Below are 72,089 nucleotides of genomic sequence, written 5' to 3'. Positions count from 1 at the left end.
CTGCTTGAGGCTGGACATGGCCTCTGAAGCATGTCTTAAATGTTGCTGGTGGTAGCTTTTCTTTTCAAACTCCTTTTTTTCAAACTGGCAAATACACAAGAGAGTCAAAGTTAAGGAGTTTATACAAGTTACACCTGAAAACTTGACATGACCCCATCCAAATTGAAACGTTATCCTGCTGACTGGACATGAAAATGCAGTCTAAGGTTTATTTAAAAGAAGTTGTATTCAAAGAAAGTGTCATTAGCTCAGGTGTAGAGCAATGCTGAGCATCTTTACTGACAAAATAGTGACTTGTGGAGCAAAATTCTTTATTTGTAGTTATTGGTATGCCCAAAGCTAATGCAGTAAAATTCTGGGTAACTGATGGTTTTTATGGGTTGTAGCAAGTCTAAAATATTTTCTTTCCCAGAGCAGGACATTGAGACATTTCTTCTTGCAATTATCTTGCCCTAGGAACATAAATCTCTTAATTATTTCTATTTTACCAGTTAGGATAGTGCATATTGTATTTTAAGTTTTGAAGAACAGGTCACCTAAAGAACAGAAAGTCCTCTAAATTTTGTCACTGGTTCATGACCAGGTAGCTCATGATTGCACTATTATGATGCTGTCTGGACCACTCAAGTTCTCTAGAGAGGTTCTTCACCTTTTATCCTAAAAACACACTCAGGTTCTCCCTTCTTCATATCATCTTTCAGGCAATATTTTGTTAATTTATATAGATACTTATTTTTATTTTAAGCTTCTTTATTTCCCTGGATATTTTCTAGCTCTTGCCATAGAGTACAGACAAGGAATTATTTCTTTTTCTTTATTAAATAGCACAGAGCCAAAAATCTGCTTATCCTATTTATTATATGATTTATAAAATATTTAAAGATACTTTTTCCCCCTGAAATATTTCAGTCTATACATAGACTCAGTGATGTGTAAATTCTGATACTGAGGAGACAGAGACGTGCTTAACTTTACAGATAAATGCAAGGGAACACCTGTGCATATGTTTTTAAGACTGAAAACTTAATGTGCCATAAAATCACAGCTGCCATAACCACTTTTCAAGGAACAAGACGTGGAAGTGTGTTTTCCCAACAGGTCTATTTTCCTTAATACCTAGTGCCATTTGCTTCGAGGAGTAGAAAATGACTCCTTGACAATGCGTTCTCAGATTGAGGATTCAATGGCCAGGATGTGCTGCGTGTGAGCTTCCATCATATGGGAAAACAGCAGGAAGACACCGTTTTGTGCACAGATATCTGGCAAACATCTGCTGGGTTTCGTTGCAGCTAATTCATCCGCCATCTCCTTCATCCTGAGCTTTTCTGTCCAGTTTCCACTACTTAAGCAAACAGGGAATTTGTGGTTGAATATCAACACATGACAATCCATGTTATCTTTCCAGCAGTATTTTTTCCCTCAGTTCCTCTTGCTCTTTTTCCATATGAAGATTGCAGTAGGTTTTTTTTACCTGCAACCCAAGGAGTTAATTCAGACTATTCACCTGCAGAGTCCACTTTTTCATGTCTCATTCTTTTTCAAATGACAGAGTTTGGCTTTCAGCTTTGGATTCAGTGATTCTTGCAAATTTACAGTATGGAAAGGGGATTATATTTTTCTATCAAATAATCCAACAACAGCATTTTCTAGACATGGGTTGCAACAACCTGGAATAGGAACTGGGAAAGAGAGTATATGGGTTTTCAGTACTTCTAGTAATTTCTGCCTTTGCTTCCCACACTTACAATATATGGCTTAGGAAAAGAAAATGTATTTTCTTGAAGAGTATATTTATACTTACAAAAAAGGCTTGAGGGCTACTGCCTTTCAATAAAAACTATGTGTACATAAAACATATTTCTACTTCTTAATTAGGATCCTTGAAAATTCAGGCTAAATATGTGAATGAACACTGCTTCTACCTCAAAGGTTAAAGGGCATCTTACAAGAAATATAAATTTACAACTGCAGAAAGTCTTGAAATTGGAAAGCAAAATTGAAAACATGATTGTGCAAATATTAGCACAACTCAGAATGATCACATTAATCCAATTCATCTGGTCATGATTTTCAAGGGTTTAAAGTTGACTGGACCAGAAAGATTAAATAAAATTATGTTGCTGCTTTATATCTGCTTAAAATAATCCAGGATATCAGGCTTAATGAAAGTTAGGATTTTAGGTGATGGGTTTGTGTATGTATGAGGCAAAAGAAGATCCTGAAACAACAGCACTAAAGCTGTTTTGAGGGTCCTCCCCTACTTTTCTACTATGTACCTCCGGATGCACTGTAAATACAAATTAATTTCCATCTCTGCTTCCATGGGCGGGCGGTTATCCAACTTCTTCTCCCTTCTTGTTTTCAACTGGATATCATTCCTAATATTTTGGGTTAACAGATTTACATAGAGGGCTCTTCTTTCAAAAGGACAAGCAAGCTTTTGAGTACTGAATTTTTCATGTGACCATGAGAGATATAACCTGTAATTCAGTGGGTCTGGATTTCCACTGTCCTGGGAGCTCCTGCTGGATTTGAAGGATCTCCTTCTCTCAGCAAGCAATTAACCAAAAACCACTTGTCAACGTCCATCTCCACAGTCCTGGAGCAGGAGCTGTGCTTCAAACTGCTCAAAAGCCTCATGAAACTATCACGAGATCTCACTTGGACACATCTGCATGAAAAGATCCCATGATTTTCCTCTTGTCTTCTGTATTGTTCTTGACTAATATCTATCTTCCTGAAATCGCTACAGCTACTGTTTTCCTGGCTCCTGTTGCTGTTACAATAGATGTTCTAATTCTCCTCTGAATTTGTCTCTAGTTCACTCTGTCCAGATTTTCTCTGGTTAGTCAAAAAGTATATTATTCCCTTGTATTATATCCCAGTGCAGGAACTTCCATACTTTAAAAAGAAAGTCTCCATCTTCTCCTCTGATAAACTCTGATCTTTATCCCCCTCTCACTGTGAGACCTTTAAAATAATTGTTGTGTCTCTTTTCTGAATCATCTGCCTTTTTTTTTTCCCCCAAAACTTTCTGATGCAGAAGAGCCACATGTCACAGAACTCTCAAAGGCAGTAGCAGTAAGAAAGTCAATCCAGTATTCGGAGCCAAATTAAGAAAGTTCTAAATAGTTTTTTTTATTGCAGGAGAATCTGCAAGGCAGATTGCTGTCAACACAATACTGAAGTCCTTGTAGTGAAAACAGATTCAATGTTGGGAAAGGCTGTGGGTTTTGCTGACAGTGATGAGATTCCAGATGAAAAAAGAACAAAAAAAATTGTTAGTAGTAGTAGTGGTAGTAATAGTAATAAAAAATCCCCAGTTGTGCTGTCCCTAATCTGCAAGATAGGTTGACTTTTAAAATAAAAACAGATATCCAAGTTAGATATGTGAAGAAATAAAAAAACTACAGAAGATCTACCCGATAGTTAATGGAATCAAAATCCAAAGTGAAAAGATAAAGCAAAAATAAAGGACCTTATGGTTGCAAGTTGGCTTCAAACTGAAGCTTGAACTGCAGTTCAAAGTGGAAAATGTGGATTTATCTCAAGAGGCCACAGATTAAGATCTGCCACCTGCCCTGAAGACTTTACACTCAGAGTAAATCAAAATTAGAGTCTCTTTGGGGTTTGCTGAGTGCCTCTGGAAGGAGCCTTATGATTATAGAAAATGCCTTGGGGCATTTTGAATAAACTTTTAGTTTAGAAATAAATGACCCAAACTTTGTTTTCTGTTATCCTGCAATAAATCCATTGTAACTCTCCTGATAAAAACTTGGCTTGTGTGTCATCACCGTATCTAAAACATTAACAAACTCTGATGTTTCCAAATTGTTACAAAAATTGTAGTAAAAAACCTCTTCTGACACAGTAGATCTGGGAATATTAACTAGAGACTCCTTACATTTTTGGCCTAACAGTTTCAATTTCTGGACAGAAATAAAACAACACAGAAATACAGAAACTAGGGTAAAATTTCCAGCTGAACACGTGATTTGTGTGAACCCTCTTCTCTACCCAGTTGATGAGAAATAGCAGCATTTCGTCCCCTAATCCAGGTCATAGAGAAAGGTATTAACGTCCCCATCCCAGTGCTATGGAAACCTTTCCCCATTTTCCCAGAGTCTTACTGCAATGGATAATGGAAGCAAGGGACAGATGCTCAACATCAAAACTATCTTTACACTACTGAAGCCTCACAGCAAAATGCAACCACTGAAAGGAAAAACAGAAGGCACATAAAATCATAATGTAAAGGGAAAAGGAGGGGAATAATCCCAATAATTATCAGAAAAACCATCAGCAAGTAATAAGTTGTTGCCATAAGCCATGCTGTGGCCATCTGAGCCAGGGACTGCAAAACTGAGCGATGGGGAGGCTGCAGGGAAAGTTTGTAATGATTTAAAGAACCCAATGTCCCTCAGAGGGACTGGACTTCACGCCATCTTTGCAAAAAAATTGATTTTCTTCCAGATCCAAATATGTGGTTTTGGGAGGTGAGGAGTGATAATCAATAATGTGAGAAAGATGCAAACACCTAATGCCAACAGGTGGCTTGGTCACACACACTGATCTCTGAGACATTGAAGCTGAAAGGTAGAAAACCTATTTCCTGGAGATATATTTTGTGCACAGGATTATTCTCACTAGGGCCCTGTTTGTTTCTTGGCAGGGTGACACAAGAGGCAGTGTCCCATGTGCACACTTGGCTCTTCCTGGCCATCCAAGCACTAAAGTGGAGAGTTCTTAAATTAAAATATTAATGCACTTCAAAAAAAAAAAAAAAAGGAAAACCTTAGGTTTCAACAGGTGCTTATTGCTTCATTTTCATATCTTATCTTGGACACGGAGAGTCTGGGGGGCACCTGCGTTGCTAGAGGATACCATTACTCAGTTCATATGCAGAATAAATACTCAGATATATATAAAGTATATATATATGAGTATAAATACTCATATATATATATATGAGTATAAATACTCATACTCAGATAAACAGCACAAGAGAATTTCATGGAATCACAGAACGGTTTGGGTTGGAAGGGACCTTAAAGACCATCCAGTTCTACCATGGCAGGGATGTCACTCACTAGACCAGTTTCTCAAAGCCTCATCCAACCTGAACACTTCCAGAACACCCTCCAGTTTAAACCCATCAGCAAAATCTCTTACCTATGTGTTTGTTGCAAAGTTAACATTTGGGCTGAAAATTGCCTCTCTTTAGTATAATTTTTCAAAGCCTTTGATGAATGTGGTAAATGATAGGGAAAGATCACAGCACAGGTGGGCAGGGATGTATGAAGGAGGTTTGGGATGAGGAACAAGACGTGGGAGATGCCACTCGTTCACAGTTGGGAATGTTTGAGGAGTTGATCCAAATGGAGAATAAGTATTCAAAATGGAAATTAGAATTTTGCACATCAGTGACTTGTGAGAAAAAATGGGTGTCAGTTTGTGGCTGTTTAAATAGAGCTCCAGATTACAAACCCAAAAGCCTTAAATACGTCTAAGCTAGAGTTTAATCACATTACACAGAGGTAATAAGATGAGGTTCCCTGGGATGGAAAGTCTTTGCTGTACCTGCATGACAAAATTCCCATAAGTGGCCGCGTGCCCAAAGAGCCACTCCTGATGAAGCACAGGAAAAAAAGGACACTGCAAATTTAAACTGAAAATCAAAAAAAGTTGGTTGTGCCACTTTAAAATAACACATCATTGGGCCTCTGACTGACATGGATTTCAAGTGTTTTGCAGCAGTGGATGTCTGCTAAACAAAGCACTATTATTGCTGAATAATTCAGATAAGTAAATGAAACCAGTATTATGACTCTGGTACCCAGAGTGTTTTCTTGCTCTAGGATTTCATCCAGAAGGGCTGCAAACAAAGCACTGAGAAATAGCTGCGGCCAGATGAGAGCAAAACATCAACAAATGAAGGCCAGGGAGATGGGAAGATGAAAGCTTCATGGCAGTACAACTGTCCTACTGCTCTGAGCCAGCTCATCTTCAAAGCAAACTGAAAGCAGATGAACCTGGGAGCAGAATCTGCTCAGCACCCTGGGCTCTGCTGCTCCTCCCCAGGGAGATGGGAGGGAGAGGGTCCATCAGCCTCCTTGTCCTGGCAAGGACTGTCTGTTCTCACCTGGGGGTTTTGGAAGGATTTCAGCCCACTGGACCTCTCCCTGCTCCCACAAGACCAGTTTCTATTTTGTTCTGTGGCTGAGAAACCAAAGCATGGGGAGGTCAATTGACTCCTGGCAGCAAAGCTCCTCATTCCTGCAGAACGTAATCCCTCTTCCAGTACTCTCTGTCCTGGAAAGTTAGCCAGGAAGATATAAATTTAAATATTTAATAGAACTAAATATTTAATCCATTTTAACACCCACCTCTTCTCTGCTCTATTCCATTTCTTCTCTTCTTCTCTATTTCAATGTGCTCATTTTACCTCTTCCTACACGCCCTCAGGTTGTTTCTCTCCCTGAAGCCCCTGGTTTGTACTATTTTTACCCTCTCAGTCATTCTGCTGCTGCTTCCTTGTCTCTTTTATCCATCACCCAGGAGTGTGCAATGTTTTCCATCACACACTCACTTGATGAACAGAAATTCATGGAAACAAAGTCTCTCATCTGCTCTAGGTATTCCTCCCCTCATCCTGGTTTCCAATTTGGGAACTTATTTGATCCCTACATGGCTCAGTTCTGTGTAAGGGGCACAAGAAACGATCACATCTCATGCATTGGGATGAGTGTGCCCAGAGAAGCTGTGGCTGCCCCATCACTGGAAGAGTCCAAGGCCAGGTTGGATGGGGCTTGGAGCAACCTGGGACAGTGGAAGGTGTCCCTGCCCATGGCAGGGGGTTGGAACAGGATGATCTTTGTGGTCCCTTCCAACCCAAACCATTCCCTGTCTCCATGAGCTGTGTGTCCCCAACACCACCATAGCACTTCCAGGTGGACCAGCTCCAGGTCCTGTGCCAGTGGAGACGTGAGCTCACTTTTGAGAGGGACTGGAGAGCTGCTGCTACTTGAGATCCTCTTCTGAAGACCATCAACTCCATCTCTGCTGGTGCCCAGTGATGTTAAAAGGCTGCTCTGGAACTCACCACTCTCCCTCTACCCTGTGGGGCTAATCAGGTGAGCAAAGGATGAGGGGGAATGGAAAAGCTCATCCAAATTCCAGAGCAGGCAGGAGAGGGCAGCAATTTAGAATCACAGAGTAGTTGGGGTTGGAAGGGACCTTAAAGGTCCTTAAACCCACTCCCCACCCCAATGTGACTGTATGCAGATGACAGGTCACACAAGTGTTACTGCAAGAAGGAAGATGTCAATGTCCTCAGGAAAGCAAGGAAAGAAACCCTGACACAAAGATGATCAGAATGTCAAAACTTGCTGATTTTTGCAACACTTTGGAGACAGTTAAAATCTCACCATTTCATGCTTACTGCAGTTTTTACAGACTTTCAGTTGAGTTCTGAAAACATCTTACAGAAAAGGGCTGGTTGGTTGTCACTAACATGAGTGTCTGTACTGACTCCTCTTTTACTCCTCTGAGAGTTATCCTATAGTTTTTGTAGTTGTAGATTGGTGTCAGTTTATTTGTTCAGGGACTTTCTACTTTCCAAGCTCCTCCTATGTTGTCACCCACTCAGAGGCAAACAAAGGCAGAAGTGTCCAATTCCATAAATTGTTCAGCTACAGCATTCCACGCACCTGTTCTGGATAACTGGATATTAGTCACCTAAAGCTATGTTTCAATTCCCTGGACTTCTACGTGGAAACACAGTGAACAGCAATGGACAAAGACTTTCCTTGTTTCCAGCAAAATCCGTCCATCCACAGCTGAACAGGAGTGTTTGTGTGAAGAACTATTGTTCCTTAACCCCCTGACTTAACAAAACAATCATCTACTCAAAGAAGTGAAACAGCAGAATGCCAAAATCAAGCAAGTTTGACCTGAGCAGCTGTTAAGAAAAATTGTTCATTTTGGATATTTGCAACCAAGGTATGCAAAACTCTTATTTGTCCCAGGTTTTGTGTCAAAGAGAAACACAAGCAGGCTTTACTGGGAGCTTCAAAGACATTTCCAGTGACACAGGGGTTGCATTTATGGCCCAAGGATTTTCTTAGCTTTTCCACAGAAGCAGGCAGCGCTAAAAGCAATCCAAAACTAACCCTGGAGCTCCAAGACACAGGACAAAATAACTTTTTCCTGAGCCAGGGCATTGTGCAGGGTAAAGCACTGGGCACATGCTGCCCACTGGCACCAACATTAAGGGATCTCTTAAGCCCACTAAACTCTGTAAATGTGTTTTTATTTCAGAACTTGATATGAGTGTGTAGTCAAACATTACTTCTCTTGGACTCTGGGAAACTTCGCTTCAACTTCATGTATAAAATACAAGTTTCTTCCAGCAGGGTTGGTGGTTTTGATCCTGGTTTTCACAGTGCTGGGCACCCCTGGTTTCTGAGTAGGCTGCTCTAATCCTACAGCACTAGGGAAGGTTGTTCCCACTACTCCCATTCCTGATTCAAAGGGGCTTTCACAGAGTTCTTCTTTCATCTCAGTGCAATCAGTTGGGAGCAATTGTGGTGGAAGGAATTTTAAAAGCCAGGTTGGAATCAACATGTGTGTGAGAAATCAAGAAAGGTGACAGGCAATGGCCAAAAAATAAAGAAACTGAACTTTATTTTGCTCTAAATAGTAGGACACTAGAGGGAGTGTCTGTCCTTTTTCTTCCCAAGATTTCTTGGAAGACTAAAGGGAAATAACTTCCTGCAAGCAGTGAGTTAAATGCAATTCATATTTAATCACACAGAATCACTGGAGGTGTATAAACACAGCCCTGAGTCACCACACTGACTTAGCACCGTGACCTCTGCCCTGCTGGCTTCTCCCACAGTCAGGGAGTGCTTCTCTTCTTCCCTCTGTTTTCCACCCCCAGGCAGGATTGTAACCTGCTCTGTTCTCACTTTCCTGTGCTCTGCTGAAATCCTCTTTCCCCCTTAAATAATTTTAACAAGAAACTGAGGTTCTACTGAATTCATCGGGTTAGTTGATAATGCAAAATAAGCCTTTAAATCAAGAGATCATAAACAGATGCAAAGTTTTTAACTTTATAGTTACAGTTGGCCAGTAATAGTTTTGCAAATATGAAGGAAAGATGATTATATATATTCATTTAGCTATATTATATACACATTTCTAAGTCTAATATATCTAAGTCTGATTTTATATATATTATACATTCACATGCAAAGTATCCAAATAGGATCCAAAGGAAAATAAACCTGTTAAGACTGAGGATGTGTTTCAGGGCCTGTTACCTGCATTAACCCCATTCATGGCTAAAAGTGAGGGTGAAGCAGATATTTATCTCCAAGTCATTAGGTGCCAAATAGGTCTTTGAGGTCCTCTTTGTTCTGTAAACAACATTCAGAGACGAGCCCATTAACAGAAAGGGCGAGAAGGGAATTTCAAGCTCCCTCTGTTATCGCAGGGGCCATAGACTACAGCAAAGGAACTCAGAGATAAGAGGAAACTTCTTAACAAGCACATGCCAGTAATTTGAGAGGCTAATTGGTGTAGAAAGCAACATCCCGAAAGTTCCTAGAGAGATTAGATGGAAATTAATTAAATTGATTTAAAACACTTTGGAAAATCAGCTATCAGGAGTGACAGTCTTGGATAGGACCATAAAATAACTGATTAAGTGGAAATAAATGCAATTGGATTTGGATAACTGAACCATAGAGAGCCAAAAGGGGATGGATTAGAAAGTGATTAGGCTAATCTTGAAGGGCAAATGAAATGAGAGGAACTTTCCAATCCTTAAATGCTGTCGTTATATTTGTTAATGTGGACAATATTTGATTTTGAAGAAGTGGGGCATAAAAAAGAGATGCACAAACTAATAAATTATTTGGCAAATGAAGTCAAAACACTCCTGTATGCCCCCTTCCTTACACCAAGGAGAAGGAAGGAAAGATAACCACTCAAAAGACAACAGATAAGTGGAAATATTTCCTTAGAGCAACTCTCAGTATGTTGAGCTCCCACGTTTTTGCAGAATTCCAAGAAGGATTAGAAATTCGTACAGACACTGCAAGCAGGAAAACTACAGCAACATGAGGGGGAGAAAGGTGTAAGAGGGGCCCTTAAAGGTTAGGTAAATCACTCTTCAGAGTTAGGAACAGCTACATCTGTCTCATCCTCCGAAATTGCCTTGTCTCATGAGCTTCTGTGCAACAAAGATCAGCCTGTTCTTCTGTACAGCTCCATGTTGCAGCCTTCACCATCCTTTGCCGAAAGAAACCTGGGTAAGGCAACACGTTGTTCCTTGTCCTGTCCTGCCTGGTGGTCTCTAGGTATAAAAACTTAGAGACACCTTTTACACGTGCACAGAATTGCCCTAATTACCCTTTGGATATGTGAGCTGTCAGTTCACAAGGTCGTTTCAGCCAGAAGTTGTGACATTTAAATTAAAAAGGTATCATGATGTCCATTAAGAGGTTTACAGCCCTTTCAAATAGAGCATAAAGAAGTAATAGGGAGCACGGAGAGCTGATTGCGTTAATTCAGTGTGAGACACCGCCCACAGCAACTTTTGGAAAGCTTTGGAAATACACCAGTTTTCACCATCATGTTGTATCTCCTCTGCTTCCCTCGAGGTTTGTGAGTTCACAAAGCCACTGCCAGAGAAAATGCCACAACTCTTGAGTGTCAACTGAGAGCTGTCTGTCACAGCACTGAAGAGTCAAACCTAGGAGAGCACTACAGACTTCAAAAGCCAGGAATACAGAGAGGGGGAAAATAAATAAGAGGAGCTGAAACACAGTGCTCTTGAAAACTCAGGGTAAGATGTGACTTATGGCCACACTGAGGCTTCAGTCAGTGCCAGGATCTTCCTGTGCTCAAGTGAAGTACAAACAGGCACAGAGACACAGAATCCTCCCAAAAAAAGCTGGAAAAAGCCCCAGATGAGGAGTCAAATAGGCAGCATGTGGTGGCACTCAGGAGGAAGCCTACAAGGACCAGCACAGCTTACAAACAACAGTTACTCATTTATTGTAAATCTGTGACCAGAAATCCCCAACCCCACCTCTGGAGCCGCTCTTAAATCCTCACAGATGACTGATGTAGAGAGATACAATGAAAGGAGTGGCCAGTGCTTTGCCGCCCATGGGGGAAGATGAGCAATCCTTGAGGTCCAGATCTGAGCACACTTGTTCAATGAACCGTTTGCTGCTGCTCTTTGGACTCTGATTTTGGTGTTTTACCTCAGAGGAGCAAGTCTAGGCTGGGGTACCAGCCCTTGCATCATTCCTCCACCTGAAAAGCCAGAAGAGCTCTGTGGGGCTGCAGCTCTGGTTAAAAGGTTGAATGAGCATATTCCCACCCCTTTGGCTGATGGAGGATCCAACCTTGAGCAGAAAACACTTTTGGAAGCACCATTGCCTTTACCAACACAAAGAGCAGAGTTTTAAAGAAAGCAAACATGGATAATTCCACCCCTCCTCCCCTTCCCCCCATAATTCATCTTTACTGTAGAAAATAAACCAATCCTCACTCAAGTTCCTAAGTCTGAGTTGTACAACTTGATGTGAAACCCAAACAAGGGGAGGATGACGCAGTGCAGAGTTTTCACTAAAGCCTCAGGCTCCTTTTTAACCATAATTCTGCTTGCAAACACATGAAAATCTGCCCTCTAAACAGAAATCTCACTGGCATTCATGGTTTCTTGTTAAAAATGCTGAACATCTGAGTGAAGAGAAGGCTGTTTTCATAATCAGCAATGCTGAAGGCAGCTGGGTTTAGTCACAACAGGTGATTTAACTATGGAAAGAGGGGAAGAGAGCTATGGAAATAGCTTGAATAATCAAAGTGGGAATATCTGGATAAATAAAAAGGAAAGTTTTTGGTGTGTGAACAAAATCAAAGGCGTTAGGGAAGGGAAGGGGAAGAAAACATTTGGATACAAATGCAAAGTAGGAATGAATTGATATATGCTACCTTCATTGTTCAGTCTGTTTTGACCTCATTTTATGTGTTCAGGGGCACAAAAGTACACATGATTCTGAAGGAATGAGCTACACACCTTTTCAAAAAACAGGAAAAAAATGGAGTGAGATATTAAAAAATGATCTTAAATTCTGGTACCATTTTAATTAGAGAAACAGTAGAAAACAGTGCTGGCAGAGACTCCAGAGATCATCCCAACCACTGCCTTAAAACTGCCAAGCTGGTATTTAGACAAACCTGAGAGAAATACTCTCACAGTGTTTCTCAGACTGCTTTTTGTGGGCAGTGGTGCAATTTTGCACCACACAGCCTTTTCTAGGGCTCGGCTCTCCTTCCTCCAAGAAAAGCCTCCTGGGTAGATAGAACAAATCCCTCTTGATGCACTTTAAACCATTTCTCCTTCCCCATATGTAGTGAACAGCAAAAGCATGTTTCTATCTCTGGTACCTTTAACTCAGTGGAAGATGCTTGTCACACCTTCTCTCCATGTCCTGTAATAACCAGAGTTTTAGGGTGACTTTGTAGACGCTTGCATTGATTTTTAAAGTGCTTGAGACATGTACAGCCCAAATGTAGCTCATCTTATTCAGTCACACAATAACATCTGCATTTCAGCTCATTCCTCTGTTCCCTGTTGGTAGTCAAGGGAGACAGACACACATTTCTGGAGCTCTCAGGGAGATGCACGTCTCTGGAGTTCTCAGACAGACACAGCTCTGGAGGTCTCAGCGAGATGCACATCTCTGGAGCTCTCAGGGAGATGCACGTCTCTGGAGCTCTCAGACAGGCACAAACAGCTCTGGAGCTCTCAGACAGGCACACACAGCTCTGGAGCTCTCAGACACACACACATCTCTGGAGCTCTCAGACACACACACACAGCTCTGGAGCTCTCAGACACACACACACAGCTCTGGAACTCTCAGACACACACACACAGCTCTGGAGCTCTCAGACACACACACATCTCTGGAGCTCTCAGACACACACACACAGCTCTGGAGCTCTCAGACACACACACAGCTCTGGAGCTCTCAGACAGACACACACAGCTCTGGAGCTCTCAGACAGGCACACACAGCTCTGGAGCTCTCAGACACACACACACAGCTCTGGAGCTCTCAGACACACACACATCTCTGGAGCTCTCAGACAGACACACACAGCTCTGGAGCTCTCAGACAGACACACAGCTCTGGAGCTCTCAGACAAACACACACAGCTCTGGAGCTCTCAGACACACACACACAGCTCTGGAGCTCTCAGACAGACACACACAGCTCTGGAGCTCTCAGACAGACACACAGCTCTGGAGCTCTCAGACACACACACACAGCTCTGGAGCTCTCAGACACGCACACACAGCTCTGGAGCTCTCAGACAGGCACACACACAGCTCTGGAGCTCTCAGACAGACACACACAGCTCTGGAGCTCTCAGACACACACACACAGCTCTGGAGCTCTCAGACAGACACACAGCTCTGGAGCTCTCAGACACACACACACATCTCTGGAGCTCTCAGACACGCACACACAGCTCTGGAGCTCTCAGACACACACACACAGCTCTGGAGCTCTCAGACAAACACAGCTCTGGAGCTCTCAGACAGACACACAGCTCTGGAGCTCTCAGACAGACACACACAGCTCTGGAGCTCTCAGACAGGCACACACATCTCTGGAGCTCTCAGACAGACACACACAGCTCTGGAGCTCTCAGACACACACACAGCTCTGGAGCTCTCTGTTGATGACACACAGAGCCACGAGGTGTTTGCTCCCATGAGGGTGTCTGCCTTGGAGAAGAGGGATTCAGCTGTCTACAGGGGTTTGGTATCACTCAAGATGTTTTAGAACATATTAGATATCTGCATGCAGCAGGCAGATGTGCACAGCCTGTGGGATTCCTGTGCCATCCTGCACTGTTCACAAAATTCCTGAAAATATTTTTGCCCTCTTGTTCATGGTTTTCCAATAAATTCTAACCCTTTCCACTTTATGAACCTGTACTAAAGCACAAGGTTTATATCATCCTGTTAGAGAGAGTTTGTTTCAGAACCCCAGAAGTTTGGGAGCAATGAGCCTTCTAATTTCTTCCCAACTTTACCTAAGGTCAAGGAAAGTGCCATAGCCTTTTGCACTAGTGCCAACATGTTCTTTAGTACCAATAGCTCCTTTTACCTTCCCTGCTGTTGTTTTCCTGAAAAGCGTAAAGAGAGAAATTGTATCCTTGACCTTGTTGGCAAGTAAATAAGATATTTTGCTTTCCTCTCAAGAAACTTTCTATGTTCATGGTACTTTACAAAGTCTTGCGTATTCCCACAGTGATTTCACCCATTCCCATTTTACCAGTTCTTCAATCTTTGTCCCACGTTTAATGTCCCTGCCTTTTCTGTCTCAGTCCTGCTTCCCTCTTCTGCTGCCTGTGCTGCTGAGGATGGGTCCCAGGACATGGGAAGTTTCCTGAGCTGTGAGTGCACATTGCTGGGTCATGGCAAGCTTCTTGCCAACCAACACCCCCAAATCCTTCTCCTCAAGTCTGCTCTCAGTCCATTCTCCCCAGAATGTGTATTTGTGTCTGGGATTGCCCTGAGCCAGGTGCTGGACCCTGCTCTTGCAATAAATTACGGCTCATGAAGTTCTGAAGGCAGAGTGGGGATGATCCTTCCAACCCAGGCAAGTTATTATGCAGCATCAGGTGCTTACAACACTTCACTCCTACTTATTATCCTTTTCCTTGCTTGAAACAGAAACAAGCCCTGTGGCAGGCTGGCAGGGGATCTGCACAAAAACTTCCCTACTTTCTTCTACAGAGAAAAAAATAATATGAAAAATATCAAAGTGGCAGCCTGAGGGGACAAACCACCTACTGCCTCTTCTCACTTGCCTTGCTCATCTGAACACAGCAGGTTCTGACATAGTCCAGAGGAACGTTGTTTTCCCAGCAGAAGAACAAATAGGGAGAGATGGGGGATAAAGTGAATAATCAGAAAAACAGAACTTAATAGGGTTAGTATCTACCTGCTGGTTACTTCACAGCTTCACCAGGATGTGCATCTGAAAAGCAACTTATCTCCCAGCCAGGAACAAAATCACGGAGTTTCGTCAGTGCTCATTTGCAAACTCTCTGCCCCAACACAGAGACTTTTCTGGAATTATTTATGACCTCTAAAGTTAAACAGCAGACTCCAGAACAGTGATCTCAGCTGATTTTTTTCAACTACCTTTGATCAGAAATGCTCGTGGCATTGATTCATTCATCCTCGGTTAACACAATCTTCCTCAAAAACTGAACATCTTTTGTTTCCTTCTCAATGACTTTGGACTCACAGATATTTGAGTACACGTTCTTTGCTTGTTGGTAAGTTTTTGTTTAACAGACCTGTGGATGTGGCACTTGGGGACATGGGGTGGTGGTGGCCTTGGCAGTGCTGGGGGAATGGTTGGACTCGATGGTTTTAGAGGTCATAAATAAAACCCCATCATGTAATTCACAGTGGATGTTGTCTTATGATTAAAAGTGTTTGGGTTTATAAGGAGAAGGAAAGCAATAAAAGCAATAAAAAACTGCACAGGCAAAGGAAGTTTCATAATCATCTATGCTGATGCCTCCAGAATGATGTTTTCACCAAATAACTTATGCATGAAACCTCGCCACATTGACAGGAACCAGAACACCTTTAGAAGGAAGCATTAAGTCCTTCAGATTTTTTAGGTAAACAATTCAATTCAAACAGCACTTTGTGGACAAAAAACCTTTCTGATTCATGGATTATACAAAGGGGTAAGGCCTTGAAATTAAAACAGAGATTTCTACTATTTGAGCTAAAAAAATTATTCATTTTTTTCATGTCAGAAATGTTAAGTTCTTAATCTGCATGTATAACAATTGCCAGACCGTGTTCACTTTATTGTTTCAGTAATATTTGTCATGTAAACATGGTCAGCTTTATTAGTTTTTGTGAAAATTCTTAATCTCTCCATCCCCTCTAAACCATAGTTAGTTCATTTCAGTAGACAAGTACAAGCACTGTTGTACTATAAACTTGTGTGTCCATCAGAAATCAAAGTTGATGTGCTGAAATTATTTTGTTTTCGCTTCCTAATCTGAGCATTGCCAGGAAATGAAAAGACAAAGCAGATTTTTATGTAAGTATATAATACAGTCACAGAATTGTCTCAGATCAATTTGTTGAAATGCTACTTCTTCTACTTAATCTCTTGAAGAATTTAGAAAAAACACTTCCCACGCTAAATTCTGAATTTCCTGAGAGAAAGTTACCAAATGTAAATACATTCCAGTGAAGTTTTAAGTTGCTTGACACTTACCATATCTAATTATTTTGCCTGAATTATCTTTCTTCAGCTTAAAATTTTATTAGTGAGATATAAATCAGTCATTTATACTGAATATATTAATTAAAAAGAATAAAAGAAAACCTCTTTTCTTGAACTGATTGAAATTTTTAAGATAAACATACAAGCACTTTATTGTAATGAGATAAATATTTTTTAATTTTTTTTTACAGCAATGGTTTGTGTTCATTAATCACATTTTTTTCTGCATTTTTAACAGAACTTTACAGCCTTCCTAGAAATCAAGACTTACTGTAGAAGAAAAAATCAAGCAATGAACTGAAGGAAAAAGTGAATGCTCTTACAAGCTGAACACTTTGCAGAAAAGAAAGTGGATGTTTTCCTTCACCTGTGGTAGAACTCAGGTTTCTAAGATAACCTGTGATTTAATAGGAATGGGATAGCACAGGAATATTCTCTCTGGGATGTTTTTGAACAGCATGATATAAGAAAAATTACTTGTCTTCCTTGGCCACCAAATCATCTTGTCTGCAAGGCAGTAAATGTGAAACACAAAACAAAACAATTTTAGTAGGCATTGTCTGAAAAGATACAACTCTGAAAATTTTCAGCTCACAAGTTCAGGTTCTCTGCACTGACTGAAAACAAGGCAGCTAATTCAGAAATACAGACATTGGCTTTGTTCCTTCTCTTCATGCACCTGCCCTGAAAAATGTAATTCTGAGACTTGGTGTCTGTGCATTTCTTCTTTTGGCTTCCTAAGGCACTCCCAGAAATAGCAGGGATGAAGCAGTTGTCCATCCCATTATTTACTGCTATTCCTGACATTCTGTCAGCCTCTTTTCACCACCAGAAACTCATGGGGTGTGTGTAGGTTGAGGAGTGAGACAAAGCTAGGACTGGGGACACCGGGATTGACTGTGAGTGGTGTCAGGGTTGGTCTTGGATAAATTAATTGTTGAAGTTCTCAAGTAACCTTAAGCTGGAATAGTTTTTCTGTGTCCTTGGAGACAAATGTTGCCTTAAATTAGTGTCACGAAGATAGTGACAGAAAAATCAAGCTGCTTTTTGAGGCTGAAAGAAAATAGAAAATGTCAGGAGGCAGTGCCTGAAAAATCTCCTGAATGTTCTTTTACTGGCAGCCATCAGGGGACTGTTTATCTTAGAACTTATTGTTGTTAAGAACTTTTTAATTTTCTTTATCTGGGAATTTATTATTGAGATGGGGGTCTGAATCAACTAAAATGCATCTGCCTTCAAGTGTCACAACAGACATATTTGTTTATATTTAATTGCTCCTACAAGCACACACAGCAATGTTTTAAAGCAGGGTTGAGATCACAAAGCTCTTGGTTTCAAAATTTCATCTTGTCATCAGCAGCTCATGACACTGAAGAAGAAAAATGCCCAGAGAGCACATGCAGGATGCTGTTGCTCAATATCCAGAGACACAGGGGCAAACCATCCCTCCAAGAAAACTGGCTGAGATGGATGGATGAATTAGTCTGCAATTCTGCCTCTCTCTCTATTGAAACTGAGGGAAGTTCATAAGAATAACTTGTACCAGACAACCAAATTTCAAGCCAGGAGAACTCTACTCAGCTACCATTAAGAGCCATGAGTAAGTGAATTGCAGCACTGATACCTGAAAAAGATATAAAGCCTAATATTTGAGAAGGTGCTTTTCAAAATGCATGAGAACACCTCTATTACCACAATATGAACCAGGATCTGTTAAATGAAGAAAGAGGATGTTCTGTCCGTGGTAGAACAGAAACACACCACCAGCATGACTTCTCTGAACTTTACAAAAAGTGAGAAGAAGCTGCCTGGTAAATCAAAGCAACGTTTTGTTGTGAGGAAATGAAGAATTCAAGGTCACAGTGTGGAACTCAGGGCTGTTCAGGTTTCGAGTCACCCAAAATGTTGCATCCAATGTACAAAGGTGATGTGAGCAGCAAGACACTGGGCCATTGAACTGGGCCATTACTGAACATTTCAAACTCCCTCACTCCCATCTCTCTCTGGGCACTTCTTGTGCCATCCTTGATATTATACTCAATGCCAGGGTGAAAGTGCCAAAGATATATTTGTAAAGGACATGAAAACACCAGTCACACTGCTCTGGATGCAGTCAGAGTATTAAATTTTAAAGTATTTTACTTTGTGTTGGATTTTAATGTTCCTATTTTGATGTTCAGATCCTCTGGACTGTGCTGGCTGTGTACAGCTGAGCACCAGGCCCATTTTTTGACAGCAAGGATGTGCATGACAGGGGAGTGGTACAGCAGCAGATAATCAGGTATAAAAAGGGTACATGGGTGGCTGAGTTCTGCCATTGTTGAGTTGCCAATCAAAACCCACATTATTATTCAAAAATAGGCTGTTACATCCACGGAGATGGAACTTGCCTGTCAATCTGAAGTGTTATGTGTAGACACAGCCTCAGACCAAGGTCTAAAAATGGTTTGACTGACAACTGTACCCTGCAGAGAGAGCAGAATCCTCTCCTCCCACTTTTAATGACATGTCTCTTGTAAATAAATGTAGATAAAAAATATTAACTAAGATGCAGCTGTGTTTAACTATGATTTTTCTTCCTGATCTTCCAAAGCGTTCCTCAGTATTTGTGCAAGGCTTTGAAGCACTGCATGACATAGTAAGTATTGCTAAGCTGTCTGCCTCTCATGGAAATTACAGCCCAGCTAAAAGAAGCAAGAGAATTTCCAGTGTAACCCAGGACTGTTAGATGCTGAAAGCTTCCAGAAAACAAAAGGGTTTTTAGAGTGAAACTTTTCCTGTCGCTCTCTGAGCAGAGTGATTTGAAAGGAAAATAAAATCCACTATTTCTCACTTGGCATTTCCATTCCAGCTCGTTCTCTGACTTCCATTCCTCTCATGTTGACTCAAACTGACTTTCACAGTCCCCAGTGCAGCTGCAGTGTCCTGTCTCTGAAAGCCTTGTACTTGATAATTCAAGGACAATTTGGAGAGATCAATTGAATATAAACCAACCTGGATAAGTTTGGGCTGGAAAAGAGAATTTCTGCTAATTCTACGTAGTGTGTGTTGTTCTGTAGTAACCAGTGTTGTTCTGTACTAACCAATGAGATATAATTCAAGGTTATTTTAATCAGGATGGGTTATAAGGTTAAGGGACTTTTCTACCTTACCCTAAGCAGGAAACTAAATTTTCATTACAGTTTGTCTCAAGGCGACCAAGTACATTTTTTAAGAACTTTTTCCAAAAAAACTCTAAATATTTTCTGTAGTTTTTTCCTGAGTTGTCTGCCTTGAACTCTTTACATTTCTGTTTTTACAATTGCCATATGTGCTTCAGTTATGATAATTTGTGTAGGATGCTTAGGTATTTTTATACCTCATTTTTGTGCCTTTTAAAGCAGCCAGATGGAGTTTAGCTGAAGTTTGTAGAGCTGTAAACAAGTGGGTATAAACCAGGAGGGCTGTGAAAGGCTGTGCTAAAGTTGCTCCATGTTATTTGTTTAATAGCAAGAAAAAATCAAATCTTTTAAAATTATATTGTTATTAAAATTATATTGGAATTGCTGAGTAGTGCAAGAAGGAACACAACCTGCTGAGCTGCCTTGTACTAAACAACCCTCCCAGACACAGAAGGACCCCCTGCTCTCCAAAAGCTGCCTTGCAGAGGTGATAAACACAACGGAGTGTATGAAAAATTAGACAGGAAAGGGCAAGGAGAGCAAGGACCCTTCAAGAAATTTGTCAGATTAGCCAAAGTAACAGATTCTGTTAACATTTTCGATGTGCTCACTGGGAAGATATTGAATGTGACCGATTTACTTTGCTTTGTTCCATCAGGAGAGCAAGAAGTAGGTGCCAGCTGGAGATGCTGAAAAAAAAGGTTGTCAAAAAGCACCTTTCTCACATCAGACATGGGCAGAGGACACTGAGACTCCTCACCAGAGCCTCAGGCTGTGTCTTGGTTTCTCTCCACTATTATCCAGTGGGGAGGAGCTGGCAGAGAGCTGTTTGCATTCAGAAAGGGAGATAATGACTGGCTGATGTTTAATACCTGTATTTAATATGTTAAATAGGGCAAATCTGGGTAACTGACCTCTGTGGTTACTCTGGGCACTTAACCCCCCTCCAGAAAAAGAAGCAAAACACAGGAAACACCCAAATCTGCAGGTGCAAGGGAAATCGATGTTATATCACAACTGTGGCTTGATTTCTTTTGTTATTAGTCCTTAGATTATGATAGGATAAGGTATTATTAACATCTCATCTTGGAATTGGGAGAGGAGAGGAGAGGAGAGGAGAGGAGAGGAGAGGAGAGGAGAGGAGAGGAGAGGAGAGGAGAGGAGAGGAGAGGAGAGGAGAGGAGAGGAGAGGAGAGGAATGTATAAATAAATGGTTATTTCAAGTACCTGAAGCTGTTGGTGTGATTTATATCATTACCCTTTATCAAGTGCCTAGTAAATGCCATAGCCTTTTAATACCATTTCTTGTGCTCTTGTGTCAATTTTTGGAGTGGTTTAGGTCACTGAAATTCAGTATAGATATGACTACAGTGACATTTGGTTTAATTAATTTCTCTATTATGTCACAGCTTGAATGAGCAGCAATCAGATATTATTAAAATACGAGAGCACTCTGCTTATTTCATCATTTGGAAGAATCTTCTATTTGCTTATGGAACTACCTTGGAAAAAAAAAAAAAGCAAAAAATAAAACCAAAAGAATTCTCTACTCCTTAAGGGTCATTGGGATTGGTTTTTTAAAATGATGATGGTTTTGATAAAGTCCTGGTGTTGCTGGTGGCAGGGCCTCCTTGTTCTTGTTCTTGTTTTGACCAGGTACAGTGGGATTCCTGTCTTACAGTGGGGCTTCCTTGGAATTGTTACTAAAAAATTTGGATTCTAATTCCCAAGGAGGAATATTAGGTTCAGCTTCTCAGATGACTTATCCATGTCCAAAAAATCAGGGATAAAGATTAAAGCAATTTCATCTAATCCTAGCAGGAGTTAAATCCCAACTCTTCAGTGGAATTCCATCTGCAGAATCCCCTGGTTCAATGATCCACTCAAGCTTAGGTGGTGGTCATTATGATTTTTCAGGACTGGGGCTGGGCTTTAGGCACTTTTTAGGCAATATGACAGAATTCAGAGTCCTTTGGAAAGGGGAAACCTACCCTCAGTCCTGAAAGTTCTGTAACCTGCAGGTTGAACTCCAGAGAGGGATCCAACAACCTGGGTGTACAAAATAAATAAAAAGAAACTGAGATGCACCAAGTCAGGGACCTGAGACTGTGCATGGCAATCCCTGAAAACCCCAACTCCCAGGGAACACTGAGATGCTGCTGCCAGGGGCTGGTTTACGTTTTTCCCAGTGACTTTAGTACAGCAGCCAAAAAACCCCAACGTGTCCCTTTCCTTGCCACAAGCTGGCGTATTCCTGCTCGTCAGGGGTTTATTTAGCAGCAAAAATTAGCAAGTGGGCTCAAGGAGAAAAGCTTTAAATCATGCTGATAAATGGCAGATATTGCTTGGATGGGAAATAATTAAGACCTTGATGATAGGCTTAGCTCAGGAGGCTGAGAAAACAGAAATAACACCCCGTATTTGCAGTCATTAGGCACGGGAGGATCTCACCAATTAAAATCCTACAGCGAAGGGAATGCATGAAGCACTTGCAGGGGGATGACTCACACAATCCTGCTAATGAAGACTTTTTCATGCCTTCACAACTGGATTTTTTCTCACCTGATCCCCAAATAATAACATCAGACTCAATTTATGCGGAATTGAAACATCCTGTGGAGATGATTAATCCCTGTTCCTTTAAAGACACACCTCTACCTGGACAAAAAGTTCAATTGTCAGTGTTGAGTTACAACATCTCAAAAAGCAAAATGATGTTGATGGATATTTTTAAATGCTACAGGGGTAGGTTTTGGTGTTGTTTAGACCATGCAGACAAACCTATGTGATAGAATGGGCCAGTATGATGTTAGTGCTAACATTAAATCATATGTTTTTTAGAAAAAGGAAGGGGAAAAAAAAAAAAAAGAGAAAGGTATAATCAAAGGAAGGGGTCAAAAATTAAAAAAAAATGAAAAAAAGAAAGAAAAATGTTTCTTGCAGCATAAAAGCTTTGCAATAAATATAAAATAAATATATGCCATGTGGGGGGCATTTTACACAGCATGAGGCTTGGTTTGACTCAAGCCTGGTGCCTACCTTAATTTCAGATGTTTTGATTACTGTCAACATTATTTCACACAGGAAAATCTTTCTGTGCCTTAGGACTGCCTATCCCAAGTTTGTTAATATTTTTAAAGACTCCTAAAAAAAATTATTGCCTTTATGCTTTGTTGCCCTTGCTGCCTAGAAGTAGATGTATATGGGGTTCCTAAGCAGTAATGCAAAACAGAGAAAGAAATGTATAGTAACTTGTATTTTAGACTATTATTTAAGAAACAGATCTCTTGGGGTTTTTTCCCCTCAGCTTTACCCCACCTTCCTAAAAGCAGATTAATTGGCTGTATTTTCATGAGGTTAATAGTGCTATTCTTCCTAACACCTGGACGTGGCACTCAGTGCTCTGGTTTAGTTGACAAGGTGGGGATTGGTTGAAGGTTGGACTCGATGATCCTGGAGGTCTTTTCCAAACTAAATGATTCTATAAGTCTGTTTGTTGCACAGGCACTCACATTCTGTGTCTGCTGAAAACCCACATGGATTTTACTGGGATGAAATTCACTTCGAAATTAAAATCCACTTTAAAACCCACTTTCATTTTATTGGGATCTGTGTTTAGGGATCTTTGCTCAGGTCTCACTAACAGCTGAGTGTCCAGTCCCACTCATGCAAGATTCATTGTTATTATCTAAAAATGTGCCCAAATCACTCCCTACATATAATAAATATGTAGAAAGAATTGTGTTACAGGGCCGTTTCTGCAATTACAGGAAGAGTTTCTGTGCAGGTCTCTTTTCTACATGCACTGATCAAGACAATCAACTGCCCATCAACCTTTCCCTAATTATTATCTGCTGCCATTACAGCTGCTCATTGCTGAAGCCTAAAGCACTAAATATTTAAGTGCTCTACTACTTGTTGCCATAAACATCCACAGAAAATGTGAAGGTAGTGTTTTATCCTGCTTAGTGGTTAAGGACAATGACCATAATATCTTGCACTCTGCAACAGAGTTTTCAACAATTCACCGACTGCCCTCTGCTTGTTTTAAAGCAGGATATAAAAAAGTAATACTCTGCTTTTATCTGCAGCTTTAAAATGTAGAGTGGAAAAAAAAAAGCAGAAAAAAAAAAATCCCTAAATATATTATGATCAAGAGATAATCCAAAAGGCTTCCTTTAAACAGATTTTTAAGACCCTGCAGCAATCTAAAGGTTATATAAACTTCAGCTAAGCTTCTTAATATAGGTGTTTAAGCATTATGGAGATTTGATTTTTAACTTCATGTTGGTCAAAAAGGCCCTCAGTCTAGCAAATATATGAGTTAAATTTGAATGCTAAGCAGAGATTATTCGTTCATAAGACACCATAAAGTAAATACATTTTTGTAGCTAACATGAGTCACCCAAACTTAAGACTTTGGGCACAGATTTCTTTCAAAACATCCATGTTTCTGGGGTAAAAAAATTAATTAAAAGTAGATTAGAATGGTCCCAGAAAGCAAATGCATTCAGATAATGCAGAGTGCTATAGAGGGAAGGCTATTACTCATTATTTTCTGACCTACAGGATTTAATCTTTCCTTATTAAAATTTAAAAAAAAAAAAAATCAGTAGACCATAGCCTTCCTGCTACCCACCACATCATAAAGCCTTTGTGCATAATTTGGTTTAGATAAACACCCACAAATATACTGGAAGTTGAGATGTTTCTTTCTCATTTCAGAGGCAAGAGCACGCAATAACCTGTTAGTGCCCTGGTCAGGAAGAGCAAACTTTAAACTTTTGAGATATTAATTAGCAGAACAACACCTTGTTTGTTTTTCACTGGGGATCTATTCTTAGAGGAGTTCTGAGAACTCACAATACAAAAAGGATGTTTTGAAAAAATAGAGGAGCTTTCAAGAGAAAAGCAGAGTATTTCAGGAGAGATGAGCCAGCAGGGTTACAGCTCTGCACTGCAGGAGGGTGAGGGATTTACTCTGATCCCAGATTCTGAGCAGGACAGAATTGTTGCAAACGTGGAGGAGATTTACACCAGGTTTGCTCCTAACAACCACCCACTTGTTAGTCCCAAGTTTTCAAGAATTAACAGGCAAAGAGGAACACCAGGAGCTGAGGACTAACACAGGCCTTGCTGTGTCACACCTCTCCCCAGCAGAGTTTTGTTCTTTGATCTTATCTGAACTTCATTCTCAGAGGGAATTCATTATCTGTGATTATTGCCAGATGAAAGCACTTAGAGCTGTTATCACTGAAAACGTGTTTATTAATGTTTGGGGGCCTTCCCAAGAAGCTTCTGGCTTCTACAGTATTTGAACTGCAGGGAAAATAACAATTTTTAAAAAACAAGACTTTAAATCTGTCTGAGATTGTTTTCTTTCAACTAATAAATGTTCCTTCCACAGTGATTTGTGTCACTTAGAAGGCCATCTCTTTGCATAAATAGTCAGATTTCACTCTTTGCCAGTTTTGTGCTGCTAAATTTGCTGTTTATCCCTTTGCAGCTCTTTCTGCAGAAGTAATGTCTTGTACAAGTTGGGTAAATAATAAATTTAATTTCTTTGTGGTGCCAAGTAGAGCATAAAGTCAGTGTGGGGTAGCATTCAGAGCTATCAAGAGAGCTTCCTGGAAAAGATTTCAATGAGATTTTACATTTTCTCTCAAAATATCATTTGGCTTTATGAGAATCCTGGATTGTAACTTTTCAGAGTAATGAATAAAAGACATGACTCATGGCTATTTTTTTCTTCTTTTTATTTTTTTTGAGTAGGGGGGTTAATGCAGTTACTTAAAATATGATGTGTTTGTGAGAACTTTATTTAATCCAGCAGGGCCCAGGATACTAAATCGATGTTAATCAGGTAATACACCCAGGGGAAATCAGAGCCATTGTCACAGTTGGCACAATTACTGTTACATTTATGAGCTCATCCAGTTAATTAATTATTATAAAACTCACAGTGTGTCAAAGTGGGACCCTATAAGGGTTTTTTCTCCTGTTTACAATGCATCTAAAATGTTTTCCATTTCACAGCAAGGGTGAAAATGTCATGAAGTGCTTCCAATTCTCAGTAGCTGCACAAAATACTGCTTCAAAGGAGTATCATGAGATGGGACCGAGTCAGAGAAATGAGTTTCTATAAAGCAATTAGGTATGAATTTTTCACCTGTTAGCTACTTGCAATATCTGTTCTCGTGCATAGTTTTTAATTTTAAAAAGTAGGTGATAATTTGGTTACCAGGCTCCGCAGGATTCAGACAAATTTGGTTTGAGTTTTCCTCAGAACTAGACCAGCTGTAAAGGGATCCAGAGAAGTGCAAAGGGATCTAAGGAGCTGTAAATCCAGATCCTGCAGAGCTTATTTTGCAGAAAGAAAAAAATCTGATAGATAAAAGAAGATGGAAAAACAAGTCCAGGTGTAATCCTGCCTGCGTTCTGAGAAAGCCTGGACCTGGCCCAAGCACCTCTGCATCCCCCCTCAAAAGGCTTCAAAACTGCATGCAAATAAAAACTTTCTATTCACAATTTGCAAAGATTCCTAGGAGATTTTGGGACTAAACAACAGCTTCAATTATGTTATCACCAGAGGCTCTGTGCTGTTGTTGCATGAAGATGCTGCTCCTTTTAAGTTCTCCAACCCTTCACTGGATTTGTAGGATGCACATCATTGAACCAGAACCTTGTTTCCTGTGCAATCCACCAATTCATACTTTTTTTTACATATATTAATTGTGGTTAACTGCTCTGGGCTTTTACTGTGGGGAAACAGCAGCTGAGAGTTTTCTACCTTGGGGCAAAAGCTGAAATAATTCTTCATACAGAAAATACACTAATTCTTCATACAGAAAAAAGAAAATATTTTATACATTGAACTCTGACTTGGGTAAAAAACAAATAGGAGGGGGAAAAGCGAAGAAAACCCAAATAGATAAGACAGAAGTAACTAAATTGTAATCCTAAATTGTTGGTATATTCATCTTTAAAGGACTTGCTGACAGGTTCCTTTAGAAAAGTGCTTTGAGCAGCAGAAAGCAGAGTAGCCCTGACACGAGTTGCAGGTTTCTCTCTCAGAATTCTGGCACAGAAAATTTGGAAAAGCTGAGATTTGGATAATGGCAGCCCAGATGTCCTTCCTTTCCTACCCAAACATCTGGAAACAGTTACATGAGTCCTAAAGATCTGTAGGAAGTGGAAGATTAGGTCATTGACTGTGATGGAAAGTTCAGGAGTGCTGCTGCCAAAGCTCCTGCTTCCATGTGCCACCGCCTCCACCTGTACTCACCAAGGGAAAGACTCCCAAAATTGCAAAGACAGCTTTAGAGCTGTAGCTTTACAGCTCCTACAAAATACCTCAAACCAAGCTAAAATAGTAGGTTTTCAACAATTGTCCAAAACTTCAAATCTTATGACTTGCTACTGAATTCATTTTCAGTCTATTATATTTTCATTTCCTTCTTCCTAAAAAGGACCAAAGCCTTCTGTGCAGGAAGAGTACATTCTGTTGCTGTCACCTGCTTTTTAAGTCAGATTCCAGGACTTTCTCCTTTATTTTAGCTTTTCCATTTTTTTTTTCTGGACCGTTCTCAATCCTAACTTTCTCAATGCTAGTGCATCTTGTTTTAATTTACTACTTGTTTGATTTCAGCAAATAGCACAGGGGAAGTTGTCTAAAGTGATGTGAAATAAGTTTTGAAAGCAGTTGCACTATTTAGAATGATAATTGGATTGGCCAGAGATGAGTCATAAGTAACGAAATGCAAGGAATAAAAATTTGATGCTATCTTGTTTGGCTGAAACAGAGTTTTATTCCTTCAGGCCAAATGGAGTCAATAATTATGTCTTCTACCTTCTATTTTTTTTTTTTCTAATTTGTTTAATATAATGGGATTATTCAGCATGCTAAAGGGGAAACGTGGCTCTTATGAGCTTGCTTTAAAAACATAGCTATTTTTGGTTATGATCTCAGAATTATTCTTTTTGCAGTCAAAGTCAATTCATTGCCTGTTTATACATTATTACATTAATATCACCTGTAAGATTTATGGAAAGTAACAATGAAGTAATAAATATGACCCTGCTGCTATCAATCACCCTTCACAAGGGACAATACAAAAACATAACTTGTTTTTACAGAGTCAGGAGCCAAAATGAGAAGTTTCAAAACCAGACAAGTATACACAGGAAGAAATACAGGAGCAGACAAGAACCAGAGGAAGCAGTCTCAGAATTCTTCACTGGAAGGGTAGGAACAGGCTGTTCAGGGAAGTGGTAGAATCACCACCCCTGGAAATGTTCAAGGCATGCAGATGTGGCACTTGGGAATGTGGTTTAGAGGTGAACATGGTGATGGTGAGGTTGGACTCAATGACCTTAAAGGTCTCTCCCAACATACTGATTCAAAAATTCTTTGAAATAAATGGAGGGAGAAGCCCCAGCTCTGTGGTGCATAGAAATATTTGTATTGGGGATCCAGCTGAAGAGCAGGAAGGATGTGTAGAGAAAATATATCAAAGCCTCTGGCTCCCACAGGTCTGAGCTTCCAGGGAAGGGGCTGCACCCAGCACAGAGACAGCCAAGGTGCTGGGAATGTTGATTTTCAGCCCAAAATTCACTCAGCTTGATAATGTGGACTCAACACCATTCCTACCAGAGCACCCAGAGGAATGGGGGCAGCAGCCCTTGAGGGGAGGAAGTGGTTTTTTCTCCTCTCTCCAAATGCAATTACCTTTTGGGGTGTAGCAGGTTATCAAGTAACGGACATCAAGAGAAAATAATTCAGAGAAGAATGTGAAACTGCTTATTCAAACTGCTCCATTTATTTTTATTGTTTTTTTCTTTTAACGAGGAAGAAAAGGTTATCCCACTTACATTCTATTCAAGGAAAAGACCCAACACATTTGGTTTGATGGGCTATCAAAGACTTATGGCATTTTAAGAACCTTGAAAATGAATCCTAAATGCTTGTAAGGCCAGATCTGCAGCAGTATTTAACAATGTGGATCTGCTGTAGGTTTAAATGAGGGATAGAAAATCAGAATATTTAATGAATTGTCAGGTCTCATCGCCTTTGGCAACCTTTCCCTCCTACAGTGCTCAGAGATACAACTGTGAAGAATTAACAGAGGGTGCCACCAGGGCAATGCTGAATTATTTCCAGTATGTTCTCGTCTTAAACCTTTGCCCTCTGATATATATTTTCATTATGCAAACACTATCACCAAACCTTGTAGATTTAAGCTCCTTTCACTTTTCTACAAAAGCCAGGCTTCTCCTTTGCTGTGTCAGACAAACTAATTTAGCACAGGATTTGGGTGGGGATTTTTTGACAGAGTTTCTCAAGATGAAGCCCAAGAGGTGTAATTGTGATTTACTTTTCCTTTTTTCATAGAATCATAGAATGGGTTGGGTTGGGAGGGGTCTTAAAGCTCATCTCATTCCACCCCCTGCCATGGGCAGGGACATCTTCCACTCTCCCAGGTTGCTCCAAACCCAGTCCAAGTTGGCCTTGGACACTTTTAAAGGATGTGGCATCCACAGCTTCTCTGGGCAGCCTGTGCCAGGGCCTCCCCACTCTCAAAGGCAAGGATGTGATATTTTCTTCTTTTTATGTTCGGCAGACCACAAAAAGCAAGCAACAGAAAAGCTTAAGATTTCCATCTGATAAAGGTATACCACCAACAAAAAAGAGTATATTCAAGGTTAATGCAGTCACTGCTGTGGAGTTAATATTTTACCCCACACAGGAACTTTGATGTGTGACAGCTGAGAATCTACACAGTAGATAACTTTTTCTTCAAGCCAACAAAAGGATTAGACTAGAAATAGAGGAAGATTTTCCCTACCTCATGACGGAATTGTGTGTTTATGAAATGGAGAAATTTGGATGCATTTTCAGCTTCACATGTGATGTACAGAGGCTCCTGATGCCTTTTTGTCTATTGCTTGCAGGACACACATTTAGTTCCAAGCTGAAGGCATTGCATTTCCATATCCCCTGTGGTGAGTCCTGTGGGAAATGAAGCGACATGACTTTATGCTTCGGGAAATTTTTGTACTTGTTGGAACATTTTAAACTTCATATTCCTGGAAAGTGAGGTTGTTATTTATGGCAAACCACAGTGATAAGTGCGGATTTATGGAGAGAGAGTTCTATACCTCCTTCTTAATACCCTTAGAGGACAAATTCTTCTCATTGTGCTTATTCAGCTCATGAGGACTAACACTGGCATATACAGGAATTCAAATAACTATGCAGGGGTGGTCTAGCTTCATTTGCCATTGGATTAATTTTCTGTAATTTCCAGGAAACCATGGGTTTAATACAAATGGACTTGCAAGACCTCAGTATGGCGTGATTTGTCTTCCCAAATGAATTGAGGCAGCGTTTGACGGATAAGAACCTGCCAAGAGGGATTAATGTTTTCATTAATGTATAACCAATTACTTCCCTTTTCCAAACGTGAACACGAACACAGAATCAAAGCCCCACTATCCCATGTGCTTTGACAACATGGTGATAAATGGGAAACATTTCAACTATTTGCAGCATTCTGGAGAGTTATTGCTTGACAACAGTGAGTTAAACCCTGCCCTTCTCACGCTTAATGCACAGTTTCTCCACCAAAGAATAGACAAAATCATCCTGTGAAAACAGTTTAGGAGTTGATTTGCGTTCTGAGCATGTTTGTGTAATTTACGACTAACATCAGTCACAGGGGAAAGATCATCTATTGAAATGCTTGGAAAAGCTTTCACATGGAAAGCATTTTGTAGAGTTATTGTACAGACAGACAGTATGAAATTTATTTGGTTTGTGTCTTCCAGGAGACTGTCATAGGCTTGATTAGCCCTAGCTGAAAATCTCAGGATTTGAGCCTTAGATCTGGACTTTTTCACCATTGGGATAGACCTAATCTTATACTGTTAAATCCTTCCTTCAGCAGAACTGAATTATGCCCTGGAAGTGTCCATTTCTCTCCACTGTGCAATGACAATCCAAGCTCAGACACATCCAAACACATCACAGACATGAGGACTTTGATGAGATGAATCACAGCCCACAGATCAGAAAGATGTTACTACAACAACCCTCACCTAACTTATCTCCGTATTTATAAATCAATACTTATTTACTAATCCAATTACTAATAATATACTACCTTTTAATGTCCATATATTAATATTATTTTATAATTAAGAGTATTGTATTATTAGTGACATTTATATTTTTGCTGCAATTTGTAATGCTTATTATTAATATTTATTAACTTAGTAAGTATTTACTACTTTAATAATACAAAATATTTGTGTGGGAACAGACCTCAGGTCTTGTAAGCTTTATAAATCCTAAAATGTCCTGTTCCAGGGAAATATATTACCATTTATTTTACAATATTCTGAGACCACTGATTAATTGCCCAATATCAGAGCTATCCACAGCAAGAGGCACAACTTTGGTAAAAGGCCCAACACATGGGATTGAGGGATAATGAAGTCAAGATTGCAGTCTGTTCAACACTGCTGGGATCCATCATTCCAAATAGGAAAGCCAGGATGCATAAACTTCACAGAGATAAAGGGAAAAGAACCAATTATTTCATCTGGCATTTCTCAGAGAAATAACATTTGGAAAATACACACTATTGATGTGAGATGAAGGGCTCTGTTACATGAATATCAACCAACATAAGGACAACCTAAAAAAAATTATTAAAATCATTTGTCTGTCATCAGAATATGAGGGAAACTCGTCCAGATAAAATGTTATATACTGATCTACATGATGCCATAATTGTCAAACATCCTCCATTCCAGTGTTCAAGATTCCCTGGATATATACAAAACACTCAAGAATCAGAAATATATGTGTTGTACACGGCCATCTGCAATATCATAAACATTAACTCTCCTTTCTTTGTTGAAACAAGTTAAAACAGATTAAAGTAATCGGAAAGACATTTTTCATAAATTGAATGCTGCCCCACTGAGTGTTATCAAGATAAATGTTCTGCTCAGAGTAGTTCTCCCTGTTCTGTCCACCGATTGCCTTGAGTAGAGAGAAAACATTACAAGATATCCAAGTGGTAATTGGCAAATTCATCTGGAGTGAAGAATGCTCTGAAGTTCAGGGGAGAAATCAACCGCCCAGCTGTTCCACCCTGACTCTTCCCAGTCCTCCCACGAACATCCAAGTGAGAATGAGCAGAAATCAATGCTTCCTGCCCAGGTGGGAGCAAAGTTCCATCGATTCTCCATGGGGTTAAGGAAAGTTGAAGGCATTCAATATCTCTTGCTATCAACACCTTCAAATGAGGGATAAAGACTTTTCTTTTCAGCTGACGTTGACGCTGTACCTATTTTCAGCCCCATTTTCTTGATTTGCTTGAATTATTGCTGAACAAATTGGGGAACTGCAGACAAAGGAAAGACAGCTTCAAGATTGCCATTGTATTTATATTTATCACTAAGAGTGACTCATCTGAAGGATGGCCAAGACTAAACAAACAGAGCCATATAAAGAAAAATCTGCCGTTCACCTGATGCTTGCAAGGTGTAATGAGGTTGTTGATGCTTGGTATTGTCAAGGTAAGTTAAGCCTTATCCTGGAAAATAATAATAATAGGGCTTGTTCCTTTTCTGTATCCAAAAGGAATTAACAAGTTTGGATTACTTCTGCAGAGGAAAAGCAAAGATGGGAGTGTCAAGGAGAAATGAAACCTTGAACTAGGGCAGTCTTGGAAATCACAGGCTGTAGATCATTTTCTGAGGAAGGTTTCAATTAGCAGAGACACCCATTGACAGGAATCAGGGACGTGCACTGGAGATGACAAATTCATACCACAAGCAGTAGTTCTGTCAGAGCTTTGCTTAAAGTGTCTGTCCATTCACCCTGCTGTGAATGACTCCAGAGATTAATTGATTTTCTCCCCTGAAAAAAACCTTGAAGACCTACAAGCAGTGGAGAAAGATCTGTGGTGCAGACACAAGAAACCTGGCTGAAGATATCATTTTCCTTTTTTTTAGGGACTGCTGGAAAGAAACTTGGCCATTAACTCTGGTTAATATAAAAACTGTTCACTCTTGAAAGAAGCAAGAGTACATGTTCAGATCTCCATTTTTGGACACACAGAAATCTATAAATATGGAGGTAATTGTGGATACACAGCACTGAAATAGCTTTCAGCTCAAAGTGAACCCTATCAGTGCATTCCTTCTGCTGGCCCTGCTTCCATAACTTCTCTGGATAACAGCAAAGAAACTCAACATGGGCTTGGAAAATGTAATGGAGGGAACCAATTTTTTAGTTACAGCATTCTGCCCTGAAGGCACTGAAATAATGTCATAAATAACTGTTTTGCTGACAAAAATAAAGTAGGCGCCAAAACATACCAGTAGAGCAGTGAAATGCAAATGTTGGGGACAGAGCTGAAGAGAAAACTAAACATAATTCCCTCTAGACTTTTTATGTTATAAATAATAATTGTTAATTGTTTCAGGCAGCACCAGGAATAATTTGTTTAGTGGCTCATTATACTTTTTTTAAAAAAAATTATAGGAACAGAGACACAAATATAACATGGCAGATTTGCTCTTAAAACTCTGTTTAGGTAAGAGTTTCCTCACTGACCCTGAATTAAGGTTTCTAAAACTAAGATATATCTTTTTCCCAGTAAACTCTGCTATTAAATGGGGAAACTTGGATGACTGTACAAGGTTTGTACAAATAAATTATCTGTTTGTTTTGCTGGTGGAAGAACATGTTCCAGACTTAGAAGCAGGGTGGCCCCTTGTAAAGGAGGAACCTGGGCTCCAGGGTGTCCTTCATACCTCTGAGTTCTGTTACAAGTTGGCAAGACCATTTGAGAAAGGCACTTTGCTGGTGGAGCTTTATCATACCTCTCTTGGAGACCTTACAGAATTCCCATCTCACCTCTCAGTGGGTTTAAGGTTACCTCAGGAACATTTCTGATCCTGCAATGAATCATGTGTAGCCTGGACACCGCCTTCATTCCAGCTGTGCAGGTGATGCTTCCTTTCACAGAGCTCCCAAGGCATTTATTTGGGTTTAGGTTGAACTTCTGTAGCCTTGAGAAAGCTGCTGCTTGCTCTACTTAGAGTACCACTAGACCTCCAAAAACAATTGTGGAAACTGCTGTGGGTAGGGGTGTTCATTGCCATCTTAACAGAGATGAAGTTGCACCTTCACAGCCAGGTGAGGGTTTGGATTCACAGAGCTGAGGCTGAGCCCTCTAATCCTTTGCCATGTTTAGGTGTTGATTTACTCTTTGGCATAAGTGTGGAATGAGCCAGCTGGATGTCAGGTGGACAACACCACCCCCAGGGCAGGTGTGAAAATTCAGGACAGGCTTAGGCTGGCACTCTCTTCACTTCCAGCTTCATAAATCATCTCTTCACCCTCACCAGAACTCAAGAGAGGAATCATAGACCCTTGAATGGTTTGTGTTTGAAAGGACCTTAAAGCTCACCTCATTCCACCCCCTGCCATGGGCAGGGACACCTTTCACTGTATCATGTTGCTCCAAGTCCCATCCAACCTGGCCTTCAATCCAATCTTTCCTGCTTTCTTCCTTCAGCTGCCCAACAACTGGAGCATCTCCACAGAGTCCCTGCGCCCCACCTTTACCCTTCTGCAGGAGTCCCAGCAGTGTGTGCCTCTGCCCTCATCCTGCCCTCATCTCATGTCCACTCTTGTCTCTCCTCAGTGCAGCCCACACTCCCCATCAAGCTGCAGCATTCTTGCGAGGTGCAAGGTGCTCATCCAGGTGTAATTCAGGAGCAAGATAATACAGTAGATGTTAAAGACAACCCCACTATGCACTGGAAGAGAACGGAAAAAGCCAGTTGTTCTTCCCACAGCAGCCTCAATAGGAGCAGATAATTAACAGGTCTGTCTGTCAGAAAAAAAACCAGATAAACAACCTGTGCTACCCACAGATTTCTGTTTTTAGGCCTCCCTTGTGATTAAGGTGGAGGCATATGTACAGAAGAAAGCACAGATATAAACTGGTAACAACCAATACTGACTAACACCAAAGAGTTGTTATTACCTTTGAGAAACACATTGCTATGATTGGAATGCTACATCCAGTCAGGAATTCATATTTTAACACCCAGGAAAGTCACACAAATTATTCAAGGAGAGGAAAGCATGCCCTACACTGGTGTTTAGTCCTGCAGCTCAGTTGGTGGAGTTGCTGCCTCTCCTCTGCCAAAACCTTGCCACACAAACTCAATGCACCATTTAGATCCTTCACCCTATTCATTTGGGATCTTCAAGATGAGATTGAATTAGAAGAAAAGATTACTCTAATAATTGTTTTATGTTGTGTTTGTGACAGTTCCAGAACACATCTCAGTTGAAGCCTAGTTCAACTAGGCTAATCAATATTGAATCAAAGACTGAATAATTACTTCAATCCTCATTTTTAAATTAACCCCAGCTATCAGCTAAGTTCTTTGGACTAGAGATGGAACAAAATATGCCTGCATTGCCCTCAAAATGTTCAGAGTACCTTCTGCTGAGCACTAAGATAAAGATAATATTGAATATTCATGCTTCAGAGTTCTGTGCCTCCTGGGTGAGTTGAGCAGGATTTAAATTTCCTTTGGTAGAACCTCAGGCAGATACATTTGTGTGTGTGTGATTTGCTTTGGCTGGGTTTCATTGCCCGCACCTGGAGGCAGGGCAGGAGCAGCACAGGTCAATGTGCACCAAGGCAGACAGGGAACAGTTCCTGCTCAGAGACTCCACTTACATCTCTGTTCACAGCATGCATCAGGCTGGGAGTCAGGAGTACATCACAGGGATTGCTGCCATCCACTCCTTGAATCTTTTTTATTTCCTCAGATCCCACCTGGCATCCCCCACCTGCTGCTTTTGAGCTGCAGCTCTGGATTCCTCCATGCCCACAGCACCTTCAGTGGGATGAAATAAGAAACATCTCATTCTACAGCTACCAGACCAACAGGGTCCTCAAAATCATGGGGCATGGCAGGCAGGTGCAAACTTGGTTCTTTCTACACAGAATCACAGAATCATAATACAGATTTATTTAGGTTGGAAAAGCCCTCCAAGAACATGGAGTCCAAGCTGAACCCAACCCCCGCCTTGCCACCCAGACCAGAGCACTGAGTGCCACATCCAGGTACTAAAGTGTATTTGTAGTTAATTTTCAAATAATATTCTTCTCTGAAGGAAAAACTCCTGAGTAAGTGACAATTCCAAAGGAAATTTTGGATTTAATTCAATCCTTAGTCATTAGACAACTTGATACACCTTTAAATCCACTGAACATTGAGTATTTGAGGGTGAAGCTTTCCACCACCTCAGGTTAATCAATTACCAACTCCATTTTGCTTTTTTGACATTTTAAAACCTTATAACCTGTGCACTAATGAGAATTTCACTGTTATTTAACTGAAAAAAAAAAAGGTGATGCATAGCTGCCATGTAAGTCAAGCACACATGGCACAGCAGAAGAGGCAGACAGGATGTGAGGATGAATATGTATATGCTACTTAATGTACAGAGACCCAAATTTGAATTTGAAGATTGAAGGGATGAACTCTCCTGTAAAAAACAACCAAAATATGCCACCAGTTCTTTAATGAGCACAAGAAGGATACTTTGAATTTCTGCTATATATGACTGATAGCACTGTGCCCCAAAGCAGAAACCTTTAGTCCTTATTTATCCACAGCACACATGGACACACAAGAGGGAAGAGACTTCTCCTGTCTCATACACAGAGGAAAATGTTCTTGCCATCAGGATGTTAACCCTGGACATGGGAATCCTACTTTTAATTCACTTCTCAATCACTCTCTTCCAGTAAAGCACCTGGCAGGTTACTGAGCACCAGCTTCATTACTGTCTTGAAACCAAGAGAGAAAAAACTCCCTTCTGTCTTCAAGAGCTGTGGTCATGATAAATGTTTTTAAAGTTACAGGCAGTTTTGTAATAGATATTCCCTACAGTGACTTCAGACAAATCTGCTAAAGATGAGGGCAGATGAGCAACTGCAGGAGAACTGTTCATAATAAATACACATGTTCACCCAGAGCTATCTTTAAAAATTCTGCTGTAAACCCAGAATTCATCATAAAACTCATCCCTGAAATTTATCAGGATACAAGACATTCACATATTTCTGCAGACAGACAAAATACTGTTAGTACAAAAAGGGGTTTCCTTCCTAAATACAGAACTAAATGGTCAGAGGTAGCATTAATTTACTCTCATTTTTTTGTTTTCAACCATGTTCTAATGCAAACAGAGTCAGAACATTAAAAATTAAGAGATATAGATCTTTTTTCAATACTAGGTTTGCAGCTTTCTTATAAAACTAACATTCTCACAAGTGCTCTTCAAATACTTTTATTAATGGGGAAGTTTTTCCAACTGTGTTGATTTCCAAGGCAGTCTCTTGGCATTTCTTCAGTTACCCCAAAAAATGAGCATCAATGTGATGGGTGATCCAGCTGAATCCTAACCAGGAATCAATGACTTGCTCTTCTGAAAGGGGAGAGTAGCAAGGCAAGATTTGCATTTAAATCCTTCTGTTGTAGTCCGTTTTACCTAATTTCTTTTTTTATTATTTTCAGAAAAGTTTTAATAATAAAAGTTGTTGGTGTTTGCTTTGCTTTGCAGCCTTATTGATGTTTCTAATGGTTTCTCAAAGTGAAGGAAAATGCCCAAGCAAGTCCCATTTCCTACTCAGATGAGTTAAATTCTGAGTAAATGTTGCATGAGGGGCTTTTGACATCATCATGGCAGTGACCAAACACTACAACACATACTGGAAGAACCTTGAAGATACTCAAAATTTAACTGGGTCTGGCCATGAGCTACCAAGTGTGCAAATTTCAAGTTAATCCTGCTTTGAGCAGGCTGGGTTAGAGAGCTCCAGACTTCCTTCCCACCCCAAATCCAGCAGTAATTCAGTGGAAACTTGGGCACACCTGGCCTTCAAGAGCAGCCTTGTGCCAAGTGCCCTTTGAGAAGGACCCCAAATGCCCTGAGGTGCTGGTGAGTGTCTCTTTGTAGTGGCAGCAGAGCAGAAAGCAGAGGGTGATGGACATGCACAGCCCAGGGGTCAGGAAAACTTTCCCCAAATGCTCTGGGGCAGGATGGTTTTCCTCACTGTCACAGTTCCCCTTCAGGCACAGGAAGAGTTGGGAAGAGTTTCTGCTGCAGGAGGACTCACGGAGCCAAAACACATTAATCAAACCTGAAGAAAGCACATTTTATCCCAGCACCGTGTCATCTTTGTGCTTTGTTGCCCCAAGCCTGTTGTTAATGCCACCTCGAAAGTCCCATTAAAAATGGACCCCTTGAGGGCCTGGGTTGGGTCTCTTCAGAGATAACCAAGCACCCTTTGGAATGCTGTACAAATATTCCTATCAGACCCTGAATGAAAAGTTAATAAATTCCAAAATTGTCCTCTGTGGAACAAAAGGGGAACAAATGCAGCATCCACTTAAAGCAAATCATAATTTGTAATCTGAAAACATGCAACATTAAGCACAGCCATATTTTAAATAGCAAGAAACACTTTGCAGAGCTGGAGAGGTTATAAACCATTTGAGTTTGCATTTCAGGAGCACTTGCAATGCTTTGTTTTGAAAGCTTTATATTATCTTGTAAAATCGGCTCAGAAAAAGACATTGTTTTGTCATTGTCACCACAAGGATGGCACCAGCTTGTCTGTCTCTGTGCTTTGTTCCCTTTATATGAGAAACTAAGATCCCACAGAACTTCTTCTTTCTCCTCCTACAGGCACTGATTGGGGTGCAGCCCTGCCAAACGGGAGTGACAATTGCTCTAAAGAAATTAAAAGCTCTTGAAAAAAACCCCAGGAATTTTCTTCTGACAAAGCAGGACCTTACCCTGCCCCCAGTTCTCCTCATCTGTGATGCCTTGCTTTGAATCCTGCTTCTTGAAGGCTTCTCAAGTGTCCTTGGATGCCAGAAAATTCTGGATACCTGCAGAAGGAGTGTTCAGTGATCCTGAGCTTGCACATCTTTGGTTGTTTTTTTAAAATCAAAGTGTACTGAAAAGAGCAGCTGACTCAGAGCTGTGGATCTGGCTGTGATTATTGGCATGCTTGTCTGATCCTGGATTCTTAAAATTTTAACCAAGTGCAGCCTTTGCGTCTTGTGTATGAATTGTAATTGATTCATGCGCTTCTCTGTCACCTCAACAAATTTTTAATCCAAGGTCAAAGCTATTTTATTACAATTATCTTCAATCTCCAATACCTTCCAAGTGCTCAGAGCTCTCATGGGAGAGAAGAGCTAAAATGTAACTTTTGAAAGTTCATAAAATTGCTTAAGAAAATAAGCAGTAAGAATTAATCTTCTATCATAAAATATTTCTTTTAATCCACTGGAGTCCTGGAGGACAGGAAGAGGTTCCTGGAGGAGGGGTTTTCCTCATGGGCACAGCTCACAGGAACTTTTTGAAGTTTGCTGTCTTGAAAATATCCAAACCCCTTCTAGCCAAGGTCAAAGCATGCAAATCCTCTTATTTTTTCCCTTTCTGCTCAAACAGCATAAAAATTTCATCGGTTCTGTCTCCTTTTACCTTTGCCTTCTAGAAATAATAATAGAAAACTCCAACCACCTTCAGCTTTGCATTTTATCAATTGTATTACTCAAGGGAGGGATTGATGATGACCCAGCCTGTGGCAACTGAGGAACACATGAAAGTTTTCTGCACTTGAAAGAGCTCCTTAAATTGGCAGCCCTGGGACAAGGATTTTTGAAGTGCCACCCCTTGGAGCAAATCAAGTTAATCCGACAGATTTGCAAAGTCTCATATCAGCTGGGACATCGTCTGCAATATCCCTGGCAAAAATATCTCCCACTCAGCAAAGAGCTTGGCATTGGTCAGTAGGAAGTGTTCTTGTGGACCAGAAGAAATCTAAGGAGTTTTCAGACAACAAAAAAATATGTGCAGACAACTCAAATTTGTTGATTCTGAAATATCAAACGCGAAACCTCCCAGTTTCAAACAAATGTGTTTTCAAACAAACAATTACAGGCTCATTTTTGACTTTTGGTTTTTTTCCTTTTTGTATTTCAGGGACTTTATATTTGAAAGAATTTGGAATTGGACTTTGGGCCTGGAAACTGGGTATTTACAGTACTTAAATCTCCAAGTCCAGCATGCCAGATTGAACTCACAGAAACAGGAACCTTCCCCTTCCAAAATCAGTTCAGCTGGCAAGATGTGACACTGAGGAAAGATGTGCCTGAATGAAAGGAACCTTCTTCTGTTGAGGGCAAAATCATTGCTCAGCACTGGAGGGAGTAGTAACAACTCAATAGGGTCTTACACTGGTGTCAGGGTTTCAGATGAAGGTGGGGGTGAGGATGGAAGGAAGGACACTGGACAACAGATTGAAGGCAACCAGCCTCAGAGCAGGGACTTCATGACTTCCAAGAAAATTGCCTGGAGACTTTCAAGGATTCCTAGGCTTTACCCTATCCCAATTTTTGAAAGCAAAAGTTTTGCACAGACTAGAAGCTCTGCCTTCCGCTCCCGATTCAGACACACAGCCATGAAAGGCTGCACTGTTTTGGAATCATAAAGTCACAGAATGGTTTGGGCTGGAAGGAGCCTTAAAGGCCATCCCATTCCACCCCCTGCCAGGGACACCTTCCACTATCCCAGGTTGCTCCAAGCCCCATCCAACCTGGCCTTGAACACTTCTAAGGATCCAGGGGCAGCCACAGCTTCTCTGGGCACCCTGTGGCAGGGCCTCCCCACCCTCACAAGGAAGAATTTCTTCCTAATATCCAATCCAAACCTACTCCTTTTCAGCGTGAAGCCATTCCCCCTTGTCCTGTCCCCCCATGCCCTTGTCCAAAGTCCCTCTGAAGCTCTCCTGGAGCCCCTTCAGGCACTGGCAGGAGCTCTAAGTTCTCTCTGGAGCCTTTTCTTCTCCAGGTGAACAACCCCATCTCTCCCGGTCTTTTCTAATAGGATACATGTTCCATCCCTCTAATAATTTCTGTGGCTGTTCTTTGGACCTGCTGAAACTAAAAGAAGAGCATGGACACCCTGCTCACAGCCACGGGGACATCAGCTCTGTGTCCCCAAGCCATTCCCCTTGACTACAGACACCTTTTGCAATCCAGCCCAGCTGCAGGCTGTGGCTGAGTTTGCTGCTCTCATCTACAGAGATGTAGAGCCTGCAGTGCAATGTGCAGTCATTCCTGGCTGGCTGCTCCACAGCCACACTTTCACGTGAGGAAACGAGGCAGCTTCACAGCCCTGACTCTCCTCTTTGACCTGTAATTGCTGCAGCATCATGAGAGCTGAAGGTCAAGGAGCCCTCGGGCTTATGGATGGGCAGATGTGCAGGCAGGACACATCTGTTTGAGCTTCTGAATGCTCTGGGGGCTTTGCTGGAAGCTGCAGAGGAAAGATTAGAGAGGAGGCAACACTAACTCCACATTAAAGGAAAACCTCTGCTCACTGAAATGTCAGCAGTGCATTAAAGTTCCCCAAAGCTACTCAGAAATATCTCTCACTGATGGTCGCGTTATTGATGCGCTCAAGGGAGGACCCCCAGTGTCCTCCCTTAAATTGTGCCTGTACCTAGGATGATGGGAAGTATATTCAATGGACAGAATGGAGCTCTTATTTTTAATTTTTCCTTTAAAAACGAAAAAAAAAAAAAGAGTAAGAAAGACTGCTGCATGTCTTTGAGCCAGATCCACCTAATTCATGCAGGCAGTCTTCACGGTAGGGCAGAGTCCTGGGAAAATTGCAAAGCTTCCTCCTGGGCTTTTCCAGCCTTTCTCTTCCCCATCTTTTAATCTCAGACCCCAAACATCTCCCCATCATCCTCTCTCCCCCTTAGATACACACTTTCTTCTGTGTTTGACTACTACAGACATTCTATTTCAATATTCACTTGCTTGGAATAAAATGCTTCAATTCTTTTAGGCTTTCCTCGTTGGGCATGGCTTTTTAGGAACTACTCTGTATCTTAAAAATGTAATTTTGTCCAAGGTAAGGGTTTCTGAATGTGTTGTTTTCCCTGTATACACCTAAATAGCACCACAGAGCACAACCCCTTAATACCAATTTCCTTTCAGAAACTGTTCTATCTAATTAGTGGGTCACCAGAGACCTACCTAAGCCAGACATCCATCTGAGGAAAAATTGCTTATCATTGCTATGGCCTGAAATCTCAGAAAGCCACAGAAGAAAAGAAAATTTTTGAGCTAATAATGTGTCCTCACGAGACCAAGCTTAGCTCCATTCTCTGAAACCACTGAAAAGGCACAAAATTAAGCCTGGAAACTGAAGGGAGCTCATCTGGAAGTGACTGGAGGAGGAAAGGAAGAGGTCTGGTTGATGGAGGTTTTTATGAAGAGTTTCCACCTCTTAAAGCACAGTGTATGATCTCCCTGTTCAACCTCCACAGCTCTAGAGATCTGAAATTTGCCATCTTTGCACATAACTTGCTGAATACGGAGTGTTATTTTGGGGATGCTGTTGTGTCTCCACTGGACTTGATTTCTGAAGGCGTTTCTTGACTCCACAAGGTTCCTCAGTTAGAAAAGACCCCAGAATGGCAACAGCACTGCTTGCTATTGTGTGGGTTTTTTTGATTTTCCACTGTGTTCTTTTTCCAACTGAAAAGAGACAAATTAGTCTCTCTTTTGTACGTGTGTTCTTTGCACTCACTTAACGAAGGAAACATCATCCGCTACAACTTCATCAGCTCTTCCCCAGCTGCCCACTCCTCAGCCTGGTTGTTATTTCTTACCTCATTAACCTTTAACCTGAAGATAAAAGGGTTTATTCATTTATTTATTTGATTACAGAGGGAAAATGATTTCTGAACCTGGTTGTGTGTCAGACTGCTGACCCTACCGTGAGTCAGAGTGTCTGAATGGGCATCAGTCACAGAGAGTGGTATTGACTGACTTCAGTGACGCTGCATAATTCATCAGTGTGAGCAGTGTTACCATGCACTGCCCCTGGACAGCACAGCAGTTACTGCAGCCATGCCCACACAGCCTGAGATTTTGTCATTTCAGAGCCTGAGAGCAGTTTTAGCCAACATGGTCCTTCCCACTGCAACAGGGTGAAGGACATGGGCACAAGGATCTGCTGTGGCCCAGATGAGGACAAGTGAACCATTAAATGGGAGTAATTGGAATGTTTTTGGCCATAAATCCATGAAGTTAGGCTGAAAAAAAAGCAACCATTTTACAGTTTTTCTATGAAGCACAAACTTACTTTGGCTTGACAAAGTGAAATTAAATGAATGCTGGAATGTCTTTTTTTGTTATATGCTCCCATGTTACACCATTTTGTCAAGACAAAGTTTCTGTACTGAAGAAGTCTTTACCAAAAGGAGTCAGAGCCTACAACTGCAGCCCAGATTTATGGACTGAACTGAGAGGTCCTTGAACTTATTTACATTAGTCTTCCCTGTAAAATCACTGGAGGAAGTCAGGCATCTCCAGAGACTTTGCTCTTAGAAGGGTCAAATAAATCACTTGCCAGAGGGGTTTTCAGTAGGAACAAAAAAAAGAAAAAAAAAAGGAGATCAGCTTCCAAATTTAGGCATCTAATTTTGGACCTGGAGATATGAAGGTGAAAAACACATCACTTTCCTTGTTGGTTTTCCAGAGTAACTTATTATTCTGCAGTGAATTTCATGGTTCCCTGCAGAGCATTCAGGTAGTTAAAGCTGAGGGTAGCTGGATGAAGATGAAAAGTCTGGACACTGAGAAGAAGAGTACAAAGTACTCAAAGCAGAGCATGAATGAAGATATGCACCCTTAACTGCCTTTAAACTGACAAGTACAACTCAAGAAAGTAAAAGGAATGTCCTTAATTCACACCAACCTTCTAGTTGGCCTGATTTTCTCTGATTTTCCCCCAAATGTGAAAAAAAGCAGTCAAAGAAAGTTCTTAAAGTGTAGATGAGGTACATGACCTCCTTTTCCAGCAGCTGTTTTCCAGCACACAAAATCAGAGTTACAGTGACAGAGGTTAGGTAAAGCCTAACAGCAGGCCTGAAGTTAAGCCCTTGGATAACTGGGTAAGTAAGAAAACAGGGACTGTGGGTAAGGAATAAAACAGGGCTTGCATGGAGGTAAGTCAGTCAGTGTAATTGGATTGAACAGTATTTGTTAAAAGTCCTCTTTATTCATCTTTGAGTTAAATTATTCTCTGACTCCAGTGGTAAACTCCAAGTCTCACAGATTTGTGAGAAGGTATGTAAAGCATATTTATTTTAATGTTTCTGGACAGACTTCAAGGAGACTTCAAGAGAATGAGTGTTGCCTACACAGGCACACTCAGACCTCTGCCTCAGAGCCTTTGGATTTGCCATCATTAGCACTTCATTTTCTTCCTTCCAATCCATACCCAACATTACTGCAATGACGGTGTTAATGTTTCAGATTCCTGCTCAGAAAACTAAATTTAAAAGGTGAAGCTTTCAAACCAACAAGAAGCCTTTCCAGCCTGTATACAATCCACCACACATGAAAAATAGGAAATAGAGTCACTTTTTAACAGTTCGGGGTTTGTATACTGGAAGAATTCCTTGAGTTTCAAACCATGTCAATACCCTGCAGCCTGCTTTAAATGCCCATTCCTGAGGGCTGTATTTTAAATAGGAAACAGAATGAATGATGTGACAGTACCAAATGTATGCTGTGCCGTGCTAAGGAGACCTCTAACTTCACACAGTATTGCTGACTTAGCCCACAGCAGCAGCAAGAGTGAGTTAAAACAATCTTAGACTTGTTTTTAAACTTGGACTTACTTTTGGAATAGGAGTGTAGCCTATGGCAGTTTTATGCTCTGGTCCACTCATTTTCTTAAACAATATTTTGTATCTCAGTTTATTTTACAAGTTGTAAATTGTGGATTTTTCTAACCATGAGAGACTCATGCAGAAAAGGCTGCACAGACTATAACAAGACCAGAACAGATCTTTGCATAACAGTGAAACTCTTTATTCCCAAGGAAAAAAAAATAAACATACATCATATGGAACAGCTGATGGTAGATTTCTAAATTCCTTGTGCACAATCAGAATGACTTTAGTCTTGTGTCTTCATGGTCTTGAACAAAACCTTTCAGTGAGATACACTCCAGTGAAGATGGAAACAGCGTGAGTGATCCCAAACACAAAATGCCAAAGGGGAGCTGTGTTTATTTCTGCTCTCCCCCACTTAATCAGCAGATTTCCACAGCTACCATGTACCCTCCTGCTCACCCCAAAGCTTCCCTGAGTGAAGAGACAATTAAGGCAACTGGTGAGTGCTACAGCGTGTGATGGTCTTATTCTAAGACGGAGATCTGGAGTGAGTTTATGCACAGTGGAAGATAAAGTCAAGAGCTAATTTGGTTTTTTTAATAAACCTGTGTCCTGCTTGTAGCCATTTGAAGCTGCTGATGGGAAACTTCCTTCTGTCCTGATGAGTTTCCTAATGGATATTCAGGTAACAACCCCTGGCCCAGGTATCAGAGGGAACATACACACATCTTTGACACCACACACAGGAATTCCAGGCTGGAGCCATGAAATCAGTACCAGAGTAGTTAAACTGATAGGTTTGCTGCAAGTCTTCAAATCTGTTCAAGATACCATAAACCCTAGTTAATCCTCAATCCCACTTCATGTCAATCCTGAATAAGAAACAAGATCTTGTCCAAGTAGATCCATGATTCTGCCTAAATTTCACAGAATCCCAGATGGGTCGGGTTGGAAGGGACCACAGTGGGTCACCCGGTCCCATCTCCCTGCTCCAGCAGGGCCATCCCAGAGCACAGACTTGTGTCCAGACAGTTCTGGAATATCTCCGGTGAAGGGACCCTCTCTGGACAATCTGTTCCAGTGTTCTCGGTAAAGAGGTTCTTCCTCATGTCCAGGTGGAACTTCCTGGGCTCAGTCCCTGCCCGTTGCTCTGGTGCCATTGCTGGGCCCCCGGAGCAGAGCCTGGGCCCTGCTCGGAGCCCTCCCTGCAGCCAGGGACACCCAGGGCTGAGGGCCCTTTTTAGGGTCTCTTCTCAATGCTGAACAGCCTCAGCACCCTCAGCCTTTCCTCATCAGGCAGATGCTTCAGTTCCTTCATCAACCTTACAGCCTCTGCTGGACCCAGTCCAGGACATCCAGGTCTCTCTTTTGCTCTGAGAGTTTCCTTACCCACCAAAGGCTGTGGAATTGCCCATGGTCTCTGCTCTTGTGGAGTGATGTATCGGGGGTCACTTCTGGGGCTGTGTTACTCTTGTAGACTTTGCTGTGAACTTACGTGACAGACAGAAGAGATGTCTGCAGATGACAGCATGAGATTTCCAAAATCTGCCAGCGAATTATGCATTTTACCAGTCATTGTCTACTCTGAACGATGTTCTGCATGTCTGTCTAATTATAGCAAAAACTGTACAGATTGTGTCAAAACTGCCCAGTATTATCCAGGCTGTACCAGCCACGGCTGACAAAACATGCGCATCCTCTAATTAAGAGCATTTTAAAACTGACTTATTTAAATTAGGAAAACCTCCCAACCTTCACTTTTTTGACAAGTTACTCTGAGATTCTCAGAGGAGGAAGAGAAGGAAAGCAGGAATATTTTAGGTTTCTTCCCTCATTTCTTACCTCTATAGAGCACTAAAATAAATTACAATGTGCAAACAATACGTCAGAAAGAAAGGCTTTGGCTTGACAGATTGCAGGGCACAGCATTAAATATAATTGTGTTGTTCTGAAGATCTGAAGTACAGAATGTAACACACTTTAAATGCTTTGTTATTCTCTAGATCTCCAAATGTCTGGACATTCCAGGTGATAGCTTAATTCCTTCACCCACTGAAGTCACTGTGTAAGAGAGCAGAACACACCTTTGCTAACGGCACAGGACTTCTAGCTTGATTTTCCCAAATTTCAGTCTGTGCTGGGGATAATGTGAACAAAGGGAGCAATTCCATCTGGATTCCTTATCTCCACATTACAGTTCAGTGTCATTTTGTGGTGACAAGTGCACTTTGTGAGGTAGATGCTTTTTCAAGCACCTCCAATTCTGTTTTCTAACCCTAGTTTGGAAGCCCTCACTTCCAACCAGCTGCAATTTGATGATGAAGGAGGACCAAATTCTGCACCTAAAAGGATCCAGTGCAATCCCATGTTCCGTGTGTGTCTTTTCTACTACACCAGGGCCAAAACCTAAACTGAGTGAATAATTGAGCTCTGTGAAGATCCTAAGTGCAGGTTTCATGTCGAAGAAGTGATGAGAGGGCAAGGAAGGGAAGAGACTGTTACTGACCTCAAAAAACAAAATAGAGCCACTGCTCTGGATCTCGTTGGGCATCAGTTGGTGAACAGTGAAAAATTTCACTGTGCATCACTTGTTTTGTATATTCTAATTCTTTTACCATTATTATTATCATTATTATTATAATTATTTTCTTTTGTCAAAAGATTTTTATTCAAGAAAGAGGTATTAATTTCAAAATCTCCAGTCAAAGAGACCTCAAATTAGATTTTTGGTTAAGGTTCTCGGTGCTGAAAGAGATTAATACGGGCTTCAAACTAGTACTTGGCAGAAACCGATTTAGAGTGAAAATCTCCAGGTTTCAGTCCATTGTCTTCCAGAGCTCATTTCAGCAAGAGAGAAAATGTCAGTTTGAGTTGTTTTGCCTTTGTCCAGCTTTCAGGCCTTTTAGCATCTCATTGGTTTCTGCAGATTCATTTTTCAGCCTTAAAAAACATGGAAATCCAAGCTCACGAAACAGAGAAGTGCTATAGTCAACTTTTATGGAGAGTAAAAGTCAGGTTCCAAGAAACATTTAAATTTTTAAAAAATCACAAAAATCAAAGTGTCCCATGATACACTAGCAGTATTTGGTATGATTATTGCTCATTGAGGAGACAAGCTATTTTTAAAAAACCCCTGTAACAATAATTAAAGTAAATTTGTTAAATCCTAAACTGAGTACTGTCTAAAATTCATTATCCACAATGCTTTTTTATTGTATTTTCCAGGAGCTTGATCTGTGAAAACTGGATATGGATAACAGAGAAATAATCTAGGAGGAGCAAAGTTAAAGGAATTTGATTTCCAAGAAGGCCAATGGGGGGGGCGGGAACTATAAAAACTCAATATATTTTTGTTAACATTTTGACATGGAAATTACTGTTAAAGCAATTCAGAAGCCTTGATGAAAACCACTTTGAAATCCAGGTGAAGAAATTTTCTGTTTCTGAGGTGGATCAGAGTCCATCTCAATCAAAATCAGTGAAAGAGTGACTTCAAGAAAAAAACACTTCTAGAAAAAACATTGTTATTAATAATATTTTCAGTGAACCTGATGGTTGGAAAAAGGGAGAACAGTTGTGAGACACCAAGACTCCTTTTGTAAAACCTGGTAAATGTAAAATATTTCTAGTCACAGACCAAGTGTTAGAACACTAAATACTTCTATTTCATCATTCGTTCAATAAAACTCATTGATTCCCTGCAGATGACAACTGTTCTTCTCTAAGCTGGCAAATTACAAAACCCCTTTTTCTACACTATCATTCTTTCTTCATACCTTAAATAATTGAGAAACTGCAAGATTATCTTTATTCGTCTCAAACACTGAGAGAAATAGAAGGCATTTCATTTCACTTCACATATTTGAGACATTCCTTACTCAAGGAGCCACATCTCCAGTCCTCTTTGCCCTGCTGTTTTCAGATGTAATGTCAAGCTTTCCTCCAGTTTTATTTATTATTCTTAGCATTAACTAATAAATCCATTTTAGAGCTCAGAGTATGTTGCCCACTAATTTCATGAGCGTGCTGATTTTCAGCAGCTCTCTCTCTTGCACAGGGTGATGATTTTGACACATATTACAACCATTGAAAGATGATAAAGTCTTTTAGCTATTACTCTAGACAGCTGATTTTTTTTTGTCTGAAGAGAAAGAGCATGGCCTGAAGTACCAAAATGAAATGTTTAATGGATTTTATCTCACCCATGTAATATCAAGCCATAAGTAGTTATGAAAATACCTACTTGAAATATGGAATATTCTGATGCCTGAAGCTGGAGGTACTTCAATTGTTCAAAATGTCAAACATGGTTTTCCTTCTTGTTTGCTCCTCAAAGTACAGCTCACAGAGACAAATATTTCCTTTTGGGTGTCTCTTTTTCAGGCTCTCATGAGCACTGCTAATTAAACTGTGAAGGTTTTCACATCTGCTACTAACGAGCATGTGGAGGAGGAGTTGTTTGCATGACAATTTGCCTTGTGAACTGCAGAGAGGACTTAAGGCTTCTTTATTTCAGTTGTTCCTGAATTAGTGAAGCAACTGCTCTGTCAGCTGAGTCTCTCACTTCTGAGGGACATTGGAGCAGGAGCAGCTGCTCCTCAGGTAAAAAATATGAGCACTCTGGATTCTTCCTCCATTGTAATTTGCCTGCTGGAGCTACATGCAGGGTCTTTAGGAAGGTGAATTCTGCCTGAGCTGATGCTATCCTGTCCCGCCTGGCTCTCATGGATAGAGTTGACATTCCCAGCCTTTATAAACATCTGTGCTGCACACAGCAGGCCAGCATGGGTTGTATTACCTCAAAGTGACATAATTGGGAACTACTGATCAAAATCTTGCTGTTTCTTCTCATGGAATCACAGAATAGGTTGGGTTGGAAGGGACATTAAAGACCATCCAGTGCCACCCCCTGCCATGGGCAGGGACACCTTCCACTATCCCAGGTTGCTCCAAGCCCCGTCCAGCCTGGTCTTGGACACTTCCAGGGATCCAGGGACACCCACAGCTTCTCTGGGCACCCTGTGCCAGGGCCTCACCAGCCTAGATTTTAATTTCTTGATACATTCCAAATACAATATTCAGAGGTCTTGAGAAAAAAAATTAGTCCTTCCCTACAGTGAATAAGATTAATGAATTCTTTTTTACCCTGTGGATTCAGAGTTCCTTCCACAAGCGTAGGGAGGAAACCATCTCATCAAGGAGTGGGTTATGGATTTCTCAGGGGTGTACTGACCATGTTCAGTATGATACTAAGGACTAAATAGATTTAAAGTTACACTTTGTGGGAGGCACAATCTGTAATGCAAAGAGGTGATATCTAAATAAAGATGACACAGAGAGAAAAGAAAGGATAGACGTTGTAAATAGAATAAGCAATGCAGTGACAGCAGGTGTCACATTGGTCCATTTAGGAACTGAGAGGACACCGAGAGCAAGGATGTGCTCAGAGAGAGCACAGCTCTGTAATCTTACCAGTGCCTGCACCAATTTTCCAATCGAGGATTTAGTTTTCAGTGCTGAAGGATATCTCACACTGAGACAATCAGGGCCTTGACAGAAACCAGGGCTGTATCTGACTTGAGATGGCAGCAGCTGTCCAAAGCTGTGCTCACCCCGCTCTGAGCTGCAAGATCAGAGCTGCTTTGTCAGCCCTCAGACCAATTCACACTTCCAAGGTGGGGTTTTAGCTCAGAGACTTCATATTCGATTGGTTTAATGTCAGTTCCAATCATCCGTTCCCATTATGTTCCCTTCCTCAGTGCCAACACTCACTGTGGTGTCAGTCATGGATAATTGATCCCTTCTCTTTGAACTCCAGCTTGGTTGCTTCGGAGTGCAGCAGTGAAATCTTACAAAATAAGCGTTATCTGAGAGAGCAGGGTTTAGAGGAGGCAGTACCACGCCCTGAAAATGGCAGGACCTCAGCTGCTGTGAAAATGTCAGGAGGCTTCTGCAGAATATTGCACATTTCTTCAAGAGGACTGAATTCAAAGTCTCTGTTTTGGAACGGAGTCCCTTGTTGAGGGTGGTTTTGGGATCACTCACTCAGATACAGGTAGACGCACAAATTACAAGCTTAGGGCTTCTACATCTTGGAAAAAAACCTCAACAGGAAAAAAGACTCTGTTCCTAGGATTTCTGACAACCCCCGATCGCTCAACATGCCAAACAGGCCGTCTCTAGGAAAAATTGGTTTGCAATGCTGAAATTTGCAATTAACTCCGGTAAATGCTGTGTAACAGAGTAGTTTAAAGCACAGCAAATATTTCAGAAGAGCTTTCACAGGCTCCTGTGTGCTCACAGGCAATTACCAGTTTATAACTCTTCCTAACAGAGATCCCTGTGGTCATAATTGCTGGTTTTCAAGATCTAAGAATCCCAAACCTCTCCCTGATTTTCCCAGTGTCATCATCCTATAATTATGTTAATAGAAGAGATTTTTTTCGAAGTCAGAATGAAGATCTGCAGATTACAGTGGTGGGTTTCTTCTTCAATGTAAGATACATGGGATGGTGCCGTGGAAAAATAGGTTTTGTACAAGTCTAGAATGTCTGTAGTGAGACAGTTGATCCCTCTTCCTGTCCAACAACATAAATGGAGGATTCTTTCATAAGATTAGTTATTATAGTCTACTAAAAGTGTCATAAATTATGAGGGTTTTAATTTATAAACTTATATTTGTTCTTCCTTTTCAAAATTTATTTTTGTCTCAGCTGGCTGAATGGTACTTTAAACATGTAAGGAAACAGTGAGCTTGTGTAACTTGTCCTCATCACACATTGATCACTGAGAAGCTGAAGGCAAAGAAACAGCTCAGCACCACAATTCTCTGCTTAAAAAATGAGAGGGGAAAAAATGGTCTCCTGATGGAATTAATTTAGTCTAACCTTTATTTTTTTTTCCTTTCCAGACAGTCATATGTGAGCTAGACACCCAAGGCTTTCCTAAGTATTAAAGGAGAAATGAGCAATTTTAAATCATGACTCATCAGGCCCCCTTTGCACACCTGCATCAGGAGCTGACTCATCTTCCAGACTCATTTGGGGAGACTCACTTGATTCCCACCAGATGGCCAGGAATCCTGGAGTGATTAGCTCTGGCATAGATGTTTGCACTGCTCATGTTCACACAGTCTGTGTCCTTTCTTCAGCAGGAGACTGATTGCAAAGCTGAGATTCCCACCATCCAAATTTTCCCATTTTGTGAAAAAGGCTGAGAAGAAGACAGTTGTGAGACTAAGCAGAGAAAATAATAAATTTTTTAAAATATTTTTATATTGTTTGTTTATATTGACTCTTCTGGTCACTTGTAAATAAAACCTCTTTCCTCCAGAAATTAAGTGAAAGTTCCTTCATGGAAACATTCCTCTCCCTCCTGTGGAGTCAATCCAGCTTATAGAAAACGTTTTCAATGGTAAATAATTGAAGTGTGGTCCTTGGTGGTCAACTTGGGCAGACAAAAACTCCTCAGAAAGGAAGAAGTAGGTTGTTATCAGAACCTTCAGTCTGTGTTGCATTAGCTTTAAACACTAGGAAAGGCCTCACTTGTCAGTAGCAACTACTCTCCACCAATTGAATTTACTCCAAAATGATCAGCTAGCTCTGCTGACAATTTATACTGAGCTTCTCCCACGTTATCCATTCAAATCCAATTATAGGAAACTAATAGCAAAGTGAACAGAGTCTGCTTTGCAGACCAAGTAGCATGTGGAGGAAGGATGAGGAATATTTTGTTATTTCTTGGATCAAGCTTGGAGCAGGAGGTCCAGGAGACTCTGCAGGCTCTGTCTACTCTGCACAGCACACTGGTTCTGAAAAATACAACAGGCCTTCCATAGCATTATCAGCAAATTAAGTCAAATTTCATCCAAATATTTCCAACAGATCCTCTGTTCTGAGATTCAGGTGTTAGTTCAGAAGGCATGGAACTGAAGTTGTGGGTGTTCCAGTGCACTTACCCATTTTCTCAGCTTAGTTGGTGGATTGAATTCCACCTTCACAGAGGAAAAACAGGAGATGGTTCTCATGTTAGATGGACAGTTCAGATCACAAGGGCAGGGAAAAATGAGCAAGATTGTCTCAGAAGAGCTAATCTACTTTAACCGTGTTAATGAAATGGTATCATGAGCACAGCTTTAACAAATCTTGTAACCAATGTCATCTCTTCGATCATCTGGTCTGACATTGTACGGCTTTTCTTCACTGCAACCGTGTAAGATGGCGGCACTTCCCATTTTCCAGAAACTTCTTTAACAAATGACAGGAAGATAGACACTTCTATCAAAACACTGATTAGACACATTGACGTCCCAGGTGCCAGAACAAATCTGAGAGTTGTTTCAAGTCCTTGGCATCTGTGACCACAGATTTGGTGTGATAGCAGCATATTCACACATTTGCTGCTGGGCTTCTCAATTCCAACTTCTCCACACTTAAAAAAAAATCATATAATCGTGTCATCTTTTAACCTCAGCTCTAGAAACACCTATGTTTTCCAAAATCATATGATATCCCATCATAGAATTACAGAATGGTTTGGGTTGGAAGGGACCTTAAAGCTCACTTCATTCCAACCCTTGCTATGGGCAGGGACAGCTTCCACTATCCCAGGTTGCTCTGAGCCCCATCCAACATGGTCTTGAAAACTGAGTCTGATCCCTAAAACACCCCCATTAATATCTAGGCAGAAGGTAAGGGGGGCTTACACACTCTGTGATAATAATTGATTTGTCAAAGGAATAGCCAACCCAAACCATCGTGTGGTTCTATGATTGTGTGATTAAAAATTAGCTGAAAATGCTGAAGGTGGTCTTTTGTGAGGGAAAAGAGAGAGCTGCAACCAAGAAAGGGTGCTGGAGATGGCAGGTAGTGGGAAGCTATATAAGTTAGCAAGTGTCACACATCTAAAAAGCAGAGAGTGCCTGTCAGAGTGCATTTTGCATTTTGAACGTTTAGTTTTCCAGTGCTGGGCTGAAATGTGAAGGAACTGGTGAATTTGTCTGAGGAGAGATGTGAGTGTACAGGGACAAGTAGATGTTATTGTCTGATCAAACAAATTCTGTATGTCAAAGATACAGAAGCCTGGAATTACAGCATGAGATAGCCTAAAGCTTTGGGAATCAGACAAAACTATAAAAATTAATGCAGGGACTCCCAAAAGTGATTTTGTGAAAAGGAGACCGAATAAATGAAGCCACTGCTGCGGTCTGTGTGATTCCTTTAGTCCTGGCCTTTGGATCTGGTTTATGAATAGTGATGCCAACAAGGAGCATTGTGCAGTCTACGAGTCATAGAAAACAGAAAAAGGGTGTTTGGTGCTGGGATACCAGGGCTTTTTCTTGTAGTTAGAATGCCATTAAACCTGCAGTTGTGGAGCTCTTGAAGTTGTTCATCTTCCTTTGCTATTTCTGTATACAAGCACTCAGGTGAATTAATGATGTTATTTCCCATAATAATCTGTGGGCCTGAGTGTTGCTCTGACTTAATCACACTCGTGTGTTGCCCACATGTTTTTTTAGGATGTGGAGACTTTGAAAAGCCTTAATAAAAGAAGCCAAAGCCTCTGATGAGTCACAGCTGGTTACTCATAGGTGGGATTGACTTCTGAGGGGTTGGTTGCCCCCTTGCAGACCTGCCCTTCAAAATTCCCAGGAGCTGTCATGCTTTCTCCCATGCTGCCCTCAAGAGTAGGAAGAACTCTGTAAATATCCACACAATCACCTTGTCCTCCTCTAAATCAAACTCTCAAAATGCCCAGAGAAGAAGGAAACAAACTCGACAGGGAGAGTCCGTTGCAGCATTACAATTTTATCAATATGAATTTTCTTGTACTGTTCCTGTTGATTGTTTCCCAACATGTTCTGCTTTGTTTTAAGGAAGCTTTCTAGGACAAGGACAGTCATACACACTGACATTTTACATGTTACCCAGCAAAACAGCACCTAAAGCTCACCTTAGACATGAATAGCACCAGGCAAAGCATTGCATTAGTGTGACACCATTAAATTGTGAGCATATGTGAGGCTTATAGACTATAATTAAATCTGGATTACATACAGGGACGGTATCAAACCTTGCACTAAATGAAGAATAACTCTTCTTCCCATGGTAATGGCCTTAGCAGCTGCTTGGAACTGAGCAAAAGATTCTGAATTCAAACAGAGGCTCAAAAGGGCATAATTGGTTCAAGAACCATCTGCACACACTCAAGGAAAGGATTTGCCAGCATTATCAACAGTGGCCAGGCAGGTTGGCAGATTGGGCCAGAGACAGCTGAGCCACTGAGGCAAATAAGCCTTTTCACAATGTCTTCAAATAAGCCTGTTTCTCCCTAAATTTCAAGCTAAATTTAAAATTGATGTTGTTTGCCTGTACCTTCTTAAACAGGGGCCTAAACCTTTTTAGGGATGGAGATCCTTTCAACCGAAGGATCAGGTAAATTACTTGGACATAAACCCACATCTAGTTCGCCAAAGTTTTTTAAGAAGATAAAATATTTGCACAAAAATGGTGGCCTGGGTTGCTAGAGAAAATAGCTCATCCATGCCAAAAAGATATGGCCATATATCCTTCTCCAGGAGGTTATTCTGCAGAGAGTTTGGAAAAAAAAAATCAAAATTTTACATTTTGAGATTAAAACATAAATCAACAGTATACAATCCATGCCATTGCCTCTGAAAAGGGTTTCTTCATTATCAGACGAAAAAAGTTATGAGGTAGAATTAAAATTCAAAGAAAGCAATAACATTTCAAGGCCTAAGGTTATTTTCAGGCCGCAATGTAATTGAGAATTCAGGAATCAAATCTATAATTACAGAAAATTATGGGAGAAATGGGTAAAAATTCAGGACAGAGACGTATTAAAAAAATTTGTTTTAAGAGGACCCTTAGAGCAGTCTTAGCATGTTTATTCAATGTATTCTGACCACAGTCATGACTCCTGACAGCTTTAAAGGGTACTAATTCCCTGGACAAATGGGAATGAATAAATAAAATACATTAATAACTAGAAGCCAATCACGCCTGAACAAACAGTGCTCAAACAGTTGCATGGATCCTTTCTATGAGGTTGGCAAAGACAAACCCCATTAACTTCTGGCAAAGAGGGATTATGGTACTCTCCAGCTGCTCAGAAAAGAAAGATCTTGCAGCTCACTCTGCAACATGCCAAGAAAAAAACAAGAGCTTTGGGTTGTGTGGGTTTTGACTTATTAATATATGAAAGTGTCCTCTGGCTGTTGGAAGGGAAAGGTTTTGACCAACAGTTAATCACTGCCATCGAAAATGCCCATCAAAATGGCAGAATTGATCTAGAATAATGAAAGGAAGGAGATGGTGTAGAGAAGTGACCCCATCTCAAAGCATGACCCAGGACCAGCATTTTTTAACCTGGCAGTTTCTGCAATTTTTAACAGGAAAATGGTGGCAGTAGCTGTCAGGGAGGAAGAGCTCTGCTATGGGAATCTCAGATTGTTTGGATTTATTGAGCTTGACTTTTGAAGGTTTGAATTTCATCATGGCAACTGTTGTTTCTTCTAGCTGCTTGACTGGGCTAAAGACTGGGCTTAAGTGTTCAAAGAGCTGCGGATTTTATGTGAACTCACTTGAAACAAATGACTGCAACTTCTAGAAGGCAGGCACTGGAGTCTTGGGCATGAGAGCCCCAGGAAAGTCTGGAAAATACCTGAAACTCCAGCTGATCCTGAGTTGAAACAGGAAGACTTGAAAAAAAAATGAGACCTGCTTGAAAAAATTCCTTGGAAGAGAAGGTCTCACTAAATTACTGGGGAAGTTCTTGCTGGCTCAGGTGGTCACAAGCCCAAGAATGACCCAGCTGATCATTCACATCAAAGGACACTTCTCTCCCCCCTCATCATCAGTAATTAAAAAGTGGTAAATACACAAATTCATTGCTTGAACACAAACCCATTTCCATGTGCCAGTCCTAGAGATGGAGAGGTGTGAGTGATGAGATTTCCTAAATTTACTCTTCATGTGAGTGTGCTGGCCCACTCTGGTGACACTGTGATCCACCAGACTTCTTAGGGGAGAAAGAAAATTCCACAAAAAATATGGAAAAGCTACTTATGTTATGATATGTTATGTTACTTATGACTGCTGGAGACATCGTGAGGGAGAAATGTGTTATTTCTATTTCCCCAAACTCTGTTAGAAACCTCTAAACCACCAGTGTGTGCTACCAGCTCCTTTGACTTAAACCAGTATTCCCAAGGCCAGTAAACAAAGAAATAGTTCAAAAAATAAATTAAACTACGAAGGCAAGGCTGCAAAATGGGACATTTTGAAAATTGCCCAGTTCGTACTGACTGGATTATGAGTTGTGCCCCTTGAGAGGCAATTGCTGATAGTCCTTTAATTTTATGAGACATAGATCCCACCAGGAACTTGTGGCATTGGAGTGAGGACAATGCTAGACCAATTCATAGACAGCAAATGTCACACCTGGCATATTTTAGGCATCTGCCAAGTTGTGAAGATGCCTGTGTCAAAACAGCAACAAACTGTTTACCAAGAAGCCAAAAAATCTGTGCGGGCAGACTATCAAAACCTTCTCATCAAGGATGAACACAAAGAACTCAAAACTTGGCATGATATTTGCAAAGGAAATATTAATCAAGTGGTGGACTTTGCTGTCTCTTTGAGAGCAAATCTACTGAAGTTTGGGATGCTCATTATATATAAGAAATAAAATGTCCTAGAGAGGGAGTATATACATTAGAATAAGGTAAAGTTTATTCGCCTTTAAACCACCAATTTTAATACCTTTAGTTACATAATTATTAATTGATTCCACTGTAAGTCACACTTAAGATTTTTTTTAAATCTGTTTTTTTCATCGCAATATCTTGTATTTCTAAGCGCACTTTTCTGTTTTTATTTTGCTTAATTTTGGAATTACGCATCCTTATTAACTTTTTACTGCTTTTTTAATTGCTGCTTATACTTTCAGCCTTGGTGCCATCACAAATTTTTTTTTGTCTTTGAGAATTAATGACATTTGATGAGTTAATCTTGTTGTTTTAGGTTTCAATCAAAAAAGATTAGATCATTAGACAATGTTATTGATGCCCAACACAGCTACAATTCAACTAGGGGGAAACAGTCCCAGAAATCTTGTCACAGCTGAAGGCAAGGTCAGGATGGCTCAAGATACTGGTGACTCATTTTTGGTAGAAATGAGTTTTAAAAAACAACAGTACAGGACCAAATGAGAAGGCAGATTGGCTAACAAATTTACTTTTGTAGCTGATGTTTCCTTCTTACTCAAGAGGGCTTTGCATCAATCTATTTCACCTTTCCAACTTTTTTGCAAATTTCCTGTATGTGAAGTGGCTCTTTTCTCCCTCAACACAAAAAAAAAGGGCTCAGAGTGTTTAGGATTTTTTCTAAATTTTCCTTAACATCAATTTAAAACAGACACATTTTGGAACTGGATATACAGCTTTGCTTCCTCTGAACTGCTTTCTGATTTGCAGCAAGAAGGAAAAGAGAAGCCAGAACATGTTCAAGAATAGTGGAGAAGTGAAGGGACTCCTTGAAATTCCTTTTTATACTTCCTATGACACAAGAGAAGAAAGCAGAGATGGAAATGAAGCCATGTATCTCCACAGGAGATCCATCAGCCAGCTTCCTTCTGTTTCTGTCTTTCCTTTCAACTGGAAGCCCTGATGTTGCTTTACCTGAACCATCAGGGAAAGGTCAATAAATCCCAGCACAGAGACTGGATGGCTGCTCAAAGAAGCCTTGAAATTGTTTGTATTTATTCTCAGTTATTTTGACCACAGACAATGCAGAGGGAACTTATTTAGATCAATATCCACAAAAGGAAAAGTAGTTTTGAGCTGTTGGAGTCTTTCACTGAGGCTGTCTCTTCTTTCACTTAATGAAGTTTTTAATGCCACACACAGACAATTGAGCAGTGTGCAAGTCCTGAGTGGAGAAAAGCAACACAATTTACCAAAAACAGCCTTGTAGGATTGTGGTTAGACTGTGGGAAGTGGATTATAGGATCAGAGAATCAGAGAAGCACAGGAGGGGTTTTAAGGAACCTTAAAGACCATCCACAGGCAGGGTGTCCTTCCACTCTCCCAGGTACTCCAAGCCCCGTCCAGCCTGGCTTTGGACATTTCCAGGGATGCAGGAGCAGCCACAGCTTCTCTGGGCAATCTGTGCCAGGGCCTCACCATTAGGAGGAATATATTTTGTGTTTGCCAATGTTAACAGAAGTGGTATTGAAGATCTACAGGTTTCCATCCTGGTCTGTGCTATTCTGTAAAAAACTACCGTCCCGAGCCAAGAGAATCGATGTGGATTTCAGAGTATTTTTGCAGTGACATACTTAATCTGAAAAGCGAATTTAGAGAAAACTCACTTGCCATAATCAGCTCCATGAGATACAGAATAATTGGTTTTATTTTTTTTTAAATAGACACAGATATTCTAGAATGGGTGTGTGTGCAAGGCTACAATGAAGTGCTGACTGCTCCTGAAATACAGGAACAATGTGGTGGATTTTAGCATTTGTTCGCTTCAGATAAGATAAATCAAGTCAGAGTGGAGGAGGCTTTCAGAAGGGCTGGGAGGAGGGAGCTGGAACAGAAATCTCAACATGGGAAGAACAAAGAGGATTTTGTGTGTTAAGTGATGAGCTGAATGGAAGATCTGATTGCCATCCACAGGTGCATTGGGGTAGAATTGAAATCACCAGTGAAATTAAGACAGGGGAGGAACAAGAACAAACATGACCAGTAATATATTTAGGTTGGAAATTAAAAAGGTTTTTGCCATTTCAGAGCAATGGAACAGCATCCCTTTAGGACTTGCAGAAGCAATTAGTTTGCAAAAGATAATAAACTAGGAGGTCTCACAGATCCCACGAGAATTTTGGAAGACAGGCATAACATTCAAAGTGATCTGGAGAAATTAAAGATACGGTCTGAATTAAATAGGATGATGTTCAATGCAGGAAATTAAAAGATACTGCTCATAACTGGGAGTAACCAACTGCATGGAAACAAGATGAAAAATTCCTTGCCACAAAGTTCTGTAGAAAACACACCTGGAAAGAAGAGTGGGTAAAAGAAATCAAGAGTCAGCCTGGAAAACACACTGAAGAGGGCTTTGCAACAATCTATTTTATCTTTCCAACTTTTATGCAGAGTTTCTGTACATGAAGTGGCTCTTTTCTCCCTCAACACTTTTCCCAGAAAGGAAGGCCCAGAGCTTTTAGGCCTTTTTCACAATTTTCCTTAACATCAATTTAAAACAGACACATTTTGGAACTGGATTTTACAGCTTTACTTCCTCTGAACTGCTTTATTTTCTCTCATTTGCAGCAAGAAGGAAAAGAGAACTCAGGAGAACAGAGAAGTGAAGGGACTCCTTGAAATTCCTTTTTATACTTCCTATGACACAAGAGAAGAAAGCAGAGATGGAAATGAAGCCATGTATCTCCACAGGAGATCCATCAGCCAGCTTCCTTCTGTTTCTGTCTCTCCTTTCAACTGGAAGCCCTGATGTTGCTTTACCTGAACCATCAGGGAAAGGTCAATAAATCCCAGCACAGAGACTGGATGGCTGCTCAGAGAAGCCTTGAAATTGTTTGTATTTATTCTCAGTTATTTTGACCACAGACAATGCAGAGGGAACTTATTTAGATCAATATCCACAAAAGGAAAAGTAGTTTTGAGCTGTTGGAGTCTTTCACTGAGGCTGTCTCTTCTTTCACTTATTGAATTTTTTAATTCTTCTTTAAATACTTCTTACCAAGGTGCCTTCGCCACTGCTGTTAGCAAACGGTGTGTGGAGAAACACATCCTGCTTTCCTCAGGCACTGGGAATATCCCAGCCACCTTTCCCAACACTAGAGCTACAGTGGGCAGTTCAAAGCCTAAAAAAAGGCAGTAAGAATGATGAGAATTTTGGAAAAGGAGAGCTTCTTAATGAAAATCCACAGGGACCCAGTGCAGTTTGATTTTAGGGAAAACAGCATTGCTTCATATAAACAAAGTCAATGAAGGTTTGGAGAAAAAAAACCAACAGGATTTTTTTTCTCTTATTCTTGTCAGACATTCTGCCTAATTTAATTTATTTGGGTTTTATGCCAAGCAAATATTTTAGAAATATTCAAAACAAGGTTGCAATGTTTCTTAACCGAATTATAAATCTGATGGACATATTTCATAGAAGCAAGATACACCAAGAGAGTCAAATCTGGAGTAATGTATCAAACTTCATACATGTCAAAAAATATCATAAAAGCAACATCTAATAGATTCCCAGAAGGTGAAAAGTCATCATTAATGAAATTACGTGTTGGTATTGATTACGTAACAAAACAAAAATAAAATATTTCCTTTTTTCCCAGGCTGGTCTACAAATAGAAGCAGCCCTGGAGCTTTTACAGATATTTTTACACAGTCAAAAGCAGTTATCTAGATTTTTCTGTCATTTCTAATTAATAATATGTCACGCACTTAAGAATTTCAATGGTATGGTGACTAATTAGCGCAAGGCAAAACATGTCCAACCCATCTTTTAAGCTGCTGTGCTAATTGCAAACCTGCCACTTGAGGGTGTTCTAAATATTGATTTCTAGTGTAAAGTCTCACTCAGCTTTTCCATATGGCCATTTCAGCGTTGCTCATTATTGTGGTGTTCAAGTGTATGAGGACATCAACTTATTTGAAGAGATATGAGACAATTAGGAAGGGAACTGGGCATTAAAATAGCTCTAGTAAAAAAAAAAGCTGCTTTTAACATATGATAATGTGAAAGCCTGGAGGTTAATTAATCTCTGATAATATGAGCAAATTTGAAGTTAGAAATATAACAGAAAGTAGTGCTATTTTTCAGTGTGCAGCTCTGAAGATGTGGATCTTTCCACTTCTGCTGTGTCTGTCTTATTTACCAAGGAAGCAGATGACTGCAAAAAAACCCAAAACAACTACAACAAAAAAAATCCCAACAAGAATAAAACAGAACTAGGATGAGATCACCTGATGTGCAGATGATGTCATATCTCCACAGACCGGTTTGGGTTGGAAGGGACCTTTAAGACCATCCAGTGCCACTTCTCTGCAATAGGCAGGGACACCTCCCACTGTTCCAGGCTGCTCCAAGCCCTGTCCAACCTGGCCTTGGACACTTCCAGGGATCCAGAGGCAGCCACAGCTTCTCTGGGCACCCTGTGCCAGGGCCTCCCCACCTTCACAGGGAAGGAGTTCTTCTTGCACCTTCTCCAGGCACCACTCTTGACCCAAAACATAGGCAGAACTGGCAGGAGACGTGGTGGCCTCCAGGTGCCCCTATGGAAAGCACAAGGATGTGCGTTCCAGGTGGCATCAGGGAGGGCAGAGCTCCTGATTTTAGTTCATTGCTCTGCCCAGTGGGAAAGTAGCAGAGGTGATTTGAGTAGAGAAAAAATCCAGCCCAACCTCTGCAGGTGTATATGTATAGAGAACAGCGAGAGGATTGAGAGATAATAGGATTAGAATGACTCAGAATGGTAGAGTTTATTAAAACTTTATATTCCACCCACATGTAAGGGCAGGACAGCTCTTTCACTGGGGGGGAAGAACTAGTACAGACCAAATATCTTTTTTTGTGTGTGTTTTCTGCAAAACTTTTGGGATTTAGGTCAAGATTTTCAAGGGGAATGAAACCAACGAACTGAAGCCCTCAGGATTGTCCATTTCCCTTTTATTCCTTAGCTGTTTTTAACACTTCTTGAAAAGCATCTTTGCTAATGTCTACAAATATGGTCAAAGCTTTAAGAAGGTGGATAAGGAGAATCCATCCCAGTTTGCATCTGAGTCTGGCAAGGGCACAGTTCAGTGCAGAGCAGAGGTTTGGCAGCTGCTGTGGGGAACATGCACCAGTGAGAAGGGACAAGTTAAGGCCAGGAGGCACCTGTAGGTGGCTTTGCAAGAGCTAAGATACAATCAAGGACATTCACTTTTGCACATTAACCCCAGTTCTCTGTATCTCAATATTTTCAGCAAGAGAGTTTAGTCTTGAAATCTTCTTGAAATCCTTGAAATCCTCTTGAAAGCCTTACATGTGCAATCCGTCACAATCCATCGAGGTTTTTTCCAATCATTGTTCAACAATTCGTGTTCAAGTTAATGCCTTAGGTTTTAACCTTTATATTTTTCAAATCGTGTGTGTGACTCTGAAGTTTCTTGTAGCCTGGTAATTTCTGTTCTCTCATGCTAGGTAGACATAACAAAGCCTCTCCAGGCCTGCTCTCCAAGGACACCCAGACTGTCCTAGGCCCAAAAGTATAAACCAAAGAGCCTCTAAAGGGTAGTTAAGCGGAGGGGAAATTACATCATTAAACTGAAGCTTTAATTGGAGAATTAAGCCTGATACGCAAATGAACCAAACCTATAAAAGTGTGAAGAACTCGTGACCTGTTGTCCATCTTGGGGTCCATCTTGGCAGTAGCCTCTGGCCCCCAGCGGCTACCTTTGAAGGCCTTTCAAATAAATACCTACTTTTATTCCCTTACTCCTGTCTAGTCTCTGTGTCTAGGAGGCCTCTTAAGGCATCAAAGTTACTGGAGTTGGGTTTGAAGCAGGTAGAAAACCAGAATCTCCCTCACTGCAGGTGGAAACACATTTTAAAGCACATTTTAAAGGAGAAAAATAAAGTTATCCTGGAAAACAGCTCCCAAGAGGCAATCCCCATAAGATTATTGACAAATCTTCAGCTATCTTGCAACAACAATCAGCTGATCATTTCAAACTGAAATAGATCAGTGTCAATCATATGGACCTGAAATGCATGGGTTTAGTATTCGTTTTAGAGCTGGGAAATTTTGGTTAGAAAAGTGGAAATGTTCAGCAAAAGTGTATTTTTCACTATCTGACATTGAGGGAGGGGGGATGCACCTTAAGCCCCAAGGAAAATTCTTTACCAAATCTTAACTTTCTAACTTAAAAATGGACTAGGATGAATCTTCCAGTATTGGTTCTTGTCAAATTTTCTCCTGTCATAGGAGGAGAAAAAAAAGCTGCAATGCCTGCCTGGTTTTGTGGAAGAGAAATGACAACCCACTTCAGGAAATGCTTTTTATACACTTCACACTCACTTGTGGAAAAAAAAAAATAATGTTTAGGATCTAAGTACAAAGTTTTTCCTTTCCTTCTCTTTCTAGTTTGTGTATTTTGGGGCTTTTTTCCTTTGTTGGATTTGTTGGGATTTTTAAGAAGGAATAGTTCATAGAGCACAAAAAATATTCCAAGTGTAATATTCTCGGAATATTCAGTTCTTGAGTGTGTGATCTTTTCCTTGCTCAGGGCTACAGAGGCCTTTCAAATATCTTTGGTGGGTCTCAAACACACACTTTAGTGTTATTTTTAATAAAAAAAAAATGCACATGGCTGCGGGCTATAAGAAATGAAGTCTTAGATTTAACTGGGCTCCTCGACATGTTGATTCATAACTCTCCTGAAAAGGATGCTGTGCTAACTGCATTTGTGCACTAAATGCTTTAATGGGGGTTTTATTGCACTATTAAATTTAATAAGACACTTCTACATAAAATAAATACATAGGCTGGAAAACAAGTAATCCCTCAGTTTTGGACCAGGCTCTGATTTCAGTTCAAGTTCTTCAGATTTTAGGTTGAAGACCATAGTGATGGTGAAGAGCGTTACTGACTAAATGAACCACCTTTCAGATCTAACAGGGGGTTTTCAATCAAACAACACAGGACTTAAATAGAAAAGGTTCCAAACTATGACTGCTATTCATAGTTGGAAAATTAATAATTTAATTATGCTAAAAATCTTTGATAATCCATCTCTGCACCCTTCCAGCACCAGTTAGGGATGTAGGAGATGTAAGCAATATAGGGACTGGATTTCTGGCAAAAATTTCATTTATCCAGTCGTTATTCCTCCATGGGTTTAAATGGTGGATTGTAGAGCTCAGCCAGGAAAAAGGAAATCATACAGGAAATACTAACTTTAGTGAAACACAGCTCCAAAGCAGAGCAACAGCCACTGCCCACAGAGTAGCACTGACCTTCAACAGGCAAATGGATGAAGAAATAAGGTAAAGATGAAGTTTTGTGGCTGCATTTAATTGAAGCTTCATTTATATTCCAATCTAAAGGACGAACTATAAAAAGGATGTGCAACTCTGGTGTGTAACATACTCCAGAAGGTGTCTGTGGGCAGTGGTGGGTACTTGCCTATTTATAACAGTGTATGTTAAGCCAGCTGCAGTATTAATAATGTCAAAGAAAACCATCAGATATTCAGTATAGAAAAATGTCTGGTTTCCCAGTTCACCAAACTTACTTTCAAAAGGTCATGTGAGGTGATTAATCATTTTTAGGACTTTTTTCCTCTAAGAAAAGAATAACATTTCTCACCAGCTGCCTTTCAATTCTTCCAGAAGTGCTCTGAGATAACTGAGATAGAATCATGCCGCTTTATTATTATTTATATCTTTCTTACGCTCTTTAATTTCATCTGAAACATCTCACACATTGTATCTTCAGAAGCCTGAGTCACTTCTGCAGCTGCTTCTGAGATTTATACCTTTCCTGACTAATTTTGCGTCCATGAGAAATAAGACTTACATAGAAACCAATCTCCGAAAGCTTATCTCATCTCTGGGTTTAGACACACTGGGATTTCAGAGTCTTTTCTCATCCTGCCTTTAAGACACTGTTTTGTACAGATACTTAAAGAGTCAGTAAAAACTATTCTTAAAAACTCCTGGTTGGTGGGAAGGGAAGGGATTCAAGAAAATGACAAGGCTGTGTTTTAAAAAGAGAATCAGAAATACCTCTCTCAAACTCCCTAAGCTTCCGTTTCTGGAAATGGTGGAATTAAATTATTAAACATTTCACAAGCACGTCATAGAGAGGTGATAAAAATATGGTCACTGTGGAACTGTCAAGAAGAAATTCTGTTAAAGCAACTTAATTTCCTTCTCTGACTGATAATTTAGCCTACATAAATGGAGAGGAAGAACGGGAAACAGGTCTTAAAAGTTTCATAATGCTCTGGTATGACGTTCTCCACCAAAATTAGGGAATATGGCGTATATTTTACACATAAATCAGAAAAATATTCCCTGAAAACTTGGAGCAGAAGAAAGGGACATCCTTTTGGTTATCTGTAAATGGGAGGATGTTTCAGGTGGAAGTCCTATGGAATCTGTTCTGCTTTAATATTTTCATTGATGACTTGACTGTGGAGATATAAAGTGATCTGATAGCATTTGTAGATAATGGGCTAGGAAAAAACCTCAAAGTACTCTGGAAAACAGAACTGGAATTTTAGCTTGGTAACTTTGACAGAAGTTCTGAAATCCTTGTGGAGTCACTCAATTGAAGAAAATACAAAGTGGTTTAAGAATGAATATGGGGAATCCTGCACATAAAAAGGGCCTTTAGAGGGGTCCCCTCCTCACACATTGGGACTGAACACAGACAAAATAGAACCAGCAGGGATCCTCATGGAAAAAGTGGAATTCCAGTCTGGAAAATATTAGTAAAAGGTCACTGTTTTTCTCTGTACAGCAGTGTCCTCAGCTGGAATCCTGCCTTCACATTTGGGCACTGCAATTACAAGTCTGGTCATACTTGAGAGCGTTCAGAGAACTGTACTGATAATGAGAAGAGGTTTAAGACAATGACTTGGAGAGAAAGGTTTTGACAAACTGAATTTGTTTAGCCTAGAAAAGAGAGGATTGAGAGGAGAGTTTTGGGGGGCTGATAGATGAGCTATTGTCCAGCACATTGGAAGCAGATTCATCCCTTCTTCTTTCTGTCTCAGAGGTGACAACAGGCCTAGGAGACCTCTTGGAGTTCCTTCAAACCTTATGTGTGTTTGGAAAAAAAGAGGCATGGGAACAGTGAATAACAGATACTGGATGTCCCTGTCCTGCCTGTACCCATTGGTGTGATGTTATCAGAGAGCTGAGCACAGCACAAGCACGAATCCATCAAGCTGAAAACATCCAGAGGTCTCTGTAGTTCTAGAGTCAACTTTTCCAGGAAGGCAGTTTTGGATTTTTAGCACTCATCCCAGTTCTCCATTTAGCTTTGAAAGGAGCATGCACTCTGCCATGTTGTGGGAGGCAAAATATCACCCAGGATCACTACAATCAGCACAGACTTTGTTGGCTTGTGAAAACCTGGGTATCTTCCCTTTAGTACTTGATGTGGGAAGAGCTCAAATGTCTAAGATGAAAAGGGGCCATCGCTATTTCTGTTATTAAGTGTCAGGCACACTAACACCTCCAGAAATTATATTGTGGGGCTTTTTTTCCTGAGACTGACCTGCTTGAAACAGAGCAAAATATTCAGCATAAGTCAAACTATTCATTCAGCACTTTGAGTTCTTGAAACATCCTCCTTTCTTGCTCCAAGTCCAACATGAGCCCATGCTTTTTCTTTCCCTAAGAGGATTTCTTAGGACATCCTGCATGTGATCATTTTAAGTGTGTAATCAACACACGACTCATCAGTGCTTCAACAACCCTAAAATATTTGTAAATGCTTGACCTTACTCTATTTAGTGCAGTTTTTACATAATGTTTTCTATCTACATAAGAAATCCTAAATTTAAGAAAAGTGACAGGAATGCAAGCCAAGCATTCAACAGAGGCTTTTTTGGGAAGATTCTTCTGTAACAAAACCTTTGCTCAGATATCTGTGTTCTGTACAAGCAAATTTCACTGCTTGAGTGAAAGAGCAGGAACTGAGACATGTCAAAATCCAGCAATCACTTTCAGTGTACGCAGGGCAGAGCCAACACTCTTTTATTTCATATCTCTGCAAACTCCCACTGGCAAACTCTCTGTTGAAGGTGAGGTCTAGTAGAGGAACAGAAAATGATCCAGAAAACAGAAAATGAACAGAAACACATAAGCTAAATCATGTTTAGGATGACACAGGAAAAATCCCCACAACAATCTGTTTTCTGCTCATGATTGAAAACTACTTAAAAATACTGATAATTTCCCACATGGAACTTTGTCTCTTGAACCTGCTGCTGTAGAGCTCTGCTGGGGCTGTTCCTGACCTCTTTTCCAGCCGTGGGAGCAATTGCAGCATTTTGTGGTTCAGTGCTGCCCCTGACTGCTCTGGAGAGAATTCCTCACATTTACTCTCTCCAGCTCAGCCCCTGCACTGAGCGGAAAATCACCATCATTTCAGCAGTGCCTTTGCAAGTCCTTATTTTAATTTTTGATTTTTTTTTTCTTTGAAAGAATGCTCAGCTGCTGGCTGCAAATGAGGGCTTCTGGATTTGCAAATGGCTCCTGGAGACTGTTCCCATCCTGTTGTCTCATTTATGGGGTCGGAAGAGAACCACAGCCACCAGTGGAGGTGGGGATGGATGTCATGGAGTGGGAGCTGAGACATCTGATTGAGATTCAGCTGGAGCAAAGAGGACATTCTGCACCAAATCACGATGTCAAAGATAACCTGATGAGAAGCGAGAAGCAGATAAACTTTGAAATGCCATATCTCCTGACCTTGTTGGATTTCTACCAGGAAATTTCTAATTTAGAAAGAAGACTCTCGTCGGATGCAAGTGTTTGCAAGGCTGTCAAATCCTTTAGTGTCAGTGACTCTACAGCAGCCTGTCAGTCACAATGACCTTGAGTTTTGAGTTGCTAGGATCTTCTTTTCAATAATGTTTTCCCTGATTTTGAAATTCAAGATACCCAGAGGAGTCTGTTATGAAGAAACAAGAGTTCCTCTTGCCAAAGAGTTTTTTTGTCACATTTTGCCAGAGGCTCTGGAGAAGGGAATGGGAAGCCCAGCATATTTATTTATGCAGATCAAAGTGCATAAATGCAATTATTAGAATGCATTTTGCCATTACTCTTCTGCCCTGCAGAAATACCTTATGGCATAGCCAGATTTCTTCAAGAGTTCTTGGGAGCTCTGGAGGTTCACCCCACCTTTTCAGTCAGGACTCTGCAGTAGCACATACACTTTTTGTACTTAAACAGAAAAATATCCCTGTTATACACCAGGAACTGCTCTCCAAAACAGGGCCTGAAGGTCCAGGTGTGCAAGAAGTTGAATATAAGTCCTATAAGTGTGACCTTGTGGCCATAAATTGTCAGCACCATCCTGGGCAAAAGGGCAGCCAGCAGGTCCAGGCAGCATCTTTTTCCACTTATCCAGAACTTTTGACATGTTCTTTTCCCCACTTTTATTGCTGTATTTGATCAGTGTTTTGTCTGAAAAACACTCATATTTCTACTGCTCTGGTGTCATTCTTACTCTGCACACCACAGTGCCATTTTTTTGGCTTCTCCTTTGGCTTCCTGGACTGTCTCTGTGTTTGTAACTTCCTTATGTTTTACAAGCCACCCAAACTGTCTTCAGAAATTCTTCATTTGTGTTTAAACAAAATCCAAATTTTTACTTTAAAATCCCGCCCATCACACATCTTCAATTTTTTTACTGTTTTGTTAGCGCTTGATTTTTTTTCTATGTTTTCTTGAGATTTCCAGAGATGCTCCATTTTCCTTTAAATAATTTCTACCATGACAGGCTATAAATTTTGTCCTAGGATCACTGCCGTCTCAAACTCCCAGCAATATATCTGCATTTCAAATGCACTCAGCACAGTATCTAAATGCCAGCAAGGCATTTAACCTTGTCATTTTACCTGAAATTAGGTGTTCAGATTTTTCTCTTTGAGTTTTACTATTTTGATTTATTAGTGAAACCCTCAGGTGCAAGCTGCCATTTCAGGATTGACTCTGAAGTTGTTTTAAAAGCACTGCAGATGGAAAGGGGAATACTCTGCCCTACTAAGAGTTTGCTGGAGATTATCCACATGAGAAATTAATTTGTATTTGAGCCAGACCTGATTTAAAAGGTTCACTTCATTATTTTAGAGGTGCATTTAAAAAGCCCTTCACTCATTTATTTTATTGCTTTGGAAGCAAGATTCATTACAGATTCTCTAACCCTCTGACTGGATCCTTAAAGAGATAAAATGATCTGTTACATCCTACAAAATCCTGACAGGCACAGAGTGCCTGCCAACCAAAGCTGTCACAAGTTCTTGAACGACATAAGGAACAAGGAGGGTCTTTTTCCTTTTATTTTGCCTTCTTTCTATGGGTTTTATGACCCTATATGCAGAGAAGTCTATTGCAAACAGGGATATGTTTTCCCCATGCCAAACTGGATCCATTCTGTCAAGGCCTCAGTAGGATACTGTTAATAAAATCCCTGGCCACTTATTTGAAATGGTTTTGCCTGCTCCTCTTTCTCATTGCTTAAGAGACTTGCCTACATTTGTTTATTCACTGGAATGCTGCAAATTTTTGTACAATTCTTACCTTATGCAAGACCTTTTAAAAGTCTGTTACCACAGCAAGTCTTTCCCTATAGAGAGGACATTTCTTCTGTGCCACTGAAGAAGTCTCTCAGGGGACAAACCTTTCCTACATTGTTGTGGAGCTCTTTGGAGATGAACAAGCAGATTCATTTCAATACCCTTATACTGACTTGTTTTATATTCCTTCTAATTCAAAAAGGATGTTGAGTCTTTCTGCCTAAAGCTTGAACATAATTTTAGGAAATTCTCTTCATTTGATGAAGTTCTCTTATTAACAGAATGGTGCAAGTTTTGCCCATTTTCATAGAGTTCAGGTATCTCTGGTGAAGAACTTGGGCTCAGAAGGGATTCAGTCTATATTACTAAAAAAAATGATTGAAGGCACACATTGAGATGGTCACTGCAAAATGCAAGTGCTCTTCTCCGCAGCCTTGAAAGCTTTGCTGAACTATTTCTGTCAACTCAAGAGAATCAAAACTTCATCTCACTGAAAACACATGAAGCCTGACATGGTCAAAGGCCAAGGTTTCTCAGTTGTACTTGGGAGAATGGACAAGGGAAGTATTCTGTTTCCATACTTTTTTATAATATCCTTAAGCTGCACGTTATGTCCATCGAGAGGCTCTCAGGAGAGACATCACTTGCAGAGATGTGAATATTACTGGAAATGCCATTCAAAGGAGGCCTGACTTCGCCTTGCTGTGAAGGCATTAAGGTATAACAAATAAAAAAGGTACAATCACAATCTAAATGATTGCAGCATCTTTGCCAAAAATGGCCCAAAGGCCTTCTGGCAAAGGGGCATCATTTTCTTAAGTGGTTGATACTGCACAAGGGAGCCTTTCTTTATTTCTAACACTCAGACCTTGCCACCTGAATACAGAAGTGAAAGCACAGGGAAAGTTCCTGTTGAATTTTATTTTACCTTCTGCACTCCTGGTGTCCCAGTGTAGCAAAATCACTGTCTGAAATCACAGAGTCAGTAGAAAAACCCTTTAAGATCATCGATCCCAACCCTTAACTCAGCACTGCCCAGGCCACCACTGACCCATGTCCCCCAGTGCCACATCCACACAGCTTTTAAATCCCTCCAGGGATGGGGACTCCACCACTGCCCTGGGCAGCCTGTTCCAATGCTCCCAGTTTTGCAGTAACATCAGCTGTGAATTCTATAAAAACCTTCCAGTTTCAGTAATTTTGATCTCTTCAAGGGAGCCAAAGCCAAAAGTCTACAGCATCATTTGAAGCTATGTGAGTCAAATGGGGCATGGAGGCATTTAAACCCAAGCAAATACTGGGAATTACTCTGATGCTATTCCAGAAGTCCAAGTGTGTATTTTCTAATTTATTTTCAGGATTACTTCTGTGGTCTTTTCAACAGGATGCTTTGAACTTTTGTACCTTTCCTGGTTACATTTTTTACAGATCATCACAAAGCCTAAGGAGGAAATTTTCCTCTCCTACTCTACCACAGATTTCCCACTGTTGGCACCCACTCCTTCAGCTGATACATCCCAGCCAGAGCTTTTCTAGGCTGGGCAGAACAGGCTGATCTGTCTTTATGTCAGTCTACATTTGTGCCATTAGCAAATTAGGATTTTTGGTTCAATAATCTCTTCTTGCTAATTCCCAGTGTGTGCAAACAAGTCTGTACTGAGAGAAGCCTGACACTGAAATCTCTGGATAATATTTCTGTTCCCAGCATATTTTGTCTCCTGTCACAGTCAAAATTAAAACCTTCAGGAGCCTCCATAATTTGCTTTTTTTGCTGCAGCAGCAGCACCAGGATTTCATCCAAAGGATTGCCAGTTTAATAAATTGGGAGGGTTCTCCAGCAACGACCAAGAGCAAGCCTTTGGTGGAGGGTGGAAGTTGGGCTGGGTCAGCTCCAGGGCTCTGAGCACTTTTAGGTTGTGGAAACTGTCACCCATTTTCACCCTCCCAGCTCTTCCTTGCTCTCAGCCCTTCCCCACAGAGTGTTGCTGGTCAGTACCTGTAATTAAAATACTGAGTAAATGCTTTTCATCACACCATTAGGAAAAGGGTTTTCACCCAGAGAGTGGTGGGGCACTGAACAGGCTCCCCAGGGAATGGTCACAGCCTTAAGCCTGACAGAGTCCAAGAGGTGTTTGAACAACGCTCTCAGGGACAGGGTGGCATTGTTGGGGTGTCTGTGCAGGGCAGGAGTTGGATCAATGATCCTTGTGGGTCCTTTCCAGCTCAGGATATTTTGTGGTTCTATGATGACCTCCCATTTCTTGTACTAAGTGACACCACTGAGCTTCATTCTTCGTTTTGTTCTGTTCTTCCCTGTTCCAATGTGCTTGGTGTGATTCAGAGTTGGGTTTTTTTCTGGAACAGAGAACAGAAAGGGATGATGTAGTTTTGA

This window comes from Corvus moneduloides, chromosome 5, assembly GCF_009650955.1.
Source record: "Corvus moneduloides isolate bCorMon1 chromosome 5, bCorMon1.pri, whole genome shotgun sequence".
Classification (NCBI taxonomy): domain Eukaryota; kingdom Metazoa; phylum Chordata; class Aves; order Passeriformes; family Corvidae; genus Corvus; species Corvus moneduloides.
The sequence above is the reverse complement of the archived record's forward strand: the minus strand, read 5'-3'. Positions refer to the sequence as shown.